At 39.0% G+C, this 72,089-nt stretch overlaps 1 non-coding gene across 1 annotated transcript; it reads left to right on the forward strand.

Annotated features, from left to right (window-relative positions):
- Nucleotides 1-15,313: 15,313 nt before the first annotated feature.
- LOC135277051 (U6 spliceosomal RNA) lies at nt 15,314-15,420 on the forward strand. Its single transcript, XR_010344662.1, has one exon. It is a non-coding gene; the product is annotated as a U6 spliceosomal RNA (small nuclear RNA).
- The last annotated feature ends 56,669 nt before the right edge of the window (nt 15,421-72,089 follow it).

Below are 72,089 nucleotides of genomic sequence, written 5' to 3' on the forward strand. Positions count from 1 at the left end.
TTATGGCTTTAGGCAAGTCAGTAACTCTGGGCAATCCGTATGGTTTATATTCTGCAACAGCTGAGCTTCCAGCATTCTCATCCCCTGGGAAGAGGAGGAAGGCGGGGTCACCCACACTGTCTGCCTTGATACCCATGCTCCTACACTCTGGTTTGGAAACTTGAGGCTGGCTGTGTCCACGCTCAGCCTACACACTGCCACTCTCCACATTCCTCTTCCCCAGTTTCTATTCTCTTTCTTGATCTGTTTGTACTCCTGTGTGTCCTCCATTGGCTGGAAAGCTCTGAGAAGACAGGGGTGGAGTCCTTTTCTTATCTCTCTCCGAGTTTTATGCATAGAAACAACTAGGTAGATTTTTGCTAAATAATCATAATTAAAAAAAAATAATGTATTTCTGTCTTTTTGGTAAGTCCCTGTTCTCTTAACAAGTATGGTTAAAATTATACCCTAGCCACTACTATTAATATGATGATGTCTTTCTTACATTTTATGTGTTCATGAGCCTAAATTCTATGTTTTTTTTTTGTTTCATGTTCAACTAGAGGAATATCAGATTGTGTGCCTGTGAATAAATCACTTAAACTCCTGGTGTTTCAAATTTTGTGCTTTTTTTTAATGGATAGAGTTGTTATAAGGTATAGGAATATAAGATTGGGAATGATAGGGAATGAGGATCATAGTCCTGGCTTGCTCTCTGTGTGATCTTCAGCAGATTACCTTAACTCTCTGAGTTTCAGTTACCTTCTCGGTAAGGGGATATGGCCTCATGTTCAGAGAGGTGGTAAAGACTGAATGACATTCTGCAAGGTGATTCCTTCATGACTTTGGAACCGTGCTTGTACTTATCCAGTACCCAGTAAACTCCATTGAACGGTATCAACTTGCTGCTGGGATTGTAGTGGGGAGAGCGGGTCTCTGGGTCCTGGAGAAGAGGCTATGGGGCTTGTTCTCTGACTGTATCCTGTGCTGAAAGCACAACCTCAGGGAAAATGGTCAGTGGCTGCCAGAGGGATAGGTTTTAGGCCTGGGGTGCTGACCTCACCCAACATTTCCAGACCTCAAGTGCACCTCAGAGGTACCAGAATGGCAGATCTAGAGGGACTTTGCAGGCTAGGACAGAGGATATCTCAGACCTAACAACTCTGGGACGATGGCTAATGATCGCTAGGGACTCCATGGTGCCTTAGAACTTTCAAAGACTCAGAAACTCAGCCCAACATGAGGACAGTCAGCATGGTTGAAGTTGCATTTCCCACCACCCAGACAGGAGGAGACTCAACTAAGTTGACTTGTAGAAGTTAAAGATGTGATATTTCTTCCATACTTACTATTTATAACATTAACAATCTATTTAAGTCTGCCACAGAATTTCATCTATGTGTTGACTCCATTTCACAATATTTGAGGGCTTTGAGGAAGAGTAAAGTTTTTAAAATAACATTATTAAATACTTTCTGATTACAAATTTGGCAGTTTTATAGTTTTTTTGATTTTTTAACAATAATTTTTGATAACCTGGTGCTATGGACTGACTGTTTGTGTCTCCTCAAAATCCTTACGTTGAAGCCCTAACCTCCAATGTGATGGTGTTAGGATGTGGAGGCTTTGGGAGATAATTAGGTTTAGATGAGGTCATGAAGGTGGAGTCCTCCTGAATGGAACTAGTTCTGTTATAAAAAGAGACACAAGAGAGATGATCTCAATCTTCACCATCTGAGGATACAATGGGAACATGATCTGTAAATTAAGAAGAGTGCCTTCACCAGGAACCAAACCTTGATCTTGGACTTTCCAACTTTTTCACAACAGTGAGAATTAAATTTCTGTTGCTTAAGTTACCTAGATTGTGGTACTGCATTATAGTAGCTTGAACTAAGATACCTGGACTCTATAGAGAGCATGATTTTTATCCTACTATATGGCATGACCACCTCAAATCTTATGTAAAGTCATACTGATATGAGTAAATAGACTATAGATTGTTGATGTACCAACCCCTAATGTAACATCCTACATAATTACAGATTTAGTAAATATTTGAGAAATGAGTGAATTAATGATTAGATTCTGACAAATCTTTAGAATTATCGACAGATGTAAATTTTGTTCTCTTTAACTTTAGTATTAGAAAAACATTTTTATATTCTGACTCTTATAAAATTAATCATTGGTGTATAGAATATATGGCAGTTCTCCACTAATTACAATATGTGATTAATCAAAATAAATGTATCTTTTACTGACCATGCTGAATAGCTGAGAATTTATAGAATTAGGTGACACTCTTGGTAGGCATTTTAATACCCCATAAGCTGAAGGCAACCCTTAGATAATGAGACGGGGGCAATCTTTGATCCTCTTTAAAAAAAGCGTACTATTAATATGATTTTTGATCGACAAATCTTAATTGTATACATTTATGGAACACAATGTGACATTTTGATATATGTATACAATGTGAGATGATTAAAGCGAGTGAATTAACATAGCCATCTCCTTGCTTATCTATTGGTTTTTATAGTGAGACATTTGAAATTTATGTTTTTAGTTATTTTAAAATATGCAATATATTATTATTGACTACAGTCACCCTACTGTGCAATAGATGTCAAAATTCATCCCTCAAGTCTATCTGAAACTCTGTATTCTTTTTTTTTTTTTTTTTTTTGGCTCTTGTTAGAGTTTTGCTCTTATTGCCCAGGCTGGAGTGCAATGGCACGATCTCGGTTCACTGCAACCTTTGCCTCCTGGGTTCAAGCAATTGTCCTGCCTTAGCCTCTCAAGTAGCTGGGATTACAGGCATGTGCCACCATGTCTGGCTAATTTTTGTATTTTTAGTAGAGATGGGGTTTCCACATTTTGGGCAGGCTGGTTTTGGACTCCTGACCTCAGGTGATCCACTTGCCTCAGCCTCCCAGAGTGCTGGGATTATAGGCATGAGCCTCTGCACCCAGCCTGAAACTATGTATTCTTTGATCAACAACTCCATATTTCTTCCTTACTAAAACTCTAACCTGTGGTAAACACCATTCTATTCTCTACTTCTGAGCTCAACTTTGAAAGAGTTCACATTTAAGTGGCATCATGTGATATTTGTCTATCTGTGCCTGGCTTATTTCACTTGGCATAATGTCCTTCAGATTCAGTCATGTTGTTGAAAATGACAGGATTTTGCCATTTTGAAGGCTGAATAGTATTCCATTGTGCATATATACTACATTTTCTTTATCCATTCATCTATTGATGAACACTTAGGTTGATTTCATATCTTAGCAATTGTGAATAATAATGCAATGAACATAAGAGTGCTGATATTCCTTCAATATATTAATTTCAGTTCCTTTGAATATATACTCAGAGGAGGAATTGCTGGATCATATGACAGTTCTGCTTTTAGTTTTTTGAGGAGTCTCCATACTATTCTTCATAATGACCATACTAATTTACATTCCTACCCACAGTGTGAAAGAATTTCCTTTTCTTTGCATCCTCGCCAACACTTATCTTTCACCTTTTTGATAAAAGCCATCCTAACAGGTGTGACATGATGTCTCATTATGGTTTTAATTTGCATTCCCCAATGATTAGTGGTGCTGAGCATTTTTTGTGCACCTGTTGGCCAATAGTGTATCTTCTTTTGAGAAATGTCTGATCAGGACATTTGCCCATTTTTTAACTGAGCTATTCGTTCTCTTGCTATTGAATTGTTTGAATTCCTTATGTATTTGGTATATTAATTCCTTATCAAATGTATGGTTTGCAAAAACTCTTACTCATTTTTTTTTCTTTCTCTTGTGCCTCTTACTCTTGGGTGAGAACTTAACTTCTTTTACAGCCCCTGAGTGTCAGCCCTTTTCACTATAGCAACTTGTCTCTGGCATTTTTCTCTGTTGCACTCTCTAATTGTCTTGCTGTAAGATTTACATACACAGATGCTCATTGCTGCTTTAGATATAATAATGAAAAGCTAGAATTAAGGTAAATATCCTAACAAGTTGGGATAGTCCCAAAATGGATATCGCGGTGTCATTATTGATGATGTTTTCGAAAGTTATTGCATAACTTGAGAAAATGTTAGCATTGCTATATCAAATGAGAAATTAGGATATAGTTTAGGTGTGTGGCTCTGTGGGTATATCAGGATAGACTTTGGAGTACAAAGATGAATAATTCACTGTACTGGCTTCCCAATATCTTTGGTTAATAATTTTTTTCTAAGTAGAGTTTTTGAAAAATATTGGGGGTAGTGACTCTGAGCTCACACTCTTTAAAAAAAAAACAAAACAAAAAACACCTGGAATCCAGTCTTTCTATGTGGTTGATTAAGTGCAGAATGTTATTTTTCTAGTGAGAGTCAATATACTGTTGGTTGACATCCTCATCTGAAAGCTGAGGAGCATTGGGTTATTTTTCTAGTGAGAGTCAATATAGTGTTGGTTGACATCCTCATCTGAAAGCTGAGGAGCATTGGTCTGATGCATGCTTCCATAAAAGACCCTTTCACCTTGGCTTCAATGTGTATCAAAAGTATCTATGGACAAAGTCAAGACTCTCTTTAGAAAATAGTTTTGAATTTCTTTTAACCCAGTGGTAAATGATCAAGGAAGCAGATTACAAAAATGCCTAGTAGTAAACATGATAATCTCTTGGTGATGGAATCGGGGCTTGTTGAATTTTCTTGTTGGTACCTTTATTTTCTAATTTCTCGGCAATAAGCATGCATCAGTATTATAATCAGAAAAAAAAAAACCATTAAAGCCTTCTAATTTCCTTGTATGTCTAGCTCTCATTGGCTTGTTTGGCCAAAAGTAGGTCACATTTTCATTAATAGGCATATTATTAATATCATGTCTTTGCCCCCACCTGCCAATGAAAAAAACGTAAGATCCTTAAACTGCTTTCCAGGTATTTAAAAGAGCCTTCATTTATGTTCTTCCAGGGTATTGCTTTCTACTGTTCTGACTTGTGCGTCCAGCCATAGTGCCCAGGCAGGTTCTCTTACAGAGCTGGATAACTGACCTCTTCTGGGTGACATTGCTGACCTGCACAATGGCCCTGGCCAAGGAGGACGATCATTTTGCTTCCTTTACCACTTTCCTCAGTGTGTTCTAGGACCCTTCCTCAAATTTCCTAGAAGCATAGCTGAGACTAAGCTGAAAAATTTCCTAAGCATGGAACAATGGAAGGGAAATTCATTCTAGACAGTAGCTTTTAGCTGTGACTATATGGGGTTGCCCTCAAGGCCCACAGACCCAGGGCTACCCTCAGAATCTCCTTCCCCATGCTTTGCTGCTCCCCTACCCCTACATCCTGGAATTCTCTGGGCTCCTTAGGCCTCAGAGTTCACATCTGTAGGCAAGTCAAAGAGAACAGGGGGTTTCTTCCTTCCAGACCAAGGCTCTCCTCTGGGGCCTCATTTCTGGTCCCTAAAGGAAACTTCCCAAGACGATTGAAAGAAAATATCTTTTTCTTTGGAGAGAAACCTAAGCCCTTTCCTTCACTTCCCTCAAGGGAATATGGTGAGGTCCTCCAATGCCAACAGGAAATTTACTATAAACTATCTAAAACTCAATATATGACATTAGTTCTTTCTGGGGTTTCTAGTCATCAGCTCTATATAGGGGCCAGTCCAAATATCTCCAAGATTTTTCAGTCTAGTTCTTTTTTATGGTCTCTCATTCACTGTGAGGTCAATATCAGGCTGGTGTGACTGACTTTTCTCTTATCCTCTCTAACCTGTGTCCTTTGAGTGGTCAGGGAAATACACACACACACACACGCATACACATATCTCCCCAATAACAAGCAGTAGTTTGTCCCTGTCAAACAGTACAGTAAAATAAACATTTCCCTGAAAGAAGCAAGTATAAGGAATCTGGCTAAAACTCATATCCCATGGGTTTCTGTTAGTTTACATTATCAAACAGAACACTTATTTTCTCAGTAGAAAACACCTGCACTCAGTTTACGTCACAGTCATCCCCAAGAACAATAATGGGTGGGAACTTCCTTTACATTTGTGTCACTAAAGAAGCCCACTTGAAGCAGTCATGTCAAGTCAAAAAGGAATAGTTTACCCGAAAGGTGAATTCTGTTCTCCACTTCTTTGGAGAGAAAATTGCTTTGTTTTCGAAAAGGTAGTTTTCAAGCCTCTGAGACAGAGAAAGAGAGAGGGGAAATATTTTTCTTTTTAATTGCCACTTTATACTGAGTGTTAGTTATTTGTGCATGAAGCTTGGCTTTACATTTACACGTACCATGTTTCTTCATGGCTTACTTTCTGCTACAATTAACCCAAGAAACAAATGATCAGGAGTGCAGCATCATCTAATAATAGCATCCTCTTAGTCTCTTCTCAGGTATCATTAATAACATGGATGCTTACTTTAGTGCTCTAATATGAAGGAGTGACTTTCATAGACACTCCCATTCCAGGACTAGACCAGCACTAGGATGGCCTTTGGGGCACTGAGATGGAGTTGGGACAGGGTCGGGGCTGTGTTCACATTGTCTTTGCTACCACTACTTCCAACCAAGCAGCTGGAAATGCAGCATCTGAGAGAGTCAGCGTTTCTTGGTCCTGCTCAAGTTTCCATGGGGTTTCCATGTTCCAGGAGAGGAAATGAAAAGGCGCAATGTGGAGATGTCATATGTAAGAGTGACTTTAGAAAAAGGAAGCTGGGAGTAACTTCAAATGAATTTCAACTACTGTGGAGTTGATTACAGAGTTTATGATTGCAGATATGTAGAGGTGGAACTAGAAAGAATGAACTGGTATTGCCCCAAGAATGATGTTAAGAAACTAGTAACAACACCTGGCCAGGCACGGTGGCTTGCACCTGTAATACCAGCAGCTGGGCCGAGGCGGGCCGATCACCTGAGGTCAGGAGTTTGAGTACAGCCTGACCAACATGGAGAAACCCTATTTACAAAATTAGCTGGGTATGGTGGTGCATGCCTGCAATCCTAGCTACTTGGGAGGCTGAAGCAGGAGAATCGCATGAGCCCAGGAGGTGGAGGTTGCAGTGAGCCAAGATCACACCATTGCACTCCAGCCTGGGCAACAAGAGTGAAACTCTGTCTAAAACTAAAACAAAACAGAAACAAAAACAAAACTAGCAATAACTCCTAATAATAAATGTGATTTGGCACAAGAGGATGTGACATGCTGCTCACAGTACTATCCCCATCCCCCTGCACACACCTTGTATCCCTTAATCAACTTTATTACTTATTTTAAAACATACTGTCCACCCTATTCAGAATGGTCACCTTATTATGTATAGCACATAATTGCATCCCTGCCCCACCCCTATGGCTTCCTTACAGATAATGCCTCTTCTAAGACCTGTCTAAGAGTAATACATCCCTCAAGGCCCAGCTTACACTTCCTTTTTCTATGCAAGGCTGTTCTTGAATGCCTGCACTGAATCTCATAAAGCGTGCATTTTAGCACTTAATCATACACAGTAAACACTCTTTCCTTTGCATGCCTGTGACCCTTTCCATGGGTACAAGTCATTTGTCATCTGCAGCTTTGCACTATTAGTTTCTGTTTTATGTCCATTAGTCATTCAATAAACATTCACTGAATATCTGTTTGAGTTCAGGCACTGTGCCTGGACCCGGTAATGGAAGAAGAGCAAGGCATTGTGTCTGGTGTCAACAAGATCTTGTGTTAGTAGAGGAAACAGATGCTAATAGCATCCTCTGATTTAGTGCATGCCTTAAGAGAGGTATGAAGTGATTGCTTTAGGAATCTTAGAGGAGGGAATACCAAACTACAACAGAAAAGGCTTCACGGGAACTAGGCTGGATTTTGTAGGATGGATTGAAATTTGCCAGGCAGAGGAGGAAAGTTATTTCAGGAAGAGGGATCAAGAGGTGTAGAGACAGAGTTGTTGGAGGTCATAATGCCATTGGTGACTGGTGAACTGAGTTATGAGGGTTAAGCATATGCTGCATAGATATGGTTTGGACAGTAAAAGGAGCGATCATAGCGATAGCCTGGGGTTGGCTGGCCAGGGTCCCTATCTGCTATGTGGAGTTAAGAAGTGTGTACATTTGCTTAAGAGTTCTGAAATTTGTACGAGAAGTGACAGAGACTTATTTGATAGGAACAGAGTTCTGGTACATCTACGGATTAGGGACCAGAGTGGAGAGAGACTGGAGGCAGGGAAGCCAGTTAAGAGTATGATTTGTAGCTGTGAGATGCTGAGGAAAAGGCCAAAGTCTGAAAAATAGAAAGAGAGGAGAACAGCCTTCTGTAGCTATGATAATAAGTTCAGTTAAATTGTACTTGCTAGAAGGAGAAGTCCAGTAGGTAACTAGAAATAAGAACATTATCTTAAGAGACAAGTCTCTGCCTTAGGTGGTGAAGTGGGAGCCACTGATCATTGAAGCCATGGCCATAGACGGTAGATAAAATTACTTTAGAAAGAGTAAATAGGCAGAAGAGAAGGCTGAGTGGACAGATGAGCAATACAGGAAAGGAAGGGATAATTAGTAACAAGGTCTCAGAACTGGAGACAGGGCCGGCAATAACCATATAAAAGGAGTTTTCCAAATGAGAAGGGCCATATTTGAAGACAGGTGAGAGTCTATGAACTGGGTACTAGGCCTAAGCAATGTGAGGGTAGGAACTATTCCTTTTTACATTTTTATCCTTTATTGTTCATACAACATTGCCTTATACATAATAGGTCCATAATAAATGTATGCTGATTTGTAACAGTTTACATTTTGTATGTAAAACTCTCCTGTTTTTCCTTCTTATGCTTCATCTGTTTCTTCCCAGTGCTAATGCTTACTAGGTTTATTCTATAACGTTTACTTCTTAAACAATTATTGTTAAATAGTTTCATGTTTTGGATTTCTTGGCTCTTGGGGGATGGGCCGCTAGACACTTGCTCTTTAAAATGTGGCCCACAGAGTAGCAGCATGAGCATCCCATGGGGCTGCCTTGGCGTGCAGAATGGTGGGCCCTACCCTAGGCCTGTGGAGCCAGAGTCTGTTATGACAAGATTCCCATGTGATCTTCGTGCATCTTGCAGTTTGGAAAGCACTGTTCTGTAGATATCTTTTGAAACTCTTTTCTTTTTGGAACTCTTTATTTTCATAGTGTTTACTTCATCGGCACATCATTGTGGCTCCTGCAAAATCATTTTGGTACTTCCAGGGACTATTGCTCCTCGACAAAGTTTGATATATCACATTTTGTAAAATAGCAAGTGTGGCTGAATTCATTCTACTGAGATTCTTCTTGTCTATATGAAAAAAATCTATAATATATTCATTTTATAATTACACAAAGAAAACCAATGCTGATATTTAAAAAAAATTATGTTGCAAAGGACCGCAAGAATTTGTGTTTGTATAACTTAGAAATTGTCAGTTGTGTGTCTGCGTTATTGCTGTTTTCTCTCCCACTGACATGTAATTTGCAAAACCACAAGTTCTACCTTTATGATGTAAAGAGTGTATCAAAAGTAGGAGAGAAAGGAAAAGTTCTCCTGAAGAGTTCAGTTTCAAATAGAAGAGGATGGAAAAATATTGGGGGAGACAAATCTAAGAATGCATGCACCTTCTGTTCCCATTGCTTTTTATATAAGAGCATTTGGCTTTGTTTCCAGTGGACACTTAGACTGCCAGGTTTTTGCTTATTTAATTGACTTATTGTTTTGATTCAAGCTTTTAAAATATTTGCAACCTAAGAAGAGCTTATGTAATTCTGGGTACTGATAGATGAGTGTAAAGACCTTTTGAAAACAGTTTGTTAGAAATGATAGATTAAGTGTCTCATCCTCATTTTATTCTTTCTTTTGGGACTTTGTTTTACATTACCACTATATGAAAAATAACTCCTGCACTTACTTTTAAGAAGTTGGAGAAAATCGTATTTTTTTCAAAATCATTGCATAGGATTCTAGGAACCAACAGAAATCCAGTTGTAGATGTATCTTGCCAGTGCCCAACATGGCTGGCCTTTTTACTTTATTGGTATCATTTGCTTTCAAAAAGGAGCAGAATTTCTTCTTATTGGATTAAAATTTGTCTTGAAAGTAAAAGCAAATTATGCTGAGCATAGAATTTCAAACCTGAGTGAAAAACATCTGAATGCTGGGTGTTCATCTTTCTAACAAGCTTACCAGATGGATGGGAAGTGGTGTTTGCTGTGTATTTCCTCAACATATCAATATGTGAGGATGTGGTACAAAATATGGTTTTCCTGCAAATGAGCAAAACCGTGCCAGAGGAGTATAAGCAATGTATTTGTGTTCTGAAAGAACTTTAGAAATTAGAAGGCCACTATTGACTTAAAACCTGCCCAGGGCTTTTTACTCGTCAAAATCTTAGAACTGATGTGATAGGGGTTGAAAAGATGCAATTGTTTCTGCTATTCATCTAACTATTTTGAGAGCACTTAAAGGGTTCTTTCAGTCAAGAAACACAAGGACAACTGAAAAGCTATCTGCATTCATGGCCTTTGAATTATATATATAAAAAAGAAACTGTAAATTTAGGCAACTAAAAGAAGCCGTGCGTGTCAAGAGATTTTTCCAGCATTTTAGTGTGTATGTTATGACCAATGACCTTTCTTTGGCTGTCAATCAGTTAAGAATTAGGCCACAGTCATGGTTTAATGGTCAACTGGCATTATTTGAGAACAATTATGGAATTAGTCATAGCAGCGATGCAATGATTTCTGATCATGGGATGTATTAGGAAGGGGGAAATGGCCAATCGGCTTGTAAGATCCTAGGAACTGTCTATTTCTTTTTCAGGATAGGTAAAACTGTCTTGGCTTTTGTTTTAAATTCTTAGTGCTAGTACAAAATCTTTATTCTTTCTTTGTTAATTATTGTTTCTCAGTGGCTCTTGTTCTTATGGTATTGATCATGGGTTGCCTACATTTCCCAGAAAAATAATAAAATGTTCTGCAAGCCAAGTGAAAGTTATCTTATCATCCCAAGGAGAATAATGAAGTGGCTCAAATGTTGAAAGATTCATGTTCTTATAGGTCAAAATTAGACATTTATAGTCACCATATTGCTACTAGTGACCTATAAAAGTTTAATCCATGCCTAGGGCTGAGAAAACCAGATAACCTGGATGCACATTGTAGTCTTGGTCATAAGTTTCCATCATCTTGCTGCCTCTGGGATGGAAGAGGAAATATTCTAAGCCACTTACACTGGGAGAATTGAATCAGTTCCTGAGTTGAGGGTGACTCCTTCGAACTAAGAGGTGGCATGTGTGAAACTTTGCCCATGAGCTAGTGCTGGACTTAAGCTGATTTGCTGGGAAATTTGACACTACAGCTGAATAGGGGGCCCCTTGGTTGCAGTCCCAGTGAGATCCCATTTTTCTAAACTGCAAATAGAACATTCCTCAAATATATTAAAGAATTAGAATATTCTTTGATTTCTCAAAGAGAGTTCATAGGATCATGTTATGCTATTGGAGTAGATAAGGCAAAGGCATCTGGTCTTTGCAAGGGTGTATTTAAAAATTTTTTTTTATCTTTTTTTTTTTTTTGAGATGGAGTTTTGCTCTTGTTGCCCAGGCTGGAGTGCAATGGTGTGATCTTGGCGTTACTGCAACCTGCAACCTCTGCCTCCCAGATTCAAATGATTCTCCTGCCTTAGCCCTCCAAGTAGCTGGGATTACAGGCATGCACCCCCACACCCAGCCAATTTTATATTTTTAGTAGGGAAGGGGTTTCACCATGTTGATCAGGCTGGTCTTGAACTCCTGACCTCAAGTGATGCACCTGCCTCAGCTTCCCAAAGTGCTGGGATTACAGGTGTGAGCCACTGCACCCTGTCTGCAAGGGTTTAAATATCTCAAAAAAACTTGTTTTGTGGCTTCTGCTCTCTTCAATCTGTTAAATTATTATATATAAAACCATTGTTTTACAAAGGAATTTTATGAAGTAAACGCGAGGCCATGTACTGTCACAGGTAGAAGATTGAATTACATTTTAGAAGACCTGGGTTCTAGGCCCCGTTCTTTTCTTTGGTGGTTGTTCAGCTTGATAAGGTCACTTGACTACTCTGACACTCATTTTTTGTTTGTATAATGGGGGTTCAATTAGTGGCTGTTATCTATGACCTTACCCCTTGTTGTTTAAATAATGTAGCTTCTCTAACTTTGCTCTTGGGAAGTACAAAAAGGCTAACTGTTGAGACCAGTTCCTTTTTTCCAGGCAAAAGAATAAGAAGGACATTTTCAGTGCACTCTAAAATGTTTGGCTTAGAAAGCTGTATAATAAAACCCAGGGCAGGGAGAGGGTAACTGTATCTTAAATGTGATAAGAATACAGTCATTATTTCACAAGAAATTGGGTCACAGTCATACAAATGGAAGAAGAAAAATTGTTATGTGGACCAGACAGGTGGTCTTTGGAAAGAAATGAATCCATGTGCTGGCAAGGTGTGTTATTAGCTAGCTTAGAATAAAACCAGCCATGACTAATGTAAAACCACCATGGTTTTCCCTGGATCAGAGCTCAAACATACTCCTGGTGGAACTACTTTTTAATGAAGCCAGCAGAATGGAGACAAAAGCTACGGACGTTTAGCAAATATGTGAAGCTGTGCAATTTACAAGATGAAAAAACAAACCAGGAGACTGGAATATGTACAGCTATCCAAGCTGGGGAAATAGCAAAGCCAGTCAATTCCTTTGGAATTTCTTCTTTCTGGAGAGTAGTAGAGGCATACCTTATATGGCAGAAAGGAGGAGGCTTAGGACTTGTATTATACTAATTCTGCCCAAAACATCTAACTCCTTCAGTCCATGGGTCCCTGATGTATCCCTCTCAGTGGGGACCCCATTGTGAAGTGTAAAATACAAATGATATATGATTGGGCCATATGATAACAGCAGAAAGTAACCAAGAGTTTCATGCTCTTTCATGACCTTAAAAAATAAACCATTGAACCTCTTCTTAAAAATATTAACAAGAAATTAATGCAATGGAGGTCCTCACCTTATTTCTGATCCTCAGGGAAAAGTTGTGTAATGGTTTGATATTTTTTGTTTTGCTTCTGACCCGGAACCACATTCAGGCAAATTAATCCTCGTTTCTATATCATATCCTTAAAAGGAAAAGAGCAGGGAATGGAGTCAGGGTCAAGCTTGGGAAATGAGCACTGGGGATGGGGTGGAGGATCTACTGAAGTTTGAATTATGTTCCTTTTACTCTGCGTGTCACCATGTCCCTTAAGTCAAAAGGGACAGCTTTGCTGTTATTATTATCCTGATCTACTGTCCTTGTTTCTGATTTCTGCTGGGAGACACAACTTGATTGGGTGCCTCATTTGTATTTCCTTTTCCAGCTTTCTGGTCTACTTAACTCTTGGTTCTGGAGGTATTCTTCATTTAATCAATTCTTGTTGTATTCTTATAACTCACAATGATTGCCCCAGACCGTCTCTCAGGAAAGAGGGATTTAGACGTTGTCTGTGTTGTTGCATGGTCGCATCTCACCTGTCTTAGGTGAGCTGGTACGTGAAGATGTTGCTTTGGAGCTAGATGGGTGAGTGTCCTCGCAGACATGACAGCAGTGGCAGGTAGTGCTGTTTCAGCAATCAAAAGACCTCTTCAGCAATGGCTGCTTCAGAACGACACAACTGATCAACCGGCTGGAATGACCACCACCACAAAACAATACTAAAAATACAAAAATTAGCTGGGCATGGTGGCGCGCGCCTGTAGTCCCAGCTACTCGGGAGGCTGAGGCAGGAGAATTGCTTGAACCCAGGAGGTGGAGGTTGCGGTGAGCCGAGATCACGCCATTGCACTCCAGCCTGGGCAACAAGAGCAAAACTCCATCTCAAAAAAAAAAAAACAAAAAAAGAAAATAACCCTAAATTCAAAACTCACTGATATCCCTGCATTTTTAGAGTTCATGAAGATTAAATTGGGTTAGCACATAGTAGGACATTCAAAAATATGAGTCTCCTTCCTTTTATCTAAAAGAGAAACGCTTTACAAATGCTTTTGAACTTTGAAATTGTGGGTGTCACAAATAGAAGTCAAGTCCAGACAGCAAGACTTTCAGTGGCATTTACCTGGCTCAGGGTAGAAAAGGTTTCCTCCGTTGTTGTCAGAGGAGGAATCCTGATGGTGGATGCTGTGAAATCCTAATGTAGTTATTTTAACAATGTTCTTCACATATGGCTTGTGATACTCTTATTAAATATCTGTCGAGTATACAGTTACTGTCAGCACTGTTAATATGAATTCATTAAATATTAACCTTTAATCCAATTTTATAGCTGAGTGGCACTGTTAGATACTTACTTATTTCTTCAAGGGTGGTAATTTCTATCAGCCCTTAGACAAGTATTAGTGGATGGAGCACAGGTCCAGGATTCCTGGCTCTGCCACATGTTCGAAGACCTAGTCAGAAGGCTCTCTGGATGCCGATTTTTCCATCTAACAGCACTACATGCTCTATGTAACTTGGAGTTTGGTGAGGATCAAGAGAGGTTGTAGAAATTAGAGTGCTGAGAAGGCAAAAAGTCTAATGGGGGAAAAATCTGACAACTTTGTAATGACCTTTCTTTCAATATAGTTCCCATGCTTTGAGTCAGTTTGGTCTTTCAAACTAACCTCTTTATTTAAAGTACAGATATACCTCAGAAATGTGGCAAGTTTGATTTCAGACCACTGCAATAAAGCAAATATCGCAATAAAGCAAATCATACAAATTTATTTCTTTCCCAGTGCATATAAAAGTTATGTTTATACTATACAATAGTCTATTACGTGTACAATGCCATTTTGTCTAAAAATCAACATACATACATTGATTAAAAAGTACTTTATAGTTTAAAAAAGGCCAATGATCCCCTGAGCCTTTAGTGAGTCATGATCTCTTCCTGGTGGAGGGTCTTGCTTCAATGTTACTGGCTGCTGACTGATCAGGGCAGTGGTTGCTGAAGGTTGGGGTGGCTGTGGCAACTTTTCTTTTCATTTCTTTTCTCTCTCTCTCAACAGGCTCTTGCTCTGTAGCCCAGGCTAGAGTGCGGTGGTGCGATCTTGGCTCACTGCAACCTCCACCTCCCAGGTTCAAGTGATTCTCCTGCCTCAGCCTCCCGAGTAGCTGGGAGGCACACACCACCATGCCCAGCTAAGTTTTGTATTTTTGGTAGAGACAGGGTTTCACCATGTTGGCCAGGCTGGTCTTGAACTCCTGACCTCAAGTGATCTGCCCACCTCAGCCTCCGAAAGTGCTGGGATTATAGGTGTGAGCCACCACGCCCAGCCTTGCTGTAGCAATTTCTTAAAATAAGACAACACAGTGCTTGCTTTGGTAGCACATATACTAAAATTGGAACAATACAGGGAAGATTAGCATGGTCCCTGCACAAGAATGTCATGCAAATTCATGAAGCATTCCACAGTTTTTTTAAAAAAGACAACAATAAAGTTTGCTGTATTGATTGACTCTAATACATTCCTTTTGTGATTTCACAGAAAGGAATGTAGCATACAGTACTGTTTCATAGCATTTTACCCACAGTAGACCTTTTTGCAGAATTGGAGTTAATCCTCTCAAAGCCTGCTGCTGCTTTATCGACTAAGTCTGGGGAGTGTTCTAAATCCTTTGTTGTCATTTCAGCAATGTTCACAACATCTCCAGGAGTAGATCTATCCCAAGAAACCATAAGAGACATATGCTCATCTATAAGAGACAAAACCTCATCAGTTAATGTTTTATCATAACATTGCAGCAATCCAGTCACATCTTTAGGCTCCACTTCTCTTGCTCATTGTACCACATCTGCAGTTACTTTGTTGAAGCCTTGAACCCCTCAAAGTCATCTATGAAGGTTGGAATTAACTTCTTCCAAACTCCTGTTAATGTTGATATTTGACCCCCTCCCATGAATCACAAATGTCCTTAATGGCATCTAGAATGGTGAATCCTTTCCAGGAGGTTTACCATTTATTTTGCCCAGATCCACCAGAGGAATCACTATCTTGGGCAGCTAGAGCCTTATGAAATGTATTTCTTAATTAATAAAACTTGAATGTCAAAATTATTCCTTGATCCCTGAGCTGCAGAATAGTAGTTGTGTCAGCAGGCATGAAAACAACATTAATCTCCTTGTACATCTCCATGACAGCTCTTGAGTTCCTACTTACATTTTCAATAATTGGTAATATTTTGAAATGTATCTTTTTTTCCCTCAGCAGTAGGTCTGAACAGTCTGAACAGTGAGCTTAAAATAATCAATAAACCATGCTCTAAACAGATGTGTTGTCATGCAGGCTTTTTTTGTTCCATTTGTAGAGTACGGGCTGAGTAGATTTAGCATAATTCGTGAGAGCCCTAAATGCAGCTGATGACTTTAAGTTGAAGCCAATGATCTTTTGGAATTGTAAAAGATCATTGGCTTCAGCGTAAAGTCACCAGCTGCATTTGACTCAAATATGACAGACCACCTGTCCTTTAAAGCTTTGAAGCCAGACATTGACTTATCCTCTCTAACTATGAAAGCCTTACATGGCACCTTCTTCTAATTTAAAACTGTTTCATCTACATTGGAAATCTGTTGTAGCCATGCTCATCAATGATCTTAGCTAAATCTTCTGAATAACTTGCTGCAGCTTCTCCATCAGTACTTTTCAGCTTCACTCCTTACTTTTATGTTATGGAGATGGCTTTTTTCCTTCAAACTCATGAACCAGCCTCTGCTAGCTTCAGACTTTTCTTCTGCAGCTTCCTCTCTTAGCCTTCATAGAATTCAACAGAGTTAGGGCTTTGCTCTAAAATAGGCTTTGGCTTAAGAGAATGTTGTGGCTGGTTTGATCTTCTATCTAGACCACTTAGACTTTCTCCATATCAGCAGCAAAACTGTGTTGCCTTCTTATCATTCATGTGTTCACTGGAGCAGCACTTTTAATTTCCTTCGAGAACTTTTCCTTTGCATTCCAATTTGGCTAACTGATACAAGAAACCTAGCTTTTGGCGTGTCTCAGCTTTTGATATGCCCTCCTCAAAAATAAAAAATCATTTCTAGTTTTTGATGAAAAGTGAGAGACGTGACTCTTTTTCACGTGAACACTTGGAGGTAATTGTAGTGTTATTAATTGACCTAATTTTAATATTATTTTGTCTCTGGTAATAGGGAGGCCTTAGGAGAGGGAGAGAGATGAAAGAAAATCATCAGTCCCATGGAGAAGTCAGAACACACACATCGATTGATTAAGTTTGCCTTCTTATGTTGGCTCAGTTTGTGGTGCTCCAAAACAATTGCAATAGTAACATCCAGGATCACTGATCACAGATAGCCATAACAGATATAATAATAATAAATAAGTTTGAAATATTGTAAGAATTATCAGAATGTGACACAGGCACATGCAGTGAGCACATGCTGTGGGAAAAGTGGCACCGATAGACTTGCTCGGGCAGGGTTGCCACAAATCAATTTGCAAAAAATGTAGTATCTGTGAAGTACAGGAAAGAGAAACACAATAAAACAAGGTTTGTCTGTATAAATTAATTTCTTTATTCTTTTTGTTATTATAAAAACCTATGTAATTTCTGGCCAGTTATTCTGAGCACCCTGAGGTGTAAATCATATATTTTCTCTAAAGCAGGTTAACGAAACATTCAATCACAAATCACCTTTTTAAAAGTGAATTCATTGTGCTAAAATTGACTGTTTATAATTTTGTAATATTACAAATCATTTGCTAAACATTATTACTAGGTTTGTAGACTTTTTTTGGCTTGTGGGAACTAATAAGCATTAAGCTACGGCTGGTGGTTTTCGGTGTCTCTCTCTCTTTCTGTCTTTCTTTCTTCATATATGTACATATGTGCCCATATATTGCAAATATCTTCCTTAAAAGAAATTGTAAAATGAAATCTGCATATGTGAAGTAGCTAAAATATTGCTGACACTTTTGAGCCGCACTCTCCCTTTGCCTCTTACCATTACCTAATGACTCCTCAGGGGCTGCCACAGAACTCTTGGGGTCTGAATTATGTAGTTGAAAGCCATTGGGCCAGCAGACAAAAGATGAAGAAAAGCATTTGGATAACTCCTTGATACAGTATCCTCTGTCCTCCTCTCATGTGTATTAGTAGGTAGTAAGCAACTGGGGTAGTAGTCAACAGGTTGAAAGATAATTTATCTTTGCTTATCTGCTTGCGAATCATTCATATATTGTTTATGAAACAAAGAGATTTTGACTCTCTCTTCCCCATCCCATTTGTCTAGACATGTAGAGGACTGTGTTCTGCGATCATACTTAGTAAGACTGAATTACATTATTGTATGGAGAAAAGCAGAATATGCTTGTTTGCAGAGTTCTGTGCTTTATTGTCCTGCAGAATAAAAAGGAAAGATGGGAGACTAATATGGGCTCCCCAGTATTTTATTTTGCCAAAGAAAGAATATTTCAAAGAGCAATCACTAAAGGATACTTCAAAAACTTTGATACTTCATAAAAGAAAGGACACAAAACAGCAAAATTTTGGAATATTATAATCTCAGAGTTGTTCAAGAGTCAACATTGGTGGCTACTTGAACAGAAGGAAGAATACTTTCTTTTTGGAATAGGATTTGGGATTCAACCCCGGCTCTGCTGTCATTACCTATATAACACTGGCTGAGATAATTAATCTTTCAGAGCCTCATCTGCAAGATGAAAACATGTATCTCATATGGTTGTTAGAATGCCACCAATGAATAAATGCCACATTTCCATGGAATTTGGTACACAGTAGGTGCTCAATAAATATCCATTCTCTCCCTCTTGCACCAGATTCTTCCTTTCTCTTCTTACTTATGTCAGAGGATTGTTTTGATGTTCAAGTAAGAAAATAGTGAGAAAACGCTTGGTGAACTTCAAAGCAGTATTTAAATTTGAGGTTCATGGGACATATAGTGCTTTGCATTAAGCATATGCATTTTCCTTTTTAGAAGATATGTGGATAACTGGCACAATCACATTCAGGGAGCAAAATGTAATGACTTTGTCTTATTCCTTGAGGGCTCACATGGTCTTTTGGGTGAAAATACACATAAAATACAGATAGCATTTTAGTAAGTACTGTCCATATAGTGCACATATCTTTTGCATGTTTTTTAAACAAAGAACATTTACCAGTCAACTCACAGATTTTCCTGCATGACAAACTAAGGTGTAGTTATAAAGTCCATTGGAGCTGTAAAGTGTTTGGAGTTATATTGCAGTAGGTGCTATTGCATTCAATCTCACCGAGCTGTTAAGGTGTTTTATAATGGGATGTAAATATTTATGGCCTGTTTGAGAATAACCAAAGAAAAGTGCTTTTCATTATTTTACTTCATATCCTGTTAGCCAGGTATATCTTTTAGTCTTTCAACAGTTTCATGGCTTGGAAAGTGATGTCAACTTTGGGGCAATATATGATTGAGAAAAGAATTAGTCTACTTTTGTCACTGTGTCAAATTGCCTGGTAGCTGCTTCACTGAAGGAGTGCCTTGGGAGCACATACTACATTTTCTGCGTATTCTTTTGGTACCAAGTAGAGCCTTAAGAATGCTTCTATAGATGTATAATGAATAATAATTGTCCACAGCTAACAAAACTCTCTAACGCTCTGCAGGGAAACCTGTGAGTTTCACTTCTTAACCTGGTTTGATACCTCCTGGAGAGTTTTAAGTTAAGAAAAAGTATTTCTGCTTTAAATTCCTTTCCTTCAAAGAAAACTTGAAACACAATTGCATACATTTCTTCAAGAATAAAATTCTGTTTTTAGGACTCAATCTTGGTTCTGACATTTTTGTATGTGTGGCTCTAAGGCTATTGCAGCCATCAGAGGTAGTTCATGCAAATGAATTTAAGCTATTGCTCGTCACTAAAGCAAATAGGAAAGTCTGGAAGACACACATTTTATTAAGGAAATAAGAAAAGCTGATACTATTTTCATTATCACATACTGTGCTTTACAACATCTAGTTATAGAAAACAGGAAAGGTTAAAGATTCAAAAATAATGACTTAAAACCACTTTGTTCTCAGATCTGTCACTGCAGTTTTTGTCAGATAAGTTTAAATACTGGTAATTGGTTTATGTCAAAGGACAGAGGACAGTCATTTCAAAGCTTTCCTGTTCACAAACTATTAAATTGCTAGAAATAACAATCACAACAAAGTGACACATAATTTAGAAAGAATGTAATGTGTGCTTTTAATCAGAACAACAATAACACACACAAAAAAACTAATAAGTATGGAAATGGCTGAAAGCATTGAATTCAGTAATAGATACAAATAAAAAGCAACTGCTTGACAAAGACAGCTGTGAATGCTCTATGTGCCCCTCACATCCCCCCATCTCATAAAAAAGATGTTCACATTTGGAAATATGGTTACAAATGTAAATCGCTGATTTCTTGCAAGACCATGACGGCCCTGTAGTACATATCAAATGGGTCCATTTTGGATCTGTAAAAGGATTCTTTCAGATGTGAAGACTTGGGAGCAACTGTGAAACTGTCTTTATTCAGATCCTTTGAAATATAAAGCGGCGATTTTAGACCACCATGGATTGTAAGGCATGCCAACTGATGTTTATAACAACTTAGCCTTCCGTTTTCTTCATATCTGATTTTATTCAATGTCTGTCAAGGAGTATATTTAACTTTGATGTTTCCAACAGGAATTCATTGTCTTTAACTTTTATTCCATGTTTTAATAGGCAGGTAATGAAAAGAATGATTTGCATGTTGAATTTATACCTCAGGCTGGCTCTACAAAGAAGAGAGGTCTGAAGTTATTGTTGTGGTGGGATTTACCTTCTTAATAATAAACTCTATTGGAAAGGTGGAGATGTCATTAAAAATTAGGTTGGAAAGAAATTTTCAACATGACTTTGACAGATGAAAGTGTTGATTATTATTTATAAAAGAGAGTCTATTTAAAATGCACCCTTTCTCAATTTAAAGAAGTTAAAAGCTTAAAAACAGAACTACTTTTTCATAATTTAGACATTAGGGTCTATGTAGAGAAATCACTTCCTTTCCAACCAAGCAGACAAAATCTGGCAAACCCCAAAGAAAATTTTAAGGAAAATTAAGAGACAGTAAAGCTGATTAAAAACAGGTAACACTTTAATTGGCTTAGAAATAGCCAACTACAAAAATTAAGTCAATAAAGTTTCATTGCAAAAACTTACTGTTTTGACTTTACTGTCGATGGTTTTTTAGAGTTGAATTACTTAATTTGAACTTAATTAATTCAATAAAAGTGGGATTAAAAAATAAATTTGTTGTTTTTTTCAAACCATGAATCAAACTCTGAAATTAGGTGAGTCTCACCTACCAATGTGGAAATATGACAGTTTCATTACATGAACTCTCATCCTCTCTTTAAATACATTTACTGCAAAGTTCCTAGCAGTGTATTGTCCAAGTCCAGGTGAAAAACAATTTCACTAACAATAACAACAAAAATTCAATGAGCAATTTTCATCGCCATTTCTCTCACCTATCACACCAATTTCTAAACCATTTTTCACTTCTTAAATGCTCTCATTTTGGACCAGTCTATCATATAAACATTCTAAATTCTATTCAGTTTTACAACAGCTGTAATGAGGTATAATGTACATACTATAAAATTCACTAGTATAATTCAGTAATTTTTAGTAAATTCACAGACCTGTGCAGCCATCAGCACAATCAAATTTTAAAACTCTATTTATCCTTACATTGTTTTAATGATTTTGTTTTTCTTTCTGTATATTCATTACCTGCTGTGAATGAGATAAGAAGAGTTTTAATAACTGGATAAAGGAATAAGGGGAAAATGTTATAGACAAAACAGTTAGGGTTTATTTATTCATTCATTTGTCCATCCATCCATCCATCTATTCATTCATTTAACAGATATTGTATTCTTAGCATAAGCCAGGTATGGGGCTTAGTGATTTTAATAGAAATATTTTTCAGACATAATCTGGTGGGTGGACAAAAAATTTAGCCTTATTACTACCATGAACATGACAGTGCTATCATAGGGTATGCACAGGGCAAGGTGAAATGCACAGGAGGTTAGCGCCAGCTTTCTGGAAGAAGGGCTTTTGAAGGATGGGTGGGCAGTAGCCAGCCAAAGAAGAGTAAGGCTGCTTGAGCATTAGTGCTTATGCTCTCACCACCCTGTGCCTGTCTCTAAGCAGGTTTGACCTGGGGTATTCAGCAGGCACAGCAGAGCCCGGAATCCAAGCCTGGGGAGGTGAAGGGAGCAATGAGGCTGGAGGAAAAAACAGGGATCAGACTCGACGGACCCTGAGCAGGCTCTCAAGAAGTGTTTGTTCCCATGCAAGGAAATTCAAATTACTTGTTAGATTTTCCTGGTCTTGAGGATTTGAGAAATGTACCCTGTAAGATTTAGCCTCCTTCAGGTTCATTGGATGAAAATATCTGAATGTAACTGTGATTTTATGTGAGAAGAGTGGGTTCTTCTTTTATCTTTCAAGATGAACACATCTATTAACCTGACTTCTATATCATTTACATGTATAATAGTTCAAAGTCTTTGATTCCTAAAGAGAGATGAAAATATTAATAGAGAAAAAGATTGAGAGAGACAGAGAAAGAAGAGAGAATACTGACAGTATATGATAATAAATTTGATGTGGAGAGGATTTCTGGCAATGATTTTTCGATTTCAGTATTTAAGTTGATCCTAGTTGTGACTCATTATTCCAGGATTCACTTCCAAAGTCAAGGGTCTGGGGAAGCTGAGAGAGGGTTTCTCAGTGTGGATTCTAGGGCTACTAGATTAACACTTTGCTTACTGTGGGGCTAAATGTTCTTAGGATATTGACATTGCAGAGTTAATATCTGCTTAGACACATTGTGTGCTTCTTTGCATCTCTCATGGCCAAGAAGCCCACAGAAAAAGCCCCAGCATGTATGGTTTCAGCTGGCTGTGGATAATTAGGGTGTCTGCTTCGTGTGCTGCCCCCCTGGGAAGACAGCTAGCTCAATCCATTGATATGGATTGTTCTGCCAGTGTAACATGATCATCAATTACTGCCCAGCCTGTTAAGCGGACTGTCCTCTCAAGATAACTGAAACACAATTGGAGTCCCTGACTAGTCCATCCTCTGCAAGAAATGTGAATGTCATCCCAGCCAGGTAAAACTCTAATAAGAAAATATATTTGGTTCCTTGTAGTTGGCTAACCTCCTGGTCAAATAAAAATGAATATTTCCAATTAATGTTCAAGAATGGTTTCAATAATATATATCTATTTTTTTTCAGAGAGACCAAATTCTGAAAGTGGTTGGTCTTTTTCATTCTCTGAATCTACATACCAGGAAACCCTATGGATGAAGGTGGAAAGGCTGATCCCTCTTATCTAGTCTGACACTAATAAAGCTGTTAACAAGGTTCAACTGAAGCAACAATGGCTAAGAAGAGCGGAGCCCAATTCCTTAGATCAGCCCTATTAAGTTAGACAGATGTCAAGTTTAATCAATCTGGTGACCTTCAGGACTTTGGCAAATGTCCTTTTTTTTATCTTAATGCTGTTTTTAGCTGTTGCATTAACCTGTTTTGCATAGATGTAATTATCCTTCATAGATATTATGTAATCAGGGCAGTTTAAACTTGGCAGTTTTATTTATCTGTAACCTACAATAGAAAGGCTTCCTAGTGTACTAATTACTTTAAATTTAAGGGGTTTAAAGAAATTCTAATTTCAGGGCACTTTTTTTTTATCTATTAGTTTTATTTATCTGTACTTAATAATAGAAAAGCTTCCTGGTGTGTCAATTTCTTTAAATTTAAGAATGAACATACAGGCTAGGCACAGTGGCTCATGCCTGTAATCTCAGCACTTCAGGAGGCCAAGGCAGATGAATCACTTGAGCCCAGGAGCTCGAGACCAGCCTGAGCAACATAGCAAGACCCTATTTCTACAAAATATTTCACAAAGTAGCTAGGTGTGGTGGTGCGTGTCTGTAGCCCCAGCTACTTGGAAGGCTGAGGTGGGAGGATCCCTCGAAACTGGGAGATTAAGGTTGCAGTGAGTGGAGATTGCACCACTGTACTCCAGCCTGGGTGGCAGAGTGAGACCTTGCCTGTAAAATAATAAAATAAGAAAAAACAAAAAGAGAGAGAGAATGAACATACACACAAGAATAAAAAAGTAGAGCCCATAAAAAGGCATATTTAAGATACCCAAGTATAGTTGGATACTGTATGTATTTATGGTTTGGAGAGAGTGACTTAAGGTATGCATGTGATAATAAATAAGCCTGTTGTATGCATTTTGTTAAGGAACTAATATACTTTTTTCAACTATCATTTAAAGAATTCACTGACAGCTGGCTCTCTCTAGTTGTTTTTTTCTCTAGTGGCCAATACCTAGAAATGTAACGTTTCACAATTAGGAAGTTGTTTCTTTGACGTGAGACTTTCCAGCACAAGTGATAATGACCTCAAATTTACATATGAATAGTTGGGTGTTTAATATAGCCTTTTTTAAAAAAGTAGATTCTTATGCGTGGAAAACAGGGCATGTGGGATCATAATAAGTGTTGAGGTGGTGTAGTAGAAATGATAGAAAAAATGGGCAAAGAAAGTGAAGCCAGGAGCCTGGGAGCTTTAAAAACTGACTTTACAATCTTGCCTGGGTTTTGAGCAGGTCATTAATTCTGTCAGTGAATATTCATTAAATACCTGCTCTATACTCAGTAGTGTGTTGAAAATTATCTGTCATTTTCCTTTTGGTTGGACTTTGTAGATTGTGAAGTTAAAGGGATTCAATGAAGAAGAATCATCTATAACAACTATCCTGCCTTTAACTCCCTGAAGTGGGCCTTATAGAAATCTTGTCTTTATAGAAATGATAAGATAAACACTTCATTGTCACTTCTGGTTAAAAGCTAACATTTATATTGAAATCGAAGTTGGATAAATGTAGGTTGTACTTCAGATTCTAGAGCACAAATGACAACCAAACTTCAGGCAAGGGAGTTAAGCGTCATTTCCTCATCTGCTTACTGTGGGGCTAAATATTCTTTGGATATTGACATTGCAGAGTTAATATCTGCTTGGATACATGGTGTGATTCTCTGCTTCTCTAGAAGCCCACAGAAAAAGCGCTAATATGTATGGTTTCAGCTGGCTGTGGATAATTGGGGAGTCTGCTTCCTGTGCTGTGCCCTGGAAGGACAGCCAGCTCAATGCATTGGTATGGATTGTTCTGCTAGATCATTGTCATACCTTCCTCATGGTGGCTCTGAGAATTACATATGACAAAAATGTATTTACCATACCTGGAATGTATTTAAAGTGCCTTACAAATATTAATTAAAGGCACAGTGCCTGGGACAAATGAGGAAGCCCCTGTTAACTGTAGGAGGAGAAACACAATGAGAGGAGATCCATCAGGAAGTTAGCACCTGATCTAGTCAAGGGTTGAAGAATCCTAGTTAAAATGAAAGCTGTGGAAATAGGATTGTTACTTTTAAGAAGAATTACTTATTGTACAAACAATATTACAGCAACAATATGAGAAATCAAAGTCAAGCAAAAATTACTCCAATACAATCATTTCTCAGATTCTAACAGTCCTTTAAAATCTGAATATTATGCAGCCATAAAAAAGGATGAGTTCATGTCCTTTGCAGGGACACAGGTGAAGCTGGAAACCATCATTCTCAGCAAACTGACATAAGAACAGAAAACCAAACACTACATGTTCTCACTTATAAATGGGTGTTGAACATTGAGACTACATGGACACAGGGAGGGGAACACCATATCCTGGGGTCATTCATGGGGTAGGAGGCTAGGGGAGGGATAGCAGCGGGTGGGGGGATTGAGGAGGCATAGCATTAGGAGAAATACCTAATGTAGATGATGGGGTGATGGATGCAGCAAACCACCATGGCATGTGTATGCCTATGTAACAAACCTGCACGATCTGCATATGAACCCCAGAACTTAAAGTATAATAATAATTAAAAAAAAAAATCTCATGTTCTTATCTACTCTTTGTTTACATGCACATGTATGATGCAACTTTAACACAGGTACAATTTTACATCTTCTCCTTTTCCCTTACGTAATTACTTGTTTACCTGATATTGGACAGTAAATTGTTTCCAGATCTTTCCACTGTAATGAATCTTGTAGCAACAATAAATCTTGAGTCTAGTTTTGCTCATCTTTCAGGCTGTTTCCTTAGAAGACATTTCTCAGATATGAACATTGTGTGTCTTTAACAGTGTTGCCAAATGGCTTTTCGAAAAGGTTGTCCTGGTTTGTACCGGCATTGTTAGTGAATGGATAGATGCACAGTCCTCCTGAAAACCTTATTGACAATGGTGAGGCAGTATCATTATTTTTAATTTGTCCTGTAAAATAATAGATGCAAAGCGTCTTACAATCTGCATTTCTTGGATAGCTAGAAAGGTTGAATATTTCTTCATATTTGTTTCCTAATTGTATTCTCTCTGACATAACACTGTTTGTTCTGGCCTTTCCCCATTTTGGTGTTGGAGTACTTGAGGGGCGAAGAAGAGAAGAGAGCTCAGACCCTGCTCTTGGCACTTTAAATGCATCTTCTCAGTCTACACAGAACCTCAGACAGGTGGGTCCTCCTACCTGTGTCTCATAGATGAGGAGACTGAGTTTTGAAGAAATTAAATTTCATACCCAAAGTTGAATTGCTGATAAGTGGCAGTAGTTAGACATTTTTTCTTATCATTTTATATGAGTTTTATGTAATATAAATATTAACTCTTTGGGGAAAATATTTTCAGCAAATATGGATGACAATCTGTTGTTTGCTTTTTTCTGAAATTATGCTATTTTTTGCTCTGCAGAAGCTTAAAATTTTCTCCTGAAATGATGGATTTCAGAGATACTAGAGTGGTAGATTGGGCTTCAGCTTCTGCTTTATTTCAGTACCAAGACCAGCTCAGGGAGGATCAGAAGAAGCCCAGAGCCAGGGCTGTATATGGATCGTTTGCTAATGATTCTGCAATTGAAAACATCTCCCAGTCTCTCTCATGACTTCACATGGGATGGGAAAGTGTATCACGAGCCTGTTAGAGGCTCTCTGTGGATGAGCTGTGCTCCTAAGCTACTTGCTGGGTAGTCTCCCAGTGGTTGCTGTGTGGTCACTATATTACTACTTTATCCACTCCTGCCAAAGAATATAAAGAACCCCATGACAGGCCACATGTAAGACTCTGGCCCTCCCAGTAGGACCATCAAGGATATATGGCTGGTATCCAGTAAAGACAAGGTCATCAGCTGTTGAGTTTAGTGCTGGTTTTATTCAGAGGAAGGACAGAATCTCGCTGAAATGGGTGGAGGTGCTGAGAGATTGTAGCTATGTTGTTAGGAGCATGAGTTGGAAGTTTCTCAATGGCCTAGCCTAGAATGGATAGTTTGGATCAGAATAGAGATGGCAGTGCCAGAGGAAGTGTTTTGGAGCACAAGAATTGTAAAGGTCTCCTCTTATGGCAGAAGGGCTATGATGTGTTACATGGCTATTTGAAATATCTTAACACATCGCCCAAGCTGGTCTGCCCTGCCATGAATCCGACTTTAACCCACATAAATAGCATCCCCCAGGTGTGAGGTAGGGAGCACAACAACATCCCCCAGGTGTAAACCTGCTGGGATGGGAAGATCCAGCAAACTCCCTTTCTATGAGGCTCAATTCAAAAATAATTAAGAGAAGCCTTTTCAACAGGAGAAAAGTGAACTCTGGAAAGTCAGGCCAGCAGCCAAGATTGCCTGGGCTGTTAAATTCCTCCCAGCTCAGCTTTGCAGATACCGTGACAAAGTCTGAAAAAGCACTTTTGGCTTTTGCCGTCATCACAACACAAGATATTGTTCACATCCTGTAAGAAATGGTGGCCGTTTCTTCCTCCCTGAAAAAGTGATGACTGTTCTCCTATCTGGGGCACAGGATTCCCAGGGTCCCAAATACTCCCTTTCTCAGGTACTACAAGGACTGGGGGCTTTTGAACAAATGACATCTGAGGATGAATATATTTTAGAAATATTCCCCTCCCTTGTGTTTATGTTAACTCTGATTGTACTGTCAGGCTGGGCTCTGATCACAGAAAATCACAAAAGTACAGGGATGTAAAAGTACAGAGACCTCATACAGAAAGAAAGTTAGAAGAAGTGTTTGGGTGGTGGTTGATGGTACTTTTCTACATTTGAGAATACACTAAGCTAATTGAAATAATGGCTACATATTATGGGCAAATGATGGAGACCATTTGTAAAATATTTTTGTTAGTATTTTAAGGTCGAAATCTTGAGATTGCAGGTGAGAAAATTAGTAGGAGGCTGAATCAGCTGGAAGAGAATTCAGGAGGGATATTTGGGACACCCAGAAATCTGACACAGTTCCTGAGATAAGCTGGTCTGTGAATCCTTGTGGTTAATTGGTGGGTGGCTGGTGGTTATGACACTCACTGGGCTCCCTGAAGAGATGAGAGCCTCCCCCAACAACACTGCTTAATCATGTACCAATTATAACTTTGTCTTCACATTCTGTCTCACAGAATGAATGGTCTCCATCATTTGCCCATAATTCGTAGTCATTATTTCAATTAGCTCAGTGTATTCTCAACTGGCTGTTTTTTCATGTGCACGTCAAAGTTTGTGTTTTCTCTCTGAGATTCTTAGCTTCTTTGCAATGTAAGCCTCATTTGCTTAGAAACTCTATGTAGTGCCCTACCATCCAACTTGCGTGGGGCTCTCTTAACTACTTTTGATGATGGCAATAGTGACCACTATTCAGCTGCCCCACTGTCAAAAACCAGAACCCTCCATTCTTTGTGGGGCAAACATCTCAAGGCCTGCACGTCATACCATGGGCTGATTGTAACCTTGGGGCTAGTTAATCCCAAACTCTGTTCACTGAAAACTGCTCTCCTATTACTAAGATGTCCCTTTCATCTTCCGACTTCCTGCTTCCTGCATTCCTGTTATTTATAGTATCCCAGGAACAAACCACTCCCAAATTTCTCAAGAGGATTTACAGTTGCTACTTGCAATTCCTCACCCAGCTCACATCCCCATCCCTTGCAGCCTGTGTTCTGCTAATAACCCCCCTGCTGCTCTCCCAGAGGTGGACAGTGACACCTTTGCTCAGTCCAAGGGCCTATTTCTCAGTCCTTGGGTTTTTGACCAACTTATTCCTGTTGCCCACATTTAGCCTGACTCTTGGCTTCTGGGACAGTGCATTTTCCCTACTTCCTTCTCTGACTGCTCCTTCCTGACTCTGCCTTCTTGTGTCACCAGAATATGTGTGATCCTCAACTACTCGCTTCTCTCTGAGCATGCTCTCTTGGCAATTTGATGCAGAGCAATGGCTATGACTATCACCTCCCTTTAGACAATGGCCACACCTCTACCTCCAGCCCCAAATCCTTCAAGCTTCAGATTCACTAGCTCAACCTTCTGTTTGCTTTTTATCTGCGTAATACTCTTAACACTTCAGACTCTACATGCGTATCCCTGAACTCCCCTTTTCCCCTGCCTGTGCCCCTCCTGACATTACCATTTCTGTTGATTCTGCACTAGCTCCCAGATACTTCAGAGAAGAAGTATAAGGCAAGTCCCGTTTGAGCAAAGGCTCTTCAACCCTCATTTTTATTCCCATCTTTATCACCATATTTAACCTCCTTTTTACTTCTTGCCTGAGTTTTTGCAACAGCTTTCTTCTTAGGGTTTTCAATATTTATTTTTTACCCTAACACACCTGAGGCACATAGCATACTGTAACAATGGCCTGCAAAGGGGATGGTTCTCAATTACCAGCAATGAATGGGGTAGGAGGGGCATTTCCAATAGGAACCATATAAAAATCTTTGGGATCAGGCTGTGCAGTTTGAAAAAACCCTACACGTGATTTGTATATGTCCCAAAGAAGATGCATGCACCGCTCCCTCCCTGCTTCTAGTACCTTGAACGTCATTCTTCTAAAGGTTATATGGTCACTTTTCACTCTTTCCTATTTGCTTCTGGGAAATTAATTTTCATGATTCTCAATAAAGATTAAGATACAATTCTTTCCCTGTTCCAAAGCCTTCCATGGTTCTCTACTGCCTACTAGAAAGCCCAAACGTCTTAACCTTGCCTCCTTGATGAATCTTATCATTGTGACCTCTCAAACTCTCTTCTATGCCTATCCTATATTACAGCCAAACAGGAATTTCTCCGTACACCCCAGGCTACTTCACCTCACCACGCCACTCTCAGTTTGAAATGTCCCTGCCCTTCACCTCCACCTAGTGAAATCCTTCCTAGGTCCAGTGTCATTTCTACCAGAATATCTTCCTATCTGGGGGGTCTGAAGGACCCCTCTCTTGTGAACTCCCATAGGACGTTGTTTGCAGCGTTTGCTTAGCACTTCTGTTACACTTATTTGGAAGGGTGTTGTTTCTCTCACATCAGAGTGCAAATTTCTGGAGAGCAGAGACTCATTGCCGATTTTCAGTATCAGGACTTTAATAAATAATATCTAGGTTACTTATAAAATAGAGTCCTTGAATTTTGTTTCATTCTTTATTATAATGTACTCTTCTATCCAAATAAAATATTTTGAAGTAAGTTACTGTACTGAACATAAACAAATCAACACATTAAAATAAAGACTAAAAGATCAATATTAAAGATGATTTAGATGAGGGGTCTACATTCATCCTGTGGCCCAGTTCAACCCACAACATGTTTTTACAAATAAAGTTTTATTGGAACATGGTTATATTCATTTGTTCACATATTGTCTATGGTTGCTTCCATGCTACCCTTGGCGAAGTTGAGAAGCTGTGACAGAGACCCTAAGACTTGCAAAGCCTGAAATATTTATTTTCTGGCTCTTTATAGAAGTTTATCAACTCCTGATTTAGATCAATGCTCTAAAGTGAGGTAAGAGAGGGATCAAAGGAATGAGGCAATAAGGATAATCTAGGGTAAGAACCCAGCTTTGAATCCTCACTTTCACAGTGAACCAGTTACTGATGAGAATCTATCCTCTGTTCTCTCAAGGTAACATCTTTGCTCAACACAAAGTCCTTTTAGGGGGGCCTTTTAGTCACTTCTCGGTTAGTGCCCTTTGGTTATAGTGAATCAGTATTACTGATGAGCCTGTACTGTATCTTACTACTGTGGTAGGGAGGAGAAGATGGAAAAATTGATTTAGAAAGAAGGGGGACGTAATTATGCCAGGAGCTCTCAGTAAGCTAGTCATGGGAATTAAATCGTAAATTTAGTTCTTTGACTCCTAATTGCTAAAGAAAAAGCAAATATAACAAGTTATTAATATATAACTCTCCTTGGCTAACATAAAAGTGCATTCATTTGCTTAAAAAGGACAAACTTCTCAATGCTTACATCAAGGAGAAATTTGTTAGTTTGTCTCTGAGAAACATAGTAGAAGACACATTCAACTACAGTTTTGAAACGATCTAGCCCATATATTGAAATGGCAAATTCTCATTACATTAAATAGCGGTTCAGTAAGTAGGTTAGTATAGTTCAGGGACATTGGATTTTGATACCCTAACTTGCCATGGGAATAGAGAAACCCAGAGAATTGGGTAGTTAATGTGTTCCTCCATTGGAACATTAATTGGCAGGCTTTGGCAGGCCCTGAATATGGGTCACTTAGGGGTTGAGATCCAACGGATGCTGGACATGCAGGTTTTCTGGGTTGATGATTGATCCATAAGCAGGAGGCAGGCGGCAACACTGACATTTTGGTGTGACAACAGAGAAGCCTCATCCGTTTTTGCTTGGCTGGCTGACCAGCTCAACTCTGCTTGCTGGTGGGTGGTAGAGATGGGCACAGAGCAAGTTTATATAAGCCTGTGGGGGCAGTAAAATAACTGAATGAAGAGTAATGATGGCAGTAAATAGATCGTGAACCATCACTTGAGTTTATATGGTTATTACAAGCTACAAAAGTCATCATTAAAAAGTTATTTTGGAGCTTAGAAAGCTATGAATGATGTCACCCTAACGACCCACTCATTGTGCATGTTTAATAAGATTATAGGTAGGTTTGATTTTAGAGAATTAACTTTTGGTACGTTTTTGCTAGGCCAGCAGAAAACAATGCAAATCATAATTATGCATGTGTATTATTTTTCTATGTAAATAATTGTGAAGATAATATCAAAGCTTATATTACACTGAAAATATATATTTTGAAGTGGCAAGTATTTTCAATGGTTTATGGAAGGTTTTTTAAAGTGAATATTAAATTTGCATTTCCTTTTCTTCTTTATATCTAGTGTACTCCAAGGTAGCAAAAATATTTGTGGGCATTGTATAAAATAATAATTCTATTTGTAATGTTTTAATCTTTCAAAAAATTCTGAAAAAGTTGATTCTAGTAATTTAGTATTATTTTGTATCTTTGCATGAAATGCTGAAGTTACAGTCAGTAAAAGGATGTATTAATAAAATGATTTTAGGAGTGGTATTCATTTAAAAATATGATTAAAACATAATTTATTGGTCAGTTGCAGTGGCGCACACCTGTAATCCCAGCACTTTGGGAGGCTGAGGTGGGCTAATCATTTGAGGTCAGGAGTTCGAGACCAGCTTGACCTACAGAGTGAAACCTTCTCTCTAATAAAATCAAAACTTAGACAGACGGGATGGTGGGTGCCTGTAATCCCAGCTACTCAGGAGGCTGAGGCAGGAGAATCGCTTGAAACCCGGAGGTGGTTGTTGCAGTGAGCCAAGATCATGAGACTGCACTCCAGCCTGGGCAACAGAGAAAGATTCCCTCTCAAAAAACAAAACAAACAAACAAAAACATAATTTCTCAGTCTAGCAGACCTATGTTAATCTTATTCATATGACATTTATTTTGTCAAGCATGCTGAAGGCAGGGCTATCTCAGATTGCTTCTCTATAGGATTTGCATGTTGCAAACTCTTGGGACAAATTTACACACAGTGACAGCCAAAGACTAGGGTAGCTTTCTGCCTATGGTGCAGCTGTCTGTAGACATGAGGAAGAGGTGTTGCTGATAAAGATGCTGGATTACAGAGGATCTCAGGTCCTTCAGAGTTATTCCAGAAGAAGGCATTGATATTATGGGACATGATAGCTTCTTGTGTATTGTTGCCCCTGAAGACCTTCCAGTGGGTCAAGATGCAGAGGTGGAAGACAGTAATTCTGATAATCTTGACCCTGTGTGGGCCTAGCTTAATGTTGTGTTTGTCTTAGTTTTTAACAGAAAAGTTTAAAAGGTAAAAAAAATTAATATAAAAAAGCTTATAGAATAAAAGTCTAAAAAACCAAAATATTTTTGTACAGCTGTACAATGTGCCTGTGTTTTAAGCTAAGAATTATTTGAAAAGAGTTTTAAAAATTTAAAGTTTATAACAGCTTAAAGTTTATAGAAAGTTATAGTAAGCTAAGGTTAATTTATTACAGAAGAAAGAAAAAAATTTAAAAATAAATTTAGTGCAGCATAAGTATACAGTGTTTATAAAGTTTGCAGTGGTGTACAGTAACATCCTAGACCTTCACATTCACTCACCAGTCACTCACTGGCTCACCCAGAGCAACTTTCAGCCCTGCAAGCTCCATTTATGGTAAGTGCACCATATAGGAGTACCATTTTAAAATCTTTTATATTGTATTTTTAATGTACCTTTTCTTTGTTTTGATATGTTTAGATATACAAGTACTTACCTTTGTGTTACAATTGCCTACAGTATTCAACACAGTAACTTGATGTACAGGTTTGTAGCCTAGGAACAATAGGCTGTACCATATAGCCTAGGTGTATACTATACCATCTAAGTTTGTATAAGTACACTGTGTGATGTTTGTGCAATGATGAAATCACCTAGTGACACATTTCTTAGCACGTTTCCATCATTAAGTGACACATGACTGTATAATTTGTATGTAATGATGTAAGAGGTGAATGAAACTGTAGCCAAGTAACACACATCGTGTTTTGTAGAAAGGTAATTGAGCACATTTCTCAATTACATATATAATAGGAATAGTATTAATTACTATTCTTCTTGTTAGTATAGTACTATAATTAGTAATTACTATTCTTATTATAATACTTTTGAATCAATAACTTTTCTTCCAGGACTTCAACATTTTCGTAAGTCCTTAGAAAGCAGCTAGATCTCAGATATCCCACTTATAGTGTTAAATATATTTTAAGAAAAGAATCTGTGGGAAAATCAACCTTGGTACATTCGTTGGCTCAGCAAATTCCTATGGAACACCTCTCTGGTGTTCTGTACTGGCAGTGAAGATACAGTGATGAACACAGTGCAATTTCTGCCCATATAGAACACAGGGGCAAGGGAAGAGAGACATAAATGAACATTTGTGCTAACACATGGTGGCAAACAGTAGTGCATGCTATGGAGGAGATGTGAAGGGTACAACCGGAAAATTTAATCGGAGTTTTAATTTAGATCGTGAGGAGGCTCAGAGAAGTCTTCCCTATGCATGTGAATTTTTACTTGCAGCTTAAATGATGAATAGGAGTGGGCTAGTTGAAATGCATTTCAGGATTTGGAACACATATATAAATGTCTTTTATATATGGATGGACAAAGGAAAGAAGATTAGAGTGACAGAGGATGAGAATGTCTTAACATGAGGACAAAAAGGTAGGAATTACCAGAGTATATAGAACCTATGGTATGCGAAGATTTTATTCTGAGTGCAATTAGGCATGATCAGAGGTACATTTAAAAGCATATATTCCCTGATTGGCATGATGACAAGCACCTGTAGTCCTAGTTACTCAGGAGGCAAAGGCAAGAGGACCACTTCAGCCCAGGAGTTTGAAGCTGGAGTGCACTATGATTGTGCCTGTGAATAGCCACTGCACTCCAGCCTAGGCAACATGGTGAGACACCATCTCTAAAAAAAAGTTTTTTAAGAAAGCATACATCCTCAAGTATAGAAAGGGTTAGAGATGGAAGTGAGAGATCAATTATGATGTCATTATAGCTGCCCAGGTAAAGGATGCTGATAACTTAAACTTGACTTTTAGCAATTGTTGCGAGAAATAAGCTATATTCTGGAGATGGAGTCCACAGACTAGCTATGGAATCTCTTGAGTGAAGGTGGACTCTGAGGACACTGGCCTGGACAATAGGTTATATATGACATAACCTAAATGCTAAGAAGGTGACACGGTTTGGCTCTGTGTCCTCACCCAAATCTCATCTTGAATTGTAGCTCCTACAATTCCCATGAGTCATGGGGAGGGGGCCTGGTGGGAGGAAATTAATCATGAGGATGGGTCTTTCCCGTGTTGTTCTCATGATAGAAAATAAGTCTCAAACTCTTATGATAGTGAATAAGTCTCAATCTCTCTTTGCTGGCCCCCATGTAACACATTCCTTTGCTCTTCCTTTTTCTTCTGCCATGATTGTGAGGCCTCCCCAGCCATATGGAACTGTGAGTCCATTAAACCTCTTTCCTTTATAAATTACCCAGTCTTGGGTATATCTTTCCCAGCAGTGTGAAAACAGACTAATACCAATGGGGTCCATTGAAAGAGTGGCTAATACAAGGTTGGAGGGGATAGCAGAAGTTGACTTAGGACTATTTTGAGATACCTACAGAAAATCAAGGAGAAACATCAAGTATTAGTTGCTTATACGGTTCTGAATCCTTGAAGAAGAGGCTGGGTTGAATATAGAAATTTGAGAATCATTTCATGTATTTGGAATTTAAGGCAATAGGAGTAAGTGAAAATGCCAAAACTGGGGGCAGTGGCATGGAGGTGCAGGGAAGACTCCTAAGGAAGCCAAGATAAAGAAGAAAGAGGCAAATGGTCACATGTGTTGAATGCTACTGAAACACTGAGAATAACAAAGAATGAAAAAAAGTCCCATTTAATCAAATAATGTGAATGGTTTTTATCAAGAGAATGGTTTTTAGTGTGGGCAGATACCCTGATTGGAGATGATTACATGGGGCATGAGAGGTCAAGAAGTTGAGGCCAAATGTCTAATTTTTAGATTCTTGGTGATGAGGATCCTCCAGAGAAAGGACAAGAGCTGAAAGATGACATGGGATCCATCTTCTCCCCAGACTCCCAGGTGAGAGATACTTAGTTAAACATATTTGAATGATGATGGAGAGGAACTTGAAGGTTGACGATGCTGGGGAAAGATGGGCTTATTGACAGGGTTTCTTCAGGGTTGGAGAATTTGGGATCCTGAGTCTGTGTGTAAGTTTTAGTGTTTGAAAGGAAAAGAGACATTTCTTCATTGTAATTAGAGAGAATGGGACAAATGGCTGCAGACAGAGACTTTGGTGTTTGGAGGATGTATTTAAATGCATGCTGTGCAATATTTATAAATAAATGCTTATGTTATGATCAAGATTCATAAACCTCAGTGAAAAAGAGGAAGACTCACGATGTGTAAATTAGAAGTAATTCTATGTAAATATTAGTTTGGATGTTCCTATTTTTGCATCTCCTTCAAACAGAAATGTCTTTAAATTAAAATAAATGCATCTTTTCTTGCATCTGTACTCCTGTTGAGTGGTTATTATATTGTTGCTGGTTCCTCTTTTCTCTTTTGGCTCTGATCTGCAATGCATCAGTTTTCTATAATCTTACCAAATGGGAGAAAAATCATTCTCTGTATACAGACTTTCACTGCTCATAAAGATATTCATTTGTAGTATTGGAGCTGTCACATGCCTTCCCCTTCATCTGGCCATGCAATTTACCTGTACCTGTAGTTGTAAAAAGGAACAAACTTCATTTTGCTCCCTAGTTTTCTGACAGTTTTAAAGTTATATAAATGTAACTTTGCCTCCTCTGGCAGTTCCAAAATGTTGTCAGGCAGCCAATCTATCAAGAGTAATGAGATTGCCTTTGAAGTCAATGACTTTGTTTCATTCATTTCTGTAACAGCAAGGCAGCAGCAAAAGTCTATCCTACCTTTCAGAGCCTATTGGGTACAGTCTTTCAAGATACTTCCTGTTCCTCCTTCTATGCAGGTAGAGTGGGTCATAGCAAAGTTACATTCTGGCATCCTGTTTCCTGCCTGCCTCACCAGCATTCCACATACGGCTGGATTATTTTATGTGCCTAAGCCTGTATTCTGCTTGTCTCCCGTTGTCTTACACATCATAATAATGATAATTACTAAGATTTATTTGAATAGCATTTTATAGGTTTACAGTTACAGTTTTTAAGACCCTTTCTCATGCGTTGCTCTTAACAGTCTTATGAGGGAGAAAAACTAGTAATTACCAGTTATCCCTGTTTTCTGGATGAAGCCACCAAGGCACAGAGAAATGAAAATGGTTTACCCAAAGCTACAGACCTATAACTGTTAGAGCTGTGATTTGCATTCAGATATTCTTACTCCAGGGTCCCTGTTTTTCTAGTTAGCATGACAGAAAGCATGGAAGCTTTGGAGTCGAATAGATCTAAGTTCAAATTCTGACTTGTACTCTCTGAGCCTCAGTGTTTCTGACCACAAAGCAGAAAAATAATACTAACTTATATGATTTTTCCCAAGGAACGAGTGAGACAATGTACGTAAAGTCCCGGGTAAAATGCAGGCATATATAGTAAGGCAAAATAATCTTTTTCAAATTTAGAGCACTTAGGTCCTAGGCAATCAACACAGGCCTGTAAGCATTTGCCTCCTAGTATACCTCCTGGGAGGATTCTGATTCTAACCTCCCTTTGGTTATAGCCAGCACTCTGAGTCAGTTTCCCCGTGTGAAAATCAGGAGTAATTGGCAGTAATTATATGTATGCTTTGGCATTTCATCAGAGGCAAAATGATCCTGACCATTTTAAGCAAATGGTGGATCTCCTTCCAAGGCAGCCTAACTTCCCTGCTTGTCTCATCCCTTCATCCCCTGGCTCTCTTCCTACTCTTTGCTATCATTCTAAGCAGAAATGGAGTCGAAGAGTTGACATTTTGCTCTGATCTTAGTAGAGATGATTGATGCAGTAGACATTTGAGATTTTGACTTCCTATCATTCCTCGTTCATGATAGCACACAATTTCTTTTGGGATGATTAATCTCTTTCATGAGTGGTCTTGGTGGAAATGCTATTTCTGGTATCTGCTTTCTACTACAGAAGTTGAAGAGTCTGGACTTTTTTCTCCCTATCTTCTAGGTACCTAGATTGACCGAACTGTCACTTGGTGGGTTGATGGGGGTCTTTGAATCCTGAACATATTGCACTGGGGTCTTTCACCATAACAGGGCTGGGCTGCTCAGACTCACTCTATGCTGATGGCTGCAGAGTCCGCCTCCCAGACCTATGGAGTGTCTGTGCTTTCCTTCCTTTCTCAAGCCACCATCATTTCTGCCAGCCCTCTTCCACCTTTCTAAACAGTTTCCTTTTGCTAAAGCGATCCAGAGCTTATTTCTCATATTTGTAACTAAGGATCATAATTATGCTTTCATAATTGGTAGAAGTCATCTGATTATAGCAGTGCTGTGGTTTAACAAAAAGAAAAGAAAAGAAAAGAAAAGAAAAGAAAAGAAAAGAAAAAGGTGTTAGAAGGAGTGGAAACTTATAGTCCTAATAGCTAGAATGTGGTAATAGTCAGACAAGTTATTGGAATTGATTCTTTGATCCAGTCAGCATGATGTCTTGGAAAGAGTCAGGAGACTTGTACTTGAGTTCTTTTTATGCAATTAAGTAGCTGCGTAGCCCTAAGCAAAGCCCTTCACATCCAAGGATCTTGATTTTCTTACCCACGAAATGAGAGACCAAGACTGGAAAAGCTCTAACTTTTCTTTTATTTAAAAGGCCTATGATTCTAAACATTGCCTGAAGATCAACTCTGTACAGCATGTGCAAGGCCATTGAGTTGGCTACTGAAGTCTTAAGTCTCCTGGGAACTTCCAGTTTTAGTGTGAAGATATCATATAAATTATATAAAGCAGGTACATGCTATTTCAAGGTGGAATATAAAAATATGTATTAGGCTGGTCCCAAGGTAGTAAATTATCTCAATTGATTTTTCACAGTCAGTTATGGATCAAATTCCTTGTTCTACTTTCTCCCCTTCTCACTACTGCACTTGACTAGTCTTAAAACAATATCAAACTGTGTGGTGCTAGATGCATGCACTGTAGACATTCTGAGCTGGAATCATTGAGGAAGGCCTGAGAGAAGAAGGTAGTCTTTGAATTATGACCCGAGGGACAAGTCATATATATGGCTGACATAAAGGAATAAAGCATCCCAATCTTAGAAGGATGTGGCTGTGAATCAAGAATGTTTCATACCGAGATCAGCTGATTTTATTTTATTTTTTTGCCTTAGCGGTGATAATGTTGGGACCATACTGTCAAGTTTTTGATGACAGAATGAGAAATTTGAGCTTTCTCTTATAGCCAGTAGGGAGCCAATGGCATCCTCTTCTAAAGCTAGAAAACAGCATGGATGGGTTTGTATTTTTGGAAGATACATTTAGCACTTCTACAAAATGAATTGGATCTTGGAGAAACTAGGGGTAGAGATACCAGCTGGAACTGTGTTGTGATGATCCACGTACAAGGAAATGTAGCTCTAGGATGGGGCTGAAAGCAAAGGGATGGCCACGTGAAGAAGAATCAGTGGAATTTGTGAGCCAAAGATAAAGGATAAAACTGGAAGACAATTAGGTTTAAATTCCTATTGGCTGGAACATCCTCTTAAAATATTAACAATCAGGTCACTCCTCTACTCAACACATCAATAGCTTTCCATAGCATTAGAATTAAACCCAACTTCACAATGGCCCATAAGAAACAACAAGGCTCTTGGCTGCCTCTCTGACCTTGTTCCTAGCACCCAAGCTCCCGGTGGCTCAGTTACACGGGTAACATGGGAGCCTTCTTATCCAAGAACGTTTACCCTTGCTTGCTGTGTGTTCCTCTTGCCTGAAATGCTCTTCTTCAGATGTTCATGTGGCGTTGCTGTTTTACACATACAGGCCTTACCTCGAGGTCATTTCTTCAGAGAGGGATTCCCTGATCAACCTCTGTTAACTGACAGCATCTATCCCTGTCTGTCCCCCTAGCCTGCTTGACAGATGTATTCATAGCAGTACCTATGGCAATGCAGCCCAGCTACACTTGCTTATTATCTCTTAAGCCAGTTCAATGAGGAAAGCTTTGCTTATTTTCTACTATGGTCAGATACTTTGTAGGTGCTTAGTAAATATGCAGGAATGAATTACTGATTTCTTAATTGCCAGATGCCAATTAAGTTATCCAAGAAAACAAGAAAATTTGAGGACAAAAAATCCTAATGTTGGCTTTGGTCTTGTGACTGTGAAATGAGATTTTAGTGCCCTGCAGTATAAAGATTTTTCTGTTATTTTGAAAAGGACACTCTTCAACAAATTAAGTCCCCACATCAATCAATCAATCCCTTTAAAAGTATTTTGATGCTTACAGTAAAAAAAAAAAAAAGCACAATGATTTTATTCTAATCAGAATTATGAACTTTCAAATAATTTGTTAAATTTCTTTTTAGTGGTGCTCAGAGCTTTTAAACAGAGGGTGAATTTGAACCACAGGAGATTAAGGTGAGGCATATTAACTGAATGTTCTATCTGTCCATTCTATATAAAAATCAATGTCTAAAGTATAGTTATAAAGAAAGTGATTTGCTTAGTTTACAGGCCAGACTCTACTCCCCCATGCTGACACCACCTCCACCCCTTCAGTTTCTTGGCAGCCTTGTTCTCTGAAAGGGCCAATTCACTCGTCTTTCTGGAGACATTTATGTCATCAAAACTCCCTCACTGTCATGGCAGCTAACAGCACATATATTTCCTTATCACTTAAAATACAAACATATAGAACATCCTCCTGTCAATTTGAAGCATTTAAGCAACAGTCATAGGTACTTGGCACCCCCAAAAGTAAGAGCGGATCTCTTGCTATATTACTCCAACACAATCAAGTATAAACAACCTGGCACATGGGTAAAACCCATGAAATTGCGTGTTGGGAAAAGACAAGTTAGAGCAAAGCCCCTCAGGGTGAACAAGATGGTCTCCAGACACTACAAGTTGTTTTAATCCCCCAGGCCAATGTTGGGCCTGGTGGAACCAGCCATGTGGCTTCTGTGTTTCCTTCACTATATTGAAACTGCCAAAAACTGGATTTAGGAAAATAGGAAGTGATGGCTGAGGCTGCATGGAAGAGTTGTGTGTCTGGGGTTCAGTGGGAATTAGAAACCCTAGTCATGTGTCAGGAAGATTCTCAATAATCAGATGGATTCCATGTTTAGATCCCGTTCAGAATCCCACAGTTGCATAAATCAGGGTGAAGAAATGTAACTCTAGTCCAGGGTAATATGAAAATGGAGCTGAGAGTCAAATCCTTAATTTTGAGGGTTTCTATTTTCATTTGAAAAACTAAAGTTCATTATTTTAACATATTCTTAACATCCTCCAAATTAGCCTTCAGTGTACTCTGCCTGGTCTCAAAGGAAAAGCTTTGCTGGAGCTTGAGAGAATGCATTCGCTGTGGGGTGCTGGGCAATTACATTCCAAATAACAGCAGGGTTCTTAGTAGGGAAGGTGATTCTATTATTGCTGCTGGAGGATGTGGCCAATCAAGGCAGCAGGGGAGGAGGCAGTGAGGAAAAGGGAAGTCACTTTTACATCCCATTGAAATATAATGCCATGAGAGTATTTGAAAGATGAATTTCTTTAGAAGTATAAATAAATAAATGCTTGCTAATCCGTAAACATTTACCTTAAAATATATGACCTAAAGTAGCACTATTGGAGGTATCAGACTGCAATGTGGAGTGGTAGTGAGATGTTTGCTTCTTCTAGACATTGATCTTATTCTGCAGATGTTTATGGGCCACATTCAATGTTGTCCGGTTCAGAGTTTATTAAAATTTTGTTGTAGGAGATGGAGCTTCAGATTGAGGGGAGACTATGGATTCTCGTCCTAGAATTTCCATAAACAACTGCTTGACATTGTGTAGCTGTCTTGACATCTCTGAGCCTTAGTTTGCCTATTTGCATTGCGAGGGAGGGTTGAGTTTCAACCTTTTATGAGTGATGGATCCTAATAAGAAAGAGAGAAAGTTGTGAATTCCTCTTCCTAATGTGTATGTTCATACTAGCATAGGCAGACAGATGAAAGCGGGTTCACAGGTCCCTAAAGCCTAGTAAGACTCTGAGGATCATTCTGCTAGAAAATAAATGACATAGTTGAACCCAAAACAGTTTTATTAATTGTTCATTTGTAACCTGCTGTCTTACAATTGCACTCCCTACATCTTCTTTTTATTATTAGTGAGACTGATTGTTTGGTGAATCAGGCAGAAAGGAATGATTCTCAATTACCTGAGGGTCCCAGGGGGCTGATTTCTAGGGAGGTTCATTACATATACAATAGGTATGTTACAAAAATAATTAAATGAAGGGTGGCATGCTGGTCTTTTGAGCCACAATCTTGTGCTCTCTGCGACCTAACTATTGGCTGATATCTGCCTTAGCTAGAATTGTCTTGTTTACACATTTTCCAACAAGTTAATTCTTTAGCAAAGTGTTTACACATTGATTACAGATTGATTAATGGCCATTGACAAACACACTGCTCTTGAATTTCACTCAATCATCATTTTTATACGCTTTACCCCCTGTGGTGAAAGGATGATGATTTATTTAACAAACTAACCATTAACCCTAGAATTGGAACACAAACAAAAGATAATCGAAAATCTTGCTAATTTAACTCTTAGTGTAAAACATAAGATCCAGGGGTTAGGAGTCATGTGGATTTGAGTTCAAGACCCAGCTCTGCCTCTTCCCAGATCTGTGACCTTGCGTAACTCTCTAAGCCTGCTTTCTTCATCTGTAGAGTGAGATAACAACAGTACACAACTCAGAGCATTGTGGTGAGGATTAAATGAGATAATGCCTCAAAGGGCTTATCATAGTCCTTGTCAAATGCTGGTTACCATTATCTTTTTATTATTATATCTGCAATTAAAAAAAAAAGCACATTGACATATCAAAATTATTCAGCAATTACTCACTACCTGCTGCAGGTTATGCTCCAAAGACACTATGGGTGTTACACCATTTTTGCCCTTAAGGACACACACTGAACTGAAATGATTTGCTTGTATCCTATCTCCTGGGTATTACACCATTTTTGCCCTTAAGGACACACACTGAACTGAAATGATTTGCTTGTATCCTATCTCCTCTGCATGACAATGAGGCCCTTGAGGGCAGGCACTGTGTCTTATTTAGTTTTCACTTTTAGTTTAATGAGCAACTCTGAAACAAAGGGCTGCTCTTTGTTTCAAAAGGACTTTACTCTGTAGGCAGCTCACTGTGAGCTGCCTACAGAGTAATGTCCAAGCTTCTACGCACCCCTTCATGAGTGGTCCCTGCCTATCTCTCTGCCATCTCTGTTGCCCTTTGTATATTAAGCTTCCTCCAGACTACTCTGTTACAAACTCCTGAATCCAATAATCTGTACCATATCTCCATGACTTGGTATCTGTGGTTTCCTTGGTTTGTAATGTCAATAACTTTCTTTCCTTTATTAGTCAGTGAGTGGTTGAGTGGTCTGATATTTATTTTGCAACTACTGTGTGATATGTTATGGGTTGAATTATGTCCACCAGAAAGGTAGGTTGAAGAGCTAACTTCTGGTACCTAAGAATGTAACCTCATTTGAAAATAGGGTCTTAGCAGAGATATTCAACTTAAAATGAGGTCATAAGGGTGACCTCTAATCCAATATGACTGATGTCTTTATGAAAGGGGAAATTTGGACACAGAGACAGGCAGGCAGAGAGAAGATGATGTGAAGATTCGGGAAGAATGATAGTGAAGGTGAAGGATTGGAGTGATGCTTCTACCAGCCCAGGAACACCTGAGACACCCAGTAGCGGGGACAATGCAAGGAAGGAAGGATTCTTAGTAGGCTGGACTCAGCATGACCCTGCCAGCACCTGGATTTTGAGCTTCTAGCCTCTAGAACTGTGAGACAATAAATTTCTTTCTTTTTTTCTTTTTCTTTTTAGACAGGGTCTCATTCTATTGCCCAGGCTAGAATGCAGTGGCATGATCTTGGCTCACTGCAACCTCCTCCCCCTGGGCTCAAGTGATCCTCCCACCTCATTCTCCCGACTAACTGAGACTAGTAGGTGCTTGCCACCACACCCGGCTAATTTTTGTATTTTTTGTAGAGACAGGGTTTTGCCATGTTGCCCAGGCTGGTCTTGAACTCCTGAGCTCAAGTGATCCACCTGCCTTTGGCCTCCAAAGTGCTGTGATTACAGGCATGAGGCACCGTGCCCAGTCAATTTCTGTTGTTTTAAGTCACTCAGTTTGTCATATCTTGTTATGGAAGCCCTAGGAAACTATTATATGCTATATACTAGAACCAGGTAAAAATGCAGAACCATACACTTTTAAAATTATCTTCTACTTTTGTATTAGGTTGGTGTGAAAGTAATCACAGTTTTTGCTATAATTTTTAATGGGAAAAAACGTAGTTACTTTTGCAACAACCCAATACCTCTCTTCTCTTATGTGTGAATTAAGGATGATGGCACACAATTTCTTTGCTTCTTTCAAGGGGCTGTGCATATATTGGGCAGACAGCACATGCTAATGTATGGAGAAGCAACATTGGGCTGTGAAACAAGCTCTGATTAGAAGCTACTAATAGCTAAAAAGCTGAGCATTTCTAGTTCTCAGTTTTTAATCCGTCAAAAAAATCACTGGGCCATATGGTTTCTTCCAGATCCCTTTTGAATAAAACATTCTATGATCCCATGTTCTGGGTCAAGTATTTTCTTTTAACATTTTATGCTGCACTAATTGTATATTCATATGTAGTTGTAAGAAACGATACCCAGAGATCCTGTGATTCCTTTACCCAGTTTCTCTAAATAGTAACATCTTTCAGAGTTGTCGTAATTGTGCAGTTTTTAATATAAGCTGTACTTCTTGGAATGAAATGCTGAAGACATTTTTGACAGGCAGTTATGTTTATCCATGAAGCTTAAACAAGATATTCAAATCTGGCCTCTGATCATCTCTATGTTAAAATCCTTGGCCTCTTTGTTTTATTGACCATTTCGCCCACTGGCCTATGTCCCACTTAATTTTGCTTAGATCAGGATGACTGTAGGAATGAAGGTATTTGTCACTTTTTTGCCACTTCCTAGAAAAATGTGCCTGACAACCAAGGTACCTATTCTCATGATGGTCTGCTGCCTTTATAATAATAACATAACGGTAATATTAACAGGAAAAATTAGGATTTTTTTGAGCTTGTAGTATATGTCAGGCCAGTTTTGGGCTAAGTGCTTGAGAATCACTATCTTATTAATCTTTAGGCTGGACACGTAGCTCATGCCTATAATCCCAGAACTTTGGGAGGCTGAGGCAGGAGGATTGCTTGAGGCCAGGAGGCTGAGGCTGCAGTGAGCCATGTTCATACCACTATACTCCAGACTGGGTGACACAGTGAGACCGTGTCTCAAAAAAAAAAAATTCTGTCTATGTGGGAGATACTATTATTACATCCATTTTACAGATGTAAAAACTGAGGCCCAGGGTTCTAATGAATGATTATAACTTGGATTAGAACATAGATCTGACTCCAAAGTGTGACTTAAACTGCCATGCCACAATGCCAATAAGTAAAAGTTAACTCATTGACAATCACTATCATTTAGTTAAGTTTTCAAACTGAGTCCAAGACATTTCACTAAGTTCTGCCCTTTATAGACAACTTTTGCATTGTGATTACACAGGCACAGTGGTAATTCCTTCCTGCCAATGCCCTAAGTGAGGAGCAGAGAAAAGCCCCTTTTAGTTAGATACAAGACTCTGAGCTCTGCAGTTAAGCCTGGGGATGAGGGAAGGGAAGAGAAGGGGTGAGTGAATACTATTGGCAACCGCATTCCTTTCTTCACCTTGGACTTGGATCTGACCCACAGTGTTACTTCCGTTTTCAGAATGGGAAGAAAGTTTCCACCTGACTTCATTCCTGTGGATATTCTATCATGCCAAGGGGCCGTTTCCTTCAAAGGTCATACAAAGGAACCCCAAAACGTGTGCAGTAGGCTTGTGTCTAAATTATTTATTTGGTTTGTGCTATCTTGTATTAATGACCTTGGTTGTTAAAAACACCATAAATGACTCATAGGGTGGTGTGCTATTAAGGCTCAACTCATGCTAATTAGCTACTTTTATTTTATTTATCAACATGGTTCAGGACTGGGGCAAAAGTCAATGCACTTTAAAATGGTTGTTTTTTTTCTCTTGGCATTTACCTTTTTAAACCTTTATTCATTTGCTCCAGAGTAATTCACAGACCCATCCCTCTTCTTTCACTTTCTTGATAACTTTTATTTGGTCTTTTGTAAAATTTCTTATTATTTAGCCTGGTCACATTTATGTACAATGACATACATAACATTTCTGTGTATCTTGTCCTCATGACTCTAAAAGAAGCTGTAATGACCAAGTGCTGTTCCACAGTCCATGTCCAACATAGTTTTAATTTAAAACACAAATGATGAGATGTCAGAATGTGTCATCTGGGCCAATGCGGCATTACCAGAACCCTGTGTGGACTCTGGGGAGATCACCGCCATGTGTTTTCCTGAGTTTCTCATTTCCATGGATGAAAGGAACCCCAAGAAGGAAGAAGATTATCTCAGAGGTCTATGCATGAAGAATCAGCAGTCACTAACTCTGCAGTATAAACTGATTAATGATTAACTAGCATGGCCTAGCTGCCTTGGAGGAAGTGAGACACAGGGGAGGTATGGAAGTGGCAAGGCTGGGGCACGGGTGTTATTGTCAGCAGCTTGCAGAAATGCCTGATACCATAGGCACAGGGGGAGGAATTGGAGAAACAGAGAGAAGGGGTGTCACAGGCCTCCCATCTCACCTCTCCATCCTGCCAAGGCTGGGTGCTAGTCCCAGCAGCCCAACATGAACATCTTCTCAGCTACCTCTCATCTTAATTTCTTTCATCCTAAGTGACTCCATTACTATAATATTCTTGGAATTTGGCACCTTGCTTCACAATGCATCTGTGGGGAAAAAAATCTGTGTTAACAAAGGCGTATCTACTGCCTTGGATAGCTGAAACTGGGCCTGGAATTATTCAGAGCCAATCACTTCCTTATTCAACTGCAGAGTAAAGGCAAGCCTGCATTAGAAGTCTTGTTTTGTTTTGTACCCTCTCCAGGTAAACAGGATTGTTGATTTGAATTATATTTCTTTTTTTAAATTTTTTTTATTTTTTATTTTGAAAGAAAGAAAGAAAAAGAATAAAGAAGAGGAAGAAAAAGGAAGAGAAAGAGAGAGAGAGAATGGGAGTATTGCTTTCTTGCCCAGGCTGGAATGCAGTTTAGTAATGGGTATTGAAAACCTCTTTTATACCAATAATTATACTTGATGTAAACAGGAAGGAATAAGGGAAGAAAATAACAAACGAGCAGCCAACCAATATTTCATTTAAACCTATGAAATGCTATGCGATTACTGAGGAGTGATTTACTTCCAATTATATAGTCACTTATGGAATAGGTGTGAGGTGGTAATGTATGTTTTATGTATTTGAAGTGGAGAGTTCTATAAATGTTTATTAAGTTTACTTGTTCCGGGTCTGAGTTCAAGTCCTGGATGTCCTTGTTAATTTTCTGTCTCGTTGATCTATAAAATCGTTAGCTCTTCTTGTTACATTGATCCTTTTGCCATTATGTAATGTCCTTCTTTGCCTCTTTTGCTCTTTGTTACTTTAAAGTCTACTTTATCAGAGGCGAGAATTGCATCTCCTGCTTTTTATTTGTTTATTTTTACTCTCTGATTGGTTGATAAATCTTCCTCCTTCTCTTTGTTTTGAGTCTTTGTGTATCGTTGCATGTGAGATGGGTCTGGATGCAGCATAGCAATGGGTTTTGGCTTTTTATCCGATTAGAATATATATAGCTTTAATACTAGCATTTGATGCTAGCTGGCTGTTTTGCCCTTTAGTTAGTGTAAATTTTTCGTTGTGTTAATGTTCTTTTCTTTTTGATATATTTTTGGAAAGGCTGATATTGGTTATTCCTTTATATGTATAGTGCTTCTTTCAGAAGCTCTTGTAAAGCAGGCCTGGTGGTGGTGAACTCTCTAAGTACTTGTTTGTTCGCAAAGGATTTAATTTTTCCTTCGATTATAAAGCTTAGTTTGGCTGGATAGGAAATTCTGGGTTGAAAGTTCTTTTCTTTAAGGATGTTAAATATTGGTCCCCACTCTTTTCTGGCTTGTAGGGTTTCTGCTGAGAGATCTGCTGTAAGTCTGATAGGTTTCCCTTTATGGGTAACCTGACCTTTCTCTCTGACTGCCCTTAGTATTTTCTCCTTCATTTCAGCCCTAATAAATCTGGCAATTATGTGCCTTGGGGTTGGTCTTCTTGAAGAATATCTTTGTGGTGTTCTCTGTATTACCTGGAGTTGAATATTATCCTGCCTTGCCAGGTTGGGAAAATTTTCCGGAATGATATCCTGAAGAGTATTTTCCAACTTGGATTCATTCTCTTCATCACATTCAGGTACACCTATCAAACGTAAATTAGGCCTTTTCACATAGTCCCATATTTCCTGGAGACTTTGCTCATTCCTTTTCATCCTTTTTTCTCCAATCTTGTCTTCTCGTTTCATTTCACTGAGCTGGTTCTCGACTTCTGATGTCCTTTCTTCTACTTGATCAATTCGACTGTTTAAACTTGTGCACGCTTCGCGAAGTTCTCGTGTTGTGTTTTTCAGCTCCATCAATTCACTTATATTCCTCTCTAAATTGTCCATTCTCGTTAACATTTCGTCAAACTTTTTTCAAGGTTCTTAGTTTCTTTGCATTGGGTTAGAACAAGTTCTTTTAATTCACAGAAGTTTCTTATCACCCACGTTTTGAAGCCTACTTCTGTTATTGGAACACACTCGTAATCTATTAAGCCTTGTTCCGTTACTGATGAGGAATTGCGATCCCTGTAGAGGGAGAGGCATTCTGATTTTGAGTATTCTCTGCCTTTTTACGCTTTCTTCCCTTCATTATATATTTATCTGTCTGTTGTCTTTGTAATTACCAACTTTCTAACTAGGTCTCTGAGCAGACGTCCAACTTGTTGATTCCCAGTGCCAAAATCTGAGCAGTCTACTGCGCCGGCCAAAACAGCGGTGTTAAGATTGATGGTGCTTTTCTGCCCAGGAATCTCCGGACTCTGCACCAAAAACTGGCGCTCTAAGGCACCAGCAAAAGCGCCGCACCAGCCACAAGAGTCGCCCTGGCGATACGTGGGGCTCCTCTGCTGGGAATCTCCTGGTCCATGAGCAACAAATATTCGTCTGAAAGTGTGGCGTCCTCTCGTTCTCTGCGCTTTCACTGGGAGCTAGGAGCCTGAGCTGCTAGTGATCAGTCATCTTGGATCTGAATTATATTTCTAAAGGTACAGAGGACTGTATTTGAAAATTCAGGTATCTCCTTAGGGCTGTGCTGTAAGAATTTATTACAATTAACTCTTCTGCCAAACATATAAAATATTCATATTGCCTATGGAAAACATAAAATTCCTTTAATTTATTAAGGTGTTAAGTAAGACAGATGCTCCATTTGTAAATATAAAAGAAAAACCCTAGATCAGGTTTGGAGTTGAATCTAGTTCTATGTGATAACCTACCGCTCTTACCTGGAGAAAAGATTTAGCAAAGAAATAATTAGAATAGACCTTTCCCCCAAAATATCAGTGCTACTCCCTCCATTGTGAGAGACACAAGATAATTTACACAGTGTAATACATAAAACTTACTAATGGTTATTTACTTAGATGTACAAAATACAAAAGGCTCTAGGTTAAAGCAGTGGTGATGAATCATTTATGAGATATTATCTACTGAGATGGATTGGGTCCATCTGCTATAGCTGGAAAGTTTTTTTGTTGTTCTTTATATAAAACGACTTAATTTTGTTTACAGTGTTCAAAATGAAAGAAAGATTAGGGCAGATAAGCAAGGGATTTTTGAACTCACAGATAAGGAAGTTAGCAGTTTCCATATAAAAGTCAAGTGATCCCTGCACCCTGGAGAAAGCATAAAGTCAAAAAGCTCCAAGGAGCGATATCATATTGCACAAGTCCTGTGGTGGTCCACTGATGCGCTAAGGGATGCAAAGTCTGTCTTCTTTCATTTTTCCATTCATTCCATCCAGAAGTTGTTATTTTCTTCCCTCAGAGTAGACCCAGGGCTGTTGCATGGGATGCACTGTAGGAACTGGACATTCTGAGAATCATGGAAGTAGAAACTATTCCTGTGTCCAACATTAAATCTGTGAAATTAGGCTAGTGTTAGGACTGCCCATCATCAAGTTTGAACTGACTTTTGGATTGAGGCTCAGAATGTCTGCTTAGAGAGCCACCTGGCTACTGCAGGACTTCCCCCTGGTTTTCATTGCAAGAGGAAATGTGCCTGAGAGAATGGGAACCCGCTGGCACACATGGACTGGTACAGGTTAGTACTAGAGCCTCAAGGTACAGAAGGTTGAAGCATATGTTTGTTCTCATTTGAATCCCCTTAAACTTTCAGTATCTCTTCAAACAATTTGTCATTGCTTAAAGTCAGAGGCCTTCTCATATTTCTCTTTATTCTCTGTAGGTTTGGCTGGATATATAATAAATTATCTGTCAATATTAGCTAGTCCTGTTTTTATAACGTGGCAATTTAAATTAGCTTTTTCCTAAAAATTTCATCTTAGAATGTCTGGAAGAAGTTATTTATTGGGTACTTTTTGAGATTTGTTTTGTTGACTAGCAAACAATGGGGCCCAGGCATGTCCAGTCTTCTCTGTATCTCGTCTGTGGCCATTGATTAATACCTTCAGTAAGCACTGATTACATGGATGTGAAAGAGGGAGCGTGAGTAGCTTATAGCAAATGTATCCCACAACTGGAAAGACAGCCTTTAGTGCATGTTGAACTGTTTCTTCTTCACATTTAGGAGATTAAACAATGGGTACCTGGTATGTTGATTGCCCTTAGAAATCATGTAGGGAGTGACCAAGAGATCAGAAGATATGGGCACCACCTTTTACAGAAGGAAAACACAACAGACATCTGTATAAATGAGATTAATACAGAGGCACATGCAATTTATCCTTCAGCAACTGAGGAGAAACAGACATATATCCTGAGGAACTGAGGAATGATAAGAGACCCAGCCAGGGGTTCAAAAGGAATGACTACTTCACAGGGGTCTGAGCGCTAGTGCTGCTGGAGCCAAATGAGAGCAGTGAGAATGTTCTTGGTCTCTCTGTCAAGAGGTAGGGATGTGATTTCATGGTATTGCCGGTGGGAGGAATGGCATATAGTAAAGGTGTCAAGAAAGTAAGGGAGATTATGGCAGAAGATAAGAAGTTTGAGTCTGCAGGAGCACAAACGAGGAAGAAAAGCGTATGGAGTCAGGGGATGAGTTTAACCAGGAAACAGGGAGAGGAGACAGCTGGTTTAATGTGCAAAGGTCAGGAGGCTCTATCGTAACTCCAAAATTGCAGATTAGCAAAGGAATCTAAATCCGAAACCAACTCGCGACTCCTTTTGTTTTTGGAATGGGATTGTAAAACTTGAGCCCTTGAACAGTTGTATCTATGCTTTAAATTTTTTAAGTAAGAGAGAAATTTGACCTCAATATCAGGCCTAGGAAGGATGAATATTTAAAATTTGTCTCTCCATTTTCTGCTGGGTGGGCTGTACTCAGAGGCCTTGCCACGTTCCCCTCTATGGTAGATATAAATGTGATATAGGAGAGGGAATGATGCCTTGTGACATTAAATAAAAAGTGAAAGGCTTCTGGCTGAGCATTGATGGGCCTAAGCAGATCAAAGACACAGTCTTTACCACAAAAATCTTGTCATGAGAAATACACAGGCATCACTATAATTAGTGGTAGAAAGTGATCCACATTCCATGAAAAGTAGTGAGGGAATCCTGAAGTCAGGCAAATACATTATAAGAAAATGAACCTGAAAAATGTATTTCTAAAACCAAGGTTCAAGTCCCCACTTAGATAGTTGAAAATCACTGTTTTGGGTGACCACTGGAAGAAATTTGGAATGGGCACTTCCCAATATTCTGAAACTCTCTATTCTTACAAGATCAACCACTTGCTAGGAAGATGAGTTTTACATGAGCCTCTCATGAATGGAGACATCTATTATGGAAAGGGAGATTTCCAGCCTGGGCCACTTAAAAACTCAACAAAGAGTGAGGCATATTAATAAGAAATAATGCGGCATTTTGGGTTCTCTGGAACTGTGAGTTGTTGGGAAATGAGGTATTTGTCTTTTGATGGTGGTGATGTGGGCAGTGGAGTGTGTTCGATCCAGTTTTTACATAGGACCTGTTTGAGCGAAAAGGGATTTGGATCTTTCTTTATTTTGGGGAAATTAGCATATGCAACCTGTGAGGGTTAAAGAAGAAGGCTTTTTTTTTTTTTTTTTTTGCTGTTGTGATATTAATTATTGTGATGATAACTTTCTGTAGTGGGGATGTGCCTCCTTTTCCATCTTTTAAAAAGCCCTCAGCAGTGCTGAGCGAAAGATGTACAGGGCCACCCGTGGTAGACATTTAGGTGACATCTTTACTCAAAAAATACCTCCTCTGCCACAGTGTACCAGGAACCCACCATTAATGCCTTAGTCAATCTTTTGGATTGAGGCATTGAAACCCATATCAAATTACATGTGTTACCTGAAAGAGTACATTAGTTAAGATACATCCAGCTATAAGAATTAAAACCTATCTAACTATGGCTTTAAGCAAAGAATATTCATTGTTCATAAAGACTTGGAAGTTAGGCTACTTGATTCATGGTTCACCTGTTCAGAGTAACCATAAGGTCTTTCCCTATGTTTCTGAATTATCATCCTCATGATATTGGCTTTTATCTTTATAACAGTCATCTCATGATTGCAAAATAGTGGTTATGGCTTCTAGCCTTATGTCTTCATATTATGTCAAAGCCAGGAAACCAAGCAGTGAGAGCCAAAGGGATTTCCTCTTGGGGGCGGAATTAGTCACACACGGGGGAGGCTGGGAAGCTGAGTATATGAAAGAAGAAAATGACCCAGTACAAGCACAATTCATTCCCCAAACAGGAATCCTGTCATCAGGAAGAAGGGAGAATGGCTGTTGGATGCATCTCTATGAGAAGGATGTGTTCTCCTCTTTCATTCATGGGCAGAATTAGGAAATGGATAGGTGAGAATCATGAAATTCTGCCGACGTTTCTGAAGGACCTGGGACATCATGCTATAGGAATGAGAGGACATTTGGATGGGGAAGAGAAAGAAGCAGGAACTGAGATTGAAGAGGTTGAACTCAGTGTTTTTTAGGATTCCTTCTTGTTTTCAGACTGTGGTCTGACAAAGTGAAGAGGCACAAAATATTTATTTTCTACTTTCTCATTTAGTCAGTGAGTTGTTATGGATATTAATCTGTGATCTATAAGATTATTTAGGACTAATTGGTAGAGGCTCCTTCTTTACAGCTCATTTTGGGCCCCTGTTTCCGGGAGCCGTGGGGATATATCATGAGAAGTACATATTCTTTGTATTTTATTGATATCTTTGCAGTCATGAAAGCTAGAAAGTATAGTTTCAGGCTATCTATAGTAAAACCTGGGGTTTCGGGTTTCATTGGGTCAGAGAGTCTAGGTTCCAGTCAGCAGCTATCCCCTGAAGACCTGCCCCTGTGGTAGGGAGACAGTCTGACTTCAGGGTGCTCATCCATTCTGCCTAATTTCCATTTACAACAACCAAATCTCATGCAAACAAATGTAGGTCAAGGGCAGATCATCTTCTCCGTTTGTTTCTTTATCTGTTCAGTGGGAAAACTTGCTGTAATTACTTCAAAGGGTTGTTGTGAGAAGAAAATGAGATAATGTACAAGACGGTTCCTTTGAGAAGCTGTATGGCTGGCATAATTATCAGCTCGCTGCTGCTGACTCAGAGTCCACAGAACTGGACAGCATTGGGTCTAAGCTGCCACAGTCTACTAGAGTAATTTAAATGCTCGCCTCTGTTTTGTTTACTCTTAGCTTTCACTTCTTTTTTCAATTTTGGCCCCAACTGTTTCCCTCTGCCTCCAGGTTTTATGGGCACTGGAAAAAGTTTGAGCAATCTAAATTCATTTCTGATTTTTCTTCAGAAGAAATTTCGTTGGCATCTATTAGAAATTTCCCCTACGGCCATGGGAAAGAATCAATGATATTATCTCATGGGAAAGCATAGTCAGGAAGGTTAAGTAATTACAGGATGTCAAAGAGCATGATCCTGCAGGTGCAGGAGTAATATCCTAGCAAGGAGAATTTTGTTGTATAGAACATATATGTAAATTTTAAAAATTGCCCCCAGCAAAGCTAGTAGAGAAACGGGAAAGAAATAAACATATGTGTGATGGTATGTGTGAATGTATGCATTGGAAAGGTCATTGGGAAAGGGCATGCCAAATGTTCAGTAATATGAGAGAAATCAAGGAAGTTGTACCACATCCTCTTAATAGAATATTATGCAGCCTTTAAAGATGATATTTATAAAGATTATTTAGCAAAATGGAACATGCTTATTTTGTAATAAGATGAACAAAGTAAGATGTGAAATTTTATAAATGCTTTAATCACAACTCTGTTCAAAGTAGGCATCAGAAATACTGCAAAGCAATATATCAACATTCTAATAGTGGGATTGTATTATGGAGGCTTTTTACTTTTCTTTTTTGCAGCATAGTTTTATTATATTGATCATAAATGGTTTTTAGTTAATTTTACAGATTTTTTAAAAAGAAAAGACAATATGACTAAACAGCAGGTGTTTCAGCCAGGGCTCCAGCAGAAAACAGATGGCATGCTAAAACAGACCATTCGAGGAGGATTTAGTGAAGAAACTATGTTCAAAGGTAGACGCAAGTTAGTGCCGTGAGCTGGGGCTGGTAACATGGGGGTCTGGAACTCCATAGGACAGCACCTGGAGAGTGCTGTCATGAGAGAAATTATGATACTTGGTTAAGGAATGAAGGTGGCAGAGAGAGGTGACACCACAGGGAGGAGCCAAGGGGATAAATATTTCAACCTCTTTCTCTTCTGTCTCCTATTGTCCTACCAGGTGTTTCATTAGCCAAATCTAGCCAGGCAGAGGGCATGGGAGCCACATGACGCTGTCCATGCACGTCTCCCAGGACAGGCAGCTGGGTGGAGAAAGGTGGAGTCTGTTTTAGGACAAGTAATTGGAAGCTATTTAGAATAGCAGGACACACAGGAGAATGGCTTATCCTACTAGCCTGCTAGCTGGTTGTAGGGCTGGCCTCAAAATTCATTCCCTGACCTCATTTCCCTGAAACAGATGAGTGTAACAGCCTCTGGGACAGAATCTTTGCACTGGTATCCCATAGATAGAGCCATTTATGGACAAGTTCTGGGACCTCTTATACCTTTGACGCACACTCAAGAAGTGGACACATAAAGTAAGCATGGCTTGGTTCCATTATAAACAGGACAATAATCAGATAGAAATAGAGGTCTGCAGAAAGATCAGGACTGGAGAGTTGCTGACACGTTGTGGGTAATTGACGCTAGGGAAGGGGAGTAGGTAGTCCAGAGGGAGTGAACTGGGGTTAAGAACAGACCTCTCTGGAATCCCAACTTTTCAGGGGCCAGTAAAGGGAAAGAAGGCAACAAAAGACACTAAGAAGCACTAAGAGCCACATTAAAGTACTAGTTAACATTTACTGAGTGCTACGAAGTGACTCTGTACCTAGTCATTTTATCAAATCATCACTGTATCTTTGTGTGAAATGTGTCATTATCTCTATTTTACAGATGCAGAAACTGAGGCTAGATAATTTAGCTTGTACAAAGTTATGCAGCTAGTGAGGGGCTGACTGAGGATGTGAACCAGGTTTGTCTAAGTTCTGGAAACTCCCTCCTAGAAGGCAAGAAAAGAAGTGGAATGGAATGCTGTCAAACCCAAGGGAAAAGGAAGTTTTGGGGAGGCAGATGTTTGATGGTCAGGAATGTTAAATATGGTAAAGGCCAAGTGGGATGAAGGCTGAAAACAAGTCGCATATGACAATCTCCCCATCTGTTTTTAAATAGTGAATGTAGGGGGAATAGGTCTAATATACTTTTGGGGTAGATTTGCTTTTTGTTTTTATCCTGAGCCTAGAATTCAAACTCCACAGATGCTAATTAAAATTTTATTATTTTTATTTTGGATATAGTCTTGAATTTCGATCACAACCTTGTTTTCTTTCAGCTTTCTTTGGCATTTTTGCCTTGAAAGGGTTGTCTTTGATTGAGCTTGATAAGATACATGTTGGCTTTGTGAATGTGTCTATTGTTTAAGGTACAGATTTGGGTTTTGGTGTTTATAAGGGAATGAGACCCAAGCTGCTGAGAATCATTCCATTCACATATGTAGACAGGAAACAGCATGTGTATTAACAAACTGATTGGAAGAGGGTTATATCTCAGACTCTGAAACATTTGACTTGGGAGCCATCAGGCATTAAGCTGTTACCATATTAGAGAGCAGTAAAAAGGCAAATTTGGGAAATTCCTAAAAAGATGATTTCTCCTGTGATCTGATGATGGTACAGTAAATTCTTAGTTTCAGAGTATAGATGCCATTTCAAGTTAAGTATATGCAATTTAAATTAAAGATGCTCAGATGTTAGCTGGCTGCCACAGCATATTGGCAACAGCATGTGTTTGAACTAGAGCAGATAATTCAAATGGCTCGTTATCCACTTACATTCTAATCATCTGTGAGGTGGCTTCTCTCTGGGCAGGCTCAGCATGCTCTCAGGGGAGATTTTACAGCTTCTGAACTTCTGACTGCTGTGACTCAGCCCATCCTACCCAGTTTCTGGACTGCTGTAGCTATCTCCCTTTATGGGCAAAGCCCAACTTTTCTTTTGGTTTTAATTCTCATGTTTGCAGGCAGTGGCTCCTGAGCCTGTTTCCTGGCTGAGTGTTTCAGTTACTAGTGCTGCATAACAAATCATCCCCAAATTTAATGGCCTAAGACAATAACAAGCATTTTATTGTCATTCATGGTTCTGAGGGTTGATTGGATCCATTTAGATGGTTCTCTCTTACAGTGTCTCATATAATTGGAGTCAGAATGTGGTTGGAGCTGGAGCTATCCTGAAGGCTTCCTTGTTTGTATGGCTGGTGGTTGATGCTGGCTGTCAGCTGAGACCTTGGCTGGGGCTATGGGCCAGAATGCCTATACGTGGCACATCTATGTCCCTGCTTGGCTTCCTCAGCCTGGTTTCTAGTGTAAATGTCCTAGATACACCAGACAGAAGTTGTATCGCCCTTATGTGACCCAGTCTTGATAGTTACACAGTCTCACTTCTATTGCAGTTTTAGGCTTAGGCCTGCCTAGATTTAAGGGGAGGGAACACAGGCTCACTTTTTGATGGGAAGAGCCTCCCATATTATGAGAAGAACATGTGGAATGAGAGATCATGTTGTACCATCTTGGAAAATACAGTCTGCCTTACTGGAGATTTTTCTGTAGACATATCCCTAGGTGAGTCTGTGAAGCTGCAAAGCCACTTTTCCATGTTAGATACCTCTCTGCTTTTAGCAAGCTTTTCCTCTTAACTTGTGTAGGTTTCCCTGGGGAGCCAAGATTTCATCTTGCCCTGGGCCTGCAACTTGGTACACTTAAGCAATGACCTGTGATCAAGACCTTTCCTCTGGGTATTTCCTCTCATCAAAACTTGCCTTTTCTCGGCACTCAGGGCCCAAGGTCCACTCTCTTTTCCTTATAAGTGGCTGAAATGTGGCTACATACACAAAGGAGCTATGAGGGCTAATATTAAGTGACCAGCTAGCCTTTTGTCGAGCATCCTGGACTATTTTTATAATCCAATACCTTCCAGGCATTCTGGTGGGCGCTGGAAATACACATATGATCAAGATATGGATTTTACTCCAAAGGTGTTCACATGGCCATCAGTGGCCAAAATTCCCATAGTTACTACCGCTTTAAGTTAAACATTAACAGCAGGTGGTTAAGTGGAAACCAGTAATATTTAGGAACTAACATGCTAAGCTGTTTTTAATTTATTGACCCTTTGGTGTGAACCTACTTATTCTATAAACCAGTAAACATCAAGACCCTGAGGAAATGGAATGTCAGATGCATATGCTTTGACAGGAGAAATGGGAGGTAAGAAAATATCCTAATTTGGTGGAGGGAAAAATGAAATGAGCTGCTGGGAGCGCCACTGATACACTTTCTCTACCATCTAGCTTTTTGTACAGATGAAAGACTGCAGACCTTGGTGATTAACTTCGTGGACTCTGGAGCCAGACTGCCTTGATTTGCATCTTTGCTCTGCTGCTTACTAATTATATAGTCTTTGGTAAATTTCTTATTTTTTATGGGCCTCATTTTCATCATTTGTAAAGTTGGGATAATAAGAGTAAGTATCTCATAGAGTTTCTCTGAACATTAGTCAAATGAAATACTGGCCAAATGCTTAGCCCAGTGCCCAGAACAAAGACCATCTTCTATGCTTGTTAAATAAGCAAGTGGATTACTTTGTCCTAAATATTTTGCATTCTGTTGTCAAAGTAACTAGAGAATATATTGATATATCACTGCACTGATGATGTTAGAAAGTGTGTGTGTGTGTGTTTGTTTTTTTCATATAATCACTTTCCTTCTCTTGTCTGTTTACAGTATATCTCAGTATATCTCATTATCAACTTGTGGTCATATCTTTGTGGAATATGATTATTTTGTTTCTAGATTTTTCTTCTTCAATTTTCTTTAATATGATTGGGAAATAGTGAGGGGTGCAATAGCCTTTCTGTTCTGGGAACTCATCAATTTAATGTGATTCTATTTGACAGTTTTATATTCTTCTATTCTCTGCCAGTTAACCTATCTGCAAGGTGAAAATCTTGAACGAATTGTCTACCCAAAGCACTGCTTTGTAAAACAGATGATGTATCTGAAGTGGATGTGAGCTGTTGAGTCATATGAACGGTCAAGGTTGGAGAGGGCATTGGGTGTACCTATTTAAAAGGATAGTAAAAAAGAAAACTGGGTGAAATGCTTAGGTGATCTTCTTTGTGGTGATACCTCAGAATTTTTTAGAACACTTGTGCTGTGCCTTCCCTTGGAAATCTGGATGATATTTTTGCCATGAGAATTTAACCCTGCCTCTGCTTGGAACCTTGGAAAGATGGGAAGTCCATTCACTTATCATATTGTAGAAGATCTACTTTCTTAAGGCCAGAGGAGACCTGTGATTCTTAACCTGGATTGGGCATCAACATCACTGGTGGGGCTTTCAAATATTTCACAGTGCTCACTGCTCCCTGAAATCCTGTTGTGTTAGGACTGGGGTGGGTCTAGAGCTTCTTATTTATGTATTTTTCTTTAAATACTTCTCTGGATGTTCAAAATCAGTGGGGTAGATACATAAGATAAACAACAATAATTAATTCATATTATATCATGTTAATACAAACACAGGCATCTTGCACAAAGCTGATTGCATAATTATCATACTGTAGGTTTTGGAAGCTCTTTGAAAACATGCCTGTAGATCTGGGGTCACTGCCATTTTCAGGCTGGAGTTTATGAGACTGGAGACCGTGGAGATGACCAATGAAGGGTCGTCTCTTCAGTAGCTAAATCATTATGACTTGGATTCAGAATGGTAGAAATATTTTTTAGCATCATTACTGACTTGTAAGTGGACTGAAAGAATTGAAGATGCACAGAAAATCATCTTTACCCCTTAATTAAAAAGAAATCCTTTTGGATCCAAGGAAATAGGAAAATAAAACTAACATCGTGGAAAATATAATGGGAGAATGTTAAATGATGTCTGCCAAAATCTCTCCTTGTGTTACTCCACTTCTGATGCCAAAGGCCAATTACAACTTGTTTTGTGGTAAGAGATGTGTCTGACTTAAACAATAGAAGACTATAGAAGAATACTGAGAATTTTCACAATTAAAAAAAGCAATCTTTCCAGGTATTTTCCATGCAACAGAATGCTTCCCTCCAAAGCTTTAAACTTGGACACTTCTTACAATGCTGCCCTTGTTTCTTTTCTTCTCCCATTTTTCTCTCTCTTTCTCCTTGCCTCTCTGTCTCTTTTTAGTTCCCTGCTTGGTTGCTAAACGCCTTTAAAGTTCTAAGCTATATATCATTAAGCACTTACAGGAAAAAAGAACATTGAAAACTGTTTTGATTCTGGTTAGAAAAATACCCCTGGAGAAGATATTTTACCAAATAATATTGCTGTTTTACAAAAGATTCAGTTTTGTATTTTGTCTGCTCAGGATCTTGTGCACCTTTCCCACTGCAAAAGGAAATAAATGCACTTCTTTTAAGTATTATCCCTCCAGGGAGAATATGTTGGTTTAAATGAAGGAGATAACTGTGGCTAAATTATATTTCTCGGCATCATTTGTGTGATATGAAGATGTTCCCTCCCGTGTCAAAGATGTAAAGGAAATGGCAGAGTGTGTTTCCCTGTAGATCAGGCCAGCCAGGCTCTTGCTGTATCCACGACAGTCTTCCTTCTTGCTTATACAGGAAATAACCCCTTTCTTAGGGTCCTACCCTAATCCCTGTGGTCTACTAAGATAAGAACATACTAAGTTGTCAAATTTCCTCAATTCTCTGGTTACATCTCTTATGTTCATTTCTGGGATTGAAGTTGGAAGAGGGCTAGGAGTTATGTTTCTAATCTTTATCTATGTATCTGTTGAGTGGTGGCCTGATTTTTCTCCCTAAACCTCAAAATGAAATTACTTCTTAGTTGCTTTCTTCTTGTCTGCTGAACATAATTCTAATGAAGTTCTCCAATAAGCAATCAACAAATTTGTATTAAGTCAACTGTCTATAGTGACCTCCTTCAAATGAATTACCCTCATTCTTCTTGATCTTTATATTTCTCCAATATTATCATCTCCTTGAGGACTGGGACTGTGTCTTGTTCATTTTTTTATAATGTTCTATATAATATTCAATAATATTTATTGTCATGGAAACTTCAGAAAGTTCCACAAGGTCAGTTACTTTTGGAATCCTGTTAATTCTGTCCTTCCTCCCTTTCTCCCTTCCTCCCTTCCTTCCTTCGTTCCTTCCTAGGTTTAACTGGCAGTTTACCTGGACCAGTGTAGTTTAGGTTCACCTTGAGAGCAAATCACCATCTGTGCCCTCTGAGCAAAAATTAGACCCAGATGAGGAAAGAGTTGATTAAAGTTGTTACTGGACAGGTAAAACTTAAAATCATTTGCTAAGCCATTTCACAGCACATGAAAAATGTTTGCAGTTTTCTTTTCAACCTTTAGCCTGACACACGAGCCCACTTAAAGTCATTAGTGTATCACTGACATGCTCTTTATCAAGCACTTTAAACTGTGATAATGTTCCAGTGGATGAAGTGGGAATTTGACTCATGGCTCATCAGTTGTCTTATTACAACATGCGTGTTATCATAATCTGCTTCTGCCAAGTGTGTTGTTTGACTTTTTGTCCCAGAATTTCTCTCTTGTCCCTCCATTTCACAAGTGGGATATGACAACTCTTTGCTGAATTTTGCTAAGAGGGTAAACAAACTTGCTTTCCCTACAGATGGGTTATGGGTCGGTACACAGGGTGCATAAAACAGCCTAAGGTAGCTGAAGGATTTAGAAGAGGACAGAATTGAAAACAAAAACAACTGGCTTTTGAGTATTGTCTCTGCTACTTTACTAATTACTTAACTGTTATAATTCCTCCAAGACTTTTCTTTCACTTCTAAGAGTAAAAACAACCAGAAAACTTTTTTTTTAAAAGATGAACTGTGACATGTAGCACTGGAATTATTGAGAATAGCATTTCTGCCTAGATTTCTTGAATGCAAACTTTTTTTTCTACTAATTCAAGGACTGTTGACTTTTTCTCCTGTGGGATCTAAGCAAGGAGCATTTTTGCCCTGAAGAGAGACTTAGGTGACAAGCTAACTCATTTCCCAGAATTCCATAGACTACATCATCATATCCCACTCTGAAATTCTCTCATCGTCTTTTTGAGAGAGAGAGGCTGGGGAAAGCTGACTCTAGCCTAGGATGTAGATTAAGTCCCTGAGATTTATAATAATCAAAATATTAATGAAGTAGTCGATACAAATGCTGTTTGTGTAGAATGCCTAAGTAACCGGTTGTGTAATATATCAGGAAGAGATCCAGAGATGAGCAGAGGCAGAGCATAATAAATCAGGTCATTTGTTTTGCAATAATGGAATGATAATTGTGATAATTTCAGAAGTCACTATCATCCTGCAGCGTGAAAGAATCTTTTTGCTGGCTTCCCATTGTTTAAATATTCATGTGATGTCTATGAGTGACTTCCTGCTGAGAGAAATCTTTGCATATCTCCGGCTGGCACAAGAACTAGAAATTGTGCTTTGCTTTAGCCTGGGAAGGTTTTGCAGAAACCTGAGTGCTCTCACGGTTTGGGGGGAATGTTCCTCAAAGAACAATTCTTGCAGTGAAATAAAGGCCCGTGTTACTGAATTATTTTCCAAATGCCTTCTCCTAGCCAGCAGCTGCGTGAATTTATAGGCACTCACCTCTGCCCTTTTGCACTGAGTGATGAGGCAGAGGCAAAAATAACCATGCTAGCTTGTAACACAGTTATGCTATAGAAATATAAACATAGCTAATGACCCCAGAGAAGAAAATCCACAGTTGCTGTCACCTGCACTTGCCTTCCCTCCTTCCCTCCCCCAGCTCCCCGCTTTCTGTTCTTGGTATGGATGAATGGGGCTGTTTTAATTGAGCTATCTAAATTTGGCAGGCCATACATCCCACCGTCTCATATCCCAGGACTTAGGTCCACCTGTTGCCATTATCCCCCCAACTCACACAGTGGGAGGCAGACAACACATGCTTGCAAATTCCTTTTCAGTATAAAACTCCAAAAGAATGGCAGTGAAGCTTTTGGAATTACTTGGGTACTGCAATGAATATGGATGTGGGTTTTTGCAGTGGGGGTCATTCTAGAATGAATAATGTTATATAATTGCTTTAAGTAAATGGTATCATCAGTATGTATATTAGACTGTATATAGATAGTGTATATTAGAATGTACTAGGATTGGTATTCTGAAGGTGTTTCGACTTTTTGCATTAGGCAAAATTCTCAAGTGACTGGCTGAGGGGAAAATAGGAACAATAAAGAGGCAACAGCCCTTTTCTAAGAACTCAAGTGTTATGTGTTCATTGTTTTGTTAATCCTCCTAATTCTTATCTAGCATTAGCAAAGAATTACAATTCTCTTTTTAAAGAGGAAAAAAAAAAAAAAACAGGGGCAGATGGAAGATAAGTGCAAGCCCAGGATTTTACAAGAATTAAAGGTAAAGCCAGCATCTCTTTATCTCTGATAGAATTCTGACTGCCAACTGAGTTTCCTTCCTTTAAGAGTTAATGGCCTCTAATGGCGGTTTGATTTGGAGGTGATTATGCATCTAAACTACCTGATTAAAAAATACGTTTCCAAATGTGGCTGATTACCTATTTACATATTGCTAGGGTTTAGGTGAAATTGTGAAGTTTAGTTGGGTGGTGATTTTCTTAGAAACTCTGCTATGTGCAGAAGTGAATTCTGTTTTTAGCTTCATGATTAGATTGGGCATCAGTTAATGTTTAAATTGATAGTCATTTTTTCCACTAAGTTAAAGGAACCAGTTCTGCATATATTCTTTCAATCAAGATAAAAGCAATGACAGCATTTTCTGGGTTGGGCGGAGGCTGGTTGGTTGGGGCTGCGTAGGGGGAGGGCTCTGGTAAAATCACCAAGACCAAGGTGAAATCCACAGCATTTGTTTAGCACAGATCTATAGATGACAGTGAGCTGTTCAATGACATTGGATCCACTTAATAGACGGCCCTCCGGTATTCTAGAGACTAACGCCAGCCAATCACACCAGGGTGGGATAGTACTAGAGAGGATCAAGACACTTAAAATGGCAAATAAATTGAATAACAATGCAGGAATGAAGTAACCTTACATATACAAAGAAGGGTTGCTAGGTAACAAGTGAGGGGGTGTCATGGCTTCAGATCAGAGAGGGCTGGTTAGAAAATAAAATGACATCCTCTCTTCTAATTAGTCCTCCTTCCCAATCACATGCATCAAAATAATCTTGTGGTTTGGGGCCTTAACCGAGTTTGTAAAGCCCAGTGCTTTATTCTCTTTCTTTCACAGAGCCGTTTTCCTTTCTGTGCTTTAGGCTTGGTTCATTGGCTGCTGTTTCATCCTGGCGGACTATAGCAAAGCCAGTTAGCTCCAAGGCTCTGTGGTGGTGTCCACTCACCAGACCCAGTTCTCTAAGCAAATGTTTGCGATTTGGTGAAAGACAAAGAAGGCATATTTGTCTGTATAGAGGAGCAGAACTAACCACGCAGTTAAGGCCTTAAGAAGAACTCAGTGGATCAATTCTCTCAATTAGAATTTTTTAGCTGCACATAGTTTTTAGACAAAAGAGGAAGATAATTCAATATGCAAATGCTAGTAAAAACAAATACTTCTATGTTATATTAAAAGAGTTCCTAAAGCAATGGACCTTGGAATCCCCAGAGGAATTTTTTCAGACCATAAATATTCCAGAATCTTAACTGGGGATGGACATTGCAGTTTGAAAAACAAAAAACAGAAAACCAACAACTCTTCTGATTTTTATACATTTACCCCTAAATGGTTTGAGATCCACCACCCTAAATTTTTGCTATATCTCTATCACTTACATTACATTGATATAGAATGTTCTATCTTGAATCCCTGAAAGGCCTGATATTTTAGAAGGAAGAACTAATTATGTAAAATAACATGTATTGACTACAATAGAAAAAATATTTGCCTTATAAATTTATTATAAAAATAAAAACAAACAAACTATGAGGACATTGCTTCATAATAAAGCATAAAACAAGATTTAGTTCTATTTAAGTTAACCAGAAAAAGTGAATTAACTAGCTTTAAATAAGAATACATTTTGGTCTTCTGATCAGTGAGGGTTGATTATTTAAGTTTGAAAGGAAGCAAACTTATACTAACTTCCGATTATCTTATTAGCTTATAAGCTATGTAGTCAGTGCATTTGTTTTAGAATTTTGCAACCGGAAAGACTATGGTGAAGGGACTGTTTTGTTTAGTGCACATTTTGATAACTTCAAAAACACCTAATATAGGTGTAAAAAATGTGACTCAGAAACATTTAAAAAACTATTTCTCTATAGAAAAAAATTAAAAAATAGTAAACAATGTTGGACATAGTTGAAGGCTAGACTATTTCTTTTCTCTGATTTATGGGACTACACATTTTTTATTTTAAAATTAAATGAGATTATTATATATTGATTTTGTTTGTTCCTTATAACTAACACTCCTATATATGCCTATTGGCTACAGATATTTTGAGTCAAGTCATGATTATGATGGAGTAAAGAAGAATTTTATGGGGACAGCCACTTTTTATGTCAAATGATTTATATATATAAAAACAAGAGTAGAAAAGGAGAAATTAAGAGTCCCTTGACTATTATAAATAAAGGAAAAATGATTTGTTATGAAACCATGTACATACATTGTATTTTATTTTATACCAGAATTAACGTGACACTAGTTTATGCTGAAATTAATGTTTGTTTTATACTGGAATCGATGTGTGACAATAAGAAATTGTCTTAACGTCTAAGCCTGTTCAAAGTGTGATGTTCATATGTTCACTCACATGGCTTTACATGGAAACATAGTGAAGACATTAAGCCAGTGCTCCCTTCTCTGTTCAGACCTATCCTTGTCAAGTTCCTTCAATTTTCACAGAAACGTTTTGGAAATAACCTAGCAGGCTCTTTCTAATTGAGTTCCCTGTTGTGCATTCATCTGGATTGAAGAAAGACAACATTTCTGTTTTTGGGTTTTCTTCTATCGGCCAGAACTTCACTTTTAGGAGAAGATTTTTGCCAGATGAAAGAATGGCAATTATTAAACTTCTGCCAGAATGTTTCCAGAACATAGGGATTGAGTGGAGGTTGAACTAGTGATTCTTACTGCATTAAAGATGCCAACAGCTGAATGAGGCTTTGTTCAGGAAAAATTAAATAACTTTTATTTACCTCTACATTCTCCAATATGTAATTATTTTCTCCAGCTAAAAATGCTCCTCTAAAAATACTTTCAGGGCAGTCTGTTATTTCTATAGATTCAACTTCACGGGATTATTACTTTATAAGCCTGCTTTGAACTGGCTGAATTTTATTTGGTGTTAAAAATCATTGAGAGTTTAGCTGCAGGTTATTGGAAATGATGAAATAATCATGGCAACAATAATTTTAGTTTGTTAGGGTCTATTTCTGGCACATTTTCAGCTATTCTTCTTTACTCATACAAATTATTCACTATTAGAAATCCCTGAAATATGTCAGTGATGAAGACAAAAGTGTTTCTCTATTTTTTTCCCAATCAATGTATTCTCTCAGAACCAGTATCCTATAAATATACAGAAGATTCTGTTTAGATGAAATTCCCCCTGGCAAACTCCATACCCAGCAGACAATCACAAGAACTCTTTGTGGACAGCACTCTTTGAAAAACCTATTTATTTAGAAATTTTGTGTTTTACAAAACTGCATATGCATCAGTATTTGACAACCTTAAACTAATCATAATTGGTAATATTAATAACAACAATGTGACAGGCAGTCAGGATAGGCTAGGTTATGCTGCAATAAGAAATCCTCCCCCAACCCCAGTCTTAGTGGCTCTAAACAACAAAGTTTTGTTTCTTGCTCACAATACATGTCCACTATCATCAGCTGGGGGCTCTGCTCCAGGTTTCTTAATCTGGAACCAAGCTGACGGAAACTCTAATGTTTGAAGATTTGCTGATTCCATTGGTAGGAAGAAGAAAGCCTGCAAAAATTGCCTGTCTTTTGAGGTATATTGCTCCAAAGCAATACACATTATTTTTGCTCACATCCCATTTGAGACAGGAGAATAGGGTCTGGAGGCAGAAAACCTAAGGCAGATTCAGGCTGACTTTCTAGAACTAAATCGAAAGGAAAACCCCAAGTTTCCATGCGTAAGTAACAAGAGGAACGGGCTACTCCCTTTTCAAATCACCCCCCACCATACGTTTGCATATGAGTGTAACCTTTGTAACTTCACTTTAGCCTCCGATAGGTTGCTTTCCACAACCAATCAGACTCATCGTGGGCTAGTACTTCATTTGCATGAGGTGAACACCAAGTGGCCAATGGGAGACCTCTAGAGGGTATGTGTACCCCAGTAGATTCTGTAACCAGACTCTTGATCCCCTATGCTCGGCAGCTCCCACCCTGTGGAGTGTACTTTTGCTTTCAATAAGTCTGTGCTTTTGTTGCTTCATTCTTTCTTTGCTTTGTTTGTGCATTTTGTTCAATTCTTTGTTCAAAACACCAAGAACCTGAACACCCTCAGCCAATAACACAAAATCACATGCCTTTGCCCAATTTCAAGGGGCAAGGAAAGGCAATCTCACACTGGGCCTATTAGAAAATGTTTACTGTTGGTGAACACATTCAATATGAATATTCAACAAACAATAACAAAAATGTCAAAGCATCATTCCTGTTCCCTCACTAAGAGAATGAGATAGGATATAGAGCAGGGGATATATGTAAATGAAAAAACAAAAAAGTCTAAAAGTAAAAAGCGAATTGAATGGATAGACACATAAGAAAGCACTTCCTGGCTGGGCGCAGTGGCTCATGCCTGTAATCCCAGCACTTTGGGAGGCCGAGGCAGGCGGATAACTTGAGGTCAGGAGTTCGTGACCAGCCTGGCCAACATGGTGAAACCTTGTCTCTACTAAAAATAAAAAAATTAGCTGGGTGTGGTCGTGGGTGCCTGTAATCCCAGCTACTCAGGAGGCTGAGGCAGGAGAATTGCTTGAACCCAGGAGGCGGAGGGGGCCGTGAGCCAATATCACACCATTGCGTTCCAGCCTGGATGACAAGAGTGAACTCCATCTCAAAATAAAAAAAAAAAGAAAAGAAAAGGAAAGCACTTCATTTATCTTTCTCTTTAAACAGCAAAACGACCTGTTCTCTGCCTCACATCTCTGTATCTCTCTTTCTCTCTCTCTGTTTCTCTTTTCTCTTGTAAATCTTCATGATCCTCTGCCTTGGGGAGGGTTCAGTGCTAATGGGTTTCAGCTGAAGATGTTGCAGCTTCAGGCATTTAATCTTGTCCAGGTGCTAGCGTCTGCCCAGGTATTCTCAGATACTCGTCATTGGAGATGGCAGGAGAAAAACGGTATCACAAATCCATCAGCACTTTGGGAAGAACATTCAAATGTGCATTTTAGAAGTATTTGTGAGTAATTCCATCTTTCAATAGAAAGGAGAGTGTAGGAGCAGATTGTTTGGAGAAAAGGCATACAGATTTATTTGATGTGTATGCCCTGGAGCCTTTAGAATGAGGACCTAAAGACTTGGGGAAATTGTTCACTTTAATGCCTAGGCTCAACAAGTTCTAGACAGCTTGTGTAAAAATATGATGAAAACAAAAATGAGGACAAAAACAGTGTGATCCATTGCTAATAGACTGAGTAGAGAAACTCAGCAAGGCCTGTCTAGATTCTTCTTGGCCTTTCTGAACATGTATTCCTTTCTTCTGGGCCCTCTCTGAAATGGGGGTATTTTGGCCTACAGTCAAACAAGATAGGTCAGACAATTTCTTTATGGCCAGTTTTTACACAGAAAGGCAGAGGGAAAATTAGAGTAATATATTTAGGTTTTATGTCTGGCTTTGGGAAATGGGGTTCTGGTTTCTATGACCCACCTTGGAGAAGAGAGATTCTAGTTTCTATGGCTAGCCTCAAGGAAGAATGAGACTGAGACAGGAGGGCAGGAGAAGGTCAAAGAAAAACTTGCTTCTTTGGCTGCTTCTGAGTCCTTTATTTTGGGGCACTATTTTCTGTGTCCTGATAAGAGCCAATTCTATTGATTGAGGACGTCTAGAAAACATAACAGGGCTCCTCAGTTCAAGTAACTAAGCTCCTACTATATGGTAACAGGGTTTAGAATCCCATTTCCTTGGGAAGCATTCTCCTCCCTTGGTACAAATTCTAAAAAAGATCAGTTTTTTTTTTTTTTTTTTAGATGGAGTCTTGCTCTGTCACCCACGCACCTCCCAGGTTCAAGCGATTCTCCTGCCTTAGCCTCCAGAGTAGCTGGGACTACAGCTGTGTGCTACTACGCTCAGCTAATTTTTTGTATTTTTAGTAGAGATGGGGTTTCACCATGTTGACCAGGCTGGTCTCGATCTCTTGACCTTGTGATCCGCCTGCCTCAGCCTCCCAAAGTGCTGGGATTACAGGTATGACATCCTGGAAGTTGCTCAGTAGCTATGGCACTGCATGGACTCTCACCTCCCTCTCTGTTTCCTCTTCTCTCCCTAGACACACCATTGTGTGTCCTTGGTAAAAAATCATAGAGGAAAAGGGATGAAAGAGAGGGGAGACATTAGCTCCAATTCTTGGTTTAATGAATGAGGACCCTGAATCTCAGGAAGATTAAGTGTCTTGCCCACTTTGAATAGAGTCACCAGGCCTCAAACTCAGATCTTGCAGCAACAAGTTCAATGTCTTTTTCCACCACACTGATAACAGATTCCTAGGGACCTTGGTGTTCAGGTTATTCAAATAAATTTAAACAAAAGGTGACTGCTGGGAAATCAAGGAGTGGACAACCTTCCCAAAGCAAATCAGCTTATTTTGTGATACCAGGTGGATGTGGGTGTTTCCAGGGAAGAGCAGGCTTCCTTGGGCCTCTTGATTTGGAAAAAAAATCAGAAACTGGAAGTTATCCCCAAATTACCAAGCAAAATGAACTCAGTGTTAAAAGAGCTCAATGCTGGAAGGTCCTAATAGGTACTTTAAAGGAGAAATGTTAGCATCCAGAGTGTTCATTTTCTCAAATTGGGAAAACTAATTTTACATGTTTATTCTGATTAGAAAACCCTGCACTTTTGACACTTTCTACTGAAACTAGATTATTTTCTGAAACCACTGATGAAAAGAAAGGAAGAGATGATTGAAAAGTGAGTCTGAAACACTGGCAATTAATTATTGGTGACTCTTTGAAAACAGTCTCAAATGAAATGGCACTTAGCTATAAGCTTCCACTAACAATACATGCAAATGTTGATTTTTCTTTAATGATAGAAGCCAAAGACTTTAAGAACATCTTCTCTTTTCTCTCTTAATAATTTCTTTTTTTTGACAGCTTTTTTATTCTTTGTGGGAAACAAAGGAGCCTCAGTGACAGTATCTTCCCTTCTGTAAAATGTGGGCAGGCAAGAACCCTGGCAGCAAATGCCGTTGCTGTGAATACCCTACCTTCTTGTATCAAAACGTGAATATCACAGTATTCAATAGATGAAATCCAGACCAACCAAGGAGTCAGTTAATCCACAAGTCTTTATTGAGTGCTTTTTGTAACTTGGTGTTTCTGAAATAAGTAAGCCATTGCCCAGAGCTGGGCACCATGTTACCTAGAGTTAACATTGTGTTGTCAATGTTGGCATTAATGGTATTGTCATAACTGCTTTTAGCTTCTAACATGATTCTGTAGGCAGCGTGCATATAGACTTGTTGATGATAGTACTTGAGTATCCTTGCCAAGGAGAGCAGAGGGCAGAACAAAGCCATTCCTCTTTGGTATGCCTGATGGTCCATCAGCTAGAGCCCCCTAGGAAAAATCTCGTGTACAATGGCAGGGCATCCTAGTTTCCTAGGAGGCAATAAACATGACAACTGTTGTTTTCCTGACAGGCACAGAAGCAATCCCTCTCACAACACCAGTCAGTGATGGTGTTAAAATGGATACTCCACAGTGTTTTGAGCCTGGAAGCTGCATTAGGCAGCTGCTTGAGGTAATTAGGAACTGGAAGGCAACTTTCTAAAGGCATCCAACAAGAGAATGGAACATTCATAGGAGTGAATGGCTCTCAGGGATGACAGAAGAGTTGGCTGAAAGCAAGGCTAGGGTTCCTGAGGGAATTGCTGCTGGTGTGTAAAAATAGACACTTGTAGCTTATGCCTAACTGCCTATAGTTGGGTTACAAGTTGTCGGATGATTTTAACATCCACACCAGACTCCAGCGCATTGACAAGAGTTAGAAACACTGTGGCTAACGTGTAGGTTGCATTCTGAGGAAGCATTTCCCCAACTCGTGCTTTCCCTCAGCCCCTGCTAATTTAGCACCTGAGCTCTCTAAGTTATGCATTTCCTCTGTATTTGGTTTTTAAATATGTGCCAACACTCTGGATTCTGAAAAGTGCCTGAAGGAGCATTGAATATTCTTTTGACTACTGTATTATTCCTTCCTGACAATTCTGATAAGATTATCTTGAATGCAGGCAAAACAAAAGAAGTTATATTTTTCTTGTACAATCTGTAATTTAAAATGCTAGGGTGGTCTGTACATGGATCAAGAATCATTTTTCACTGCCCTTCAATTGATGCTTTGCAGTCATTAGGATGGTAAGATGTAGAGAGGATTTTTGTGAGAGCCCCTTCCCCTGGGGGTAAAGTGGGGGTCTTCTGTCACAATGAAATGAAGCAGGAGCTGGGTTCAAGGCCTTTGCTGCTCAAACAGTCGACATGAGGCTTCCATGGAAAGTCTGTTAATATGGCATTCTCCTGACCTGGAACACCTTTGCTGTTCAAGTCTCAGGCTCCCCTTGTGTTGAGACTCTCAGCAGTAATAAATCCAGCTCTCCTGTATGACATGAATAAATTCCCAGCAGAGACCCTAATTTCCCCATGCCCTAATCTGTTGCACACCAAGTCTCCAGAGAGAAGGTGCTGGAGATGAATTAATTGAGCTGCCTCAGCCCAAGTGGAGTTAAAGCTGATCCACCTCACACATGTGTTCAAGCAAACCCACACTCCTAGAAAAAAAATGACCAGTTGTATAACACTCAGGGA

This window comes from Aotus nancymaae, unplaced genomic scaffold (genome assembly GCF_030222135.1).
Source record: "Aotus nancymaae isolate 86718 unplaced genomic scaffold, 86718_ANA_hifiasm-v0.15.2.pri h1tg000029l, whole genome shotgun sequence".
In the NCBI taxonomy this organism is placed as follows: Eukaryota; Metazoa; Chordata; class Mammalia; order Primates; family Aotidae; genus Aotus; species Aotus nancymaae.